The sequence below is a fragment of the Scyliorhinus torazame genome, chromosome 5, assembly GCF_047496885.1.
Source record: "Scyliorhinus torazame isolate Kashiwa2021f chromosome 5, sScyTor2.1, whole genome shotgun sequence".
Taxonomy (NCBI): Eukaryota; Metazoa; Chordata; class Chondrichthyes; order Carcharhiniformes; family Scyliorhinidae; genus Scyliorhinus; species Scyliorhinus torazame.
In genome coordinates this window covers 169,240,545-169,312,090 of record NC_092711.1, presented here as the reverse complement: position 1 = coordinate 169,312,090, position 71,546 = coordinate 169,240,545, and the positions used below count along the sequence as shown (strand labels likewise).

At 48.4% G+C, this 71,546-nt stretch overlaps 1 protein-coding gene and 2 long non-coding RNA genes across 4 annotated transcripts; 2 read left to right on the top strand and 1 right to left on the bottom strand.

Moving 5' to 3' along the window:
* Nucleotides 1–18,922: 18,922 nt before the first annotated feature.
* LOC140422724 (large ribosomal subunit protein P1-like) lies at nt 18,923–19,337 on the bottom strand. Of its 2 annotated transcripts, XM_072507679.1 has the most exons (2): nt 19,160–19,337; nt 18,923–19,099 (listed from the first exon to the last, which is right to left on the bottom strand). In XM_072507679.1, the coding sequence occupies exons 1-2, from the start codon at nt 19,244–19,246 to the stop codon at nt 18,923–18,925; spliced, it is 264 nt and encodes an 87-aa protein (XP_072363780.1). In that variant the 5' UTR covers nt 19,247–19,337. The 2 variants fall into 2 exon arrangements, with proteins under 2 accessions (XP_072363780.1, XP_072363779.1); XM_072507678.1 differs by having other exon boundaries at nt 18,923–19,261.
* Nucleotides 19,338–24,002: 4,665 nt separating this feature from the next.
* On the top strand, nt 24,003–27,089 carry LOC140420578 (uncharacterized). Its single transcript, XR_011946455.1, has 2 exons — nt 24,003–24,099; nt 25,642–27,089. It is a non-coding gene; the product is annotated as an uncharacterized lncRNA (long non-coding RNA).
* A 31,116-nt stretch (nt 27,090–58,205) lies between these two features.
* Nucleotides 58,206–61,472, top strand: LOC140422723 (uncharacterized). The gene is made up of 2 exons (XR_011947565.1): nt 58,206–58,317; nt 59,436–61,472. It is a non-coding gene; the product is annotated as an uncharacterized lncRNA (long non-coding RNA).
* The last annotated feature ends 10,074 nt before the right edge of the window (nt 61,473–71,546 follow it).

Here is a 71,546-nt window from a genome sequence, read left to right as displayed (position 1 = left end):
AGCCTCCCGGACCTGCCACATTCACAGTCAGAGCACTGCACCCCTCTAATTGACATTGCGTCAATTAATTAGTAAAGTAAATTTAAAAGTTTTAAAGAAAAAAGTTATTGTTAACTATATGTTTCCTAGCACTAGATTTCTACTATAAATGTGAAAGCTAAATACAGTACTCTCCGATCTCTGGCTTAGATACCCCTCTAAATTATAATTAAGTAATTATGTTTAATTAGTTTATCAATGCTTAATTTTTTAAATTTCGTGTAGATTCCCAACCAGCCAATCAGGTCACAGCTTTCTGTGATGTCATTTCAGTTTCGCCCCCACACACACAATTTGAAAAGGTAATAAAAGTTAAAATGAATAAAAATCACTTACTGACCTTCCCAGGGTCTCAGATGCTCTCTGGTTCTCTCCCTGCAGATTTACATTTACAGGCCAGAAGAAAGAGAGAGAACAAAACAATAGGGAACAAGCACCTTCTCCCACTATGCACCGAATTACCTCACTGCACCAAATTACCAAGTTCCAAATTCCCACTCTGGATATGTCTCACTCCGGCTGTGTCTCCTTCACTTGCGCAAATCCGTGTTTGCGTGGGTTTCTCCCCCACAACCCAAAGATGTGCAGGGTAGGTGGATTGGCCACACTAAATTGCCCCTTATTTGGAAAAAAAATGAATTGGGTACTTTAAATTTATAAAAAACAATTATTAAAAAAAAAAAAAACCAGCACCGGGGATGTACCTACACCTCAAGGGCTGCAGCAGTTCAAGAAGGCAGCTCACCCCTACTTCAGAAGGGCAACTGCGGATGGGCAATAAATGCTGGCCTGACCAGCATTGTCCACATCCCGTAAATTAATTTTTAAAAATTTAATGTCGGACAGAGATATGTCTCATGTTGTTATATGGTATGTATTGTAGATATTATTGATGGTTCTGTAATAACATCCATGTATTGTTATTTCTAGTTTTGTAAATAGTACTGGACCTACATTATATATTTCCAGTCATACAGTCATTACAGCACTGACAGAATCCATTTGGGAACTCAAGTCAATTCTGACTCTCTGTACAGCAATCCAGTCAGTCCCATTCCCCCTCGATATCCCTGTTCCCCTGCAAGTTTATTTTCTTCAAGTGACCATCCTATTTTATTTTAAATTATGAATCATCTCAATAACTTCCACAACCCCTGTGGGCAGTGAGTTCCCTGTCATGACCACTCCATGACTAAATAAAATTCTTCCTCAGAATTTCCCCATCTCTAATCAGTAAATGTACTTATATGGAGATTCTCTACTCTTATATAAATCAAAAGAGTGGCTAAGGTAAATATTGGTCCTGTCGATGATGAGAAGCGAGATTTAATAATGGGAGATGAGGAAATGGCTGAGGAACTGAACAGGTTTTTTGGTTCGGTCTTCACAGTGGAACACACAAATAACATGCCAGTGACTGATGGAAATGAGGCTATGACAGGTGAGGACCTTGAGAGGATTGTTATCACCAAGGAGGTAGTGATGGGCAAGCTAATGGGGCTAAAGGTAGACCAGCCTCCTGGCCCTGATGGAATGCATCCCAGAGTGCTAAAAGAGATGGCTAGGGAAATTGCAAATGCACTAGTGATAATTTACCAAAATTCACCAGACTCTGGGGTGGTCCTGGCGGATTGGAAATTCGCAAACGTGACACCACTGTTTAAAAAAGGACGTAGGCAGAAAGCGGGTAATTATAGGCCAGTGAGCTTAACTTCGGTAGTAGGGAAGATGCTGGAATCTATCATCAAGGAAGAAATAGCGAGGCATCTGGATGGAAATTGTCCCATTGGGCAGACGCAGCATGGGTTCATAAAGGGCAGGTCGTGCCTAACTAATTTGGTGGAATTTTTTGAGGACTTTACCAGTGCGGTAGATAACGGGGAGCCAATGGATGTGGTATATCTGGATTTCCAGAAAGCCTTTGACAAGGTGCCACACAAAAGGTTGCTGCATAAGATAAAGATGCATGGCATTAAGCATGGATAGAGGATTGGTTAATTAATAGAAAGCAAAGAGTGGGGATTAATGGGTGGTTCTCTGGTTGGAAATCAGTAACTAGTGGTGTCCCTCAGGAATCAGTGTTGGGCCCACAACTGTTCACAATTTACATAGATAATTTGGAGTTGGGGACCAAGGGCAATGTGTCCAAGTTTGCAGACGACACTAAGATAAGTGGTAAAGCAAAAAGTGCAGAGGATACTGGAAGTCTGCAGAGTGATTTGGATAGGCTAAATTAATGGGCTAGGGTCTGGCAGATGGAATACAATGTTGACAAATGTGAGGTTATCCATTTTGGTAGGAATAAAAGCAAAAGGGATTATTATTTAAATGATAAAATATTAAAACATGCTGCTATGCAGAGAGACCTGGGTGTGCTAGTGCATGAGTCGCAAAAAGTTGGTTTACAGGTGCAACAGGTGATTAAGAAGGCAAATGGAATTTTGTCCTTCATTGCTAGAGGGATGGAGTTTAAGACTAGGGAGGGTATGCTGCAATTGTATAAGGTGTTAGTGAGACCACACCTGGAGTATTGTGTTGAGTCTTGGTCTCCTTACTTGAGAAAGAACGTACTGGCACTGGAGGGCGTGCAGAGGAGATTCACTAGGTTAATCCCAAAGCTGAAGGGGTTGGATTACGAGGAGAGGTTGAGTAGACTGGGACTGTACTCGTTGGAATTTAGAAGGATGAGGGGGGAATCTTATAGAAACATAAAATTATGAAGGGAATAGATAGGATAGATGCGGGCAGGTTGTTTCCACTGGCGGGTGAAAGCAGAACTAGGGGGCATAGCCTCAAAATAAGGGGAAGTAGATTTAGGACTGAGTTTAGGAGGAACTTCTTTTTTTTACGCAGAGGGTAGTGGGTGCCTGGAACTCGCTACCGGAGGAGGTAGTGGAAGCAGGGACGATAGGGACATTTAAGGGGCATCTTGACAAATATATGAATAGGATGGGAATAGAAGGATACGGACCCAGGAAGTGTAGAAGATTGTAGTTTAGTCGGGCAGTATGGTCGGCGCGGGCTTGGAGGGCCGAAGGGCCTGTTCCTGTGCTGTACATTTCTTTGTTCTTTGTTCTTCACCCAAAGGGTTGTTAATCTATGGAATTCCTTGCCCAGTGAAGCAGTAGAGGCTCCTTCATTAAATGTTTTTAAGATAAAGATAGATAGTTTTTTGAAGAATAAAGGGATTAAGGGTTATGGTGTTCGGGCCGGAAAGTGGAGCTGAGTCCACAAAAGATCAGCCATGATCTCATTGAATGGTGGAGCAGGCTCGAGGGGCCAGATGGCCTACAACTGCTTCTAGTTCTTATGTTCTTGTACAGATTTTAGTGAGTTTAGATTTGTTGATCAGCACCTTCAGGAAAATTGGGAGAGAAAGTAAGTGTCTGTATATTACACACGTTTTCCATCCAGTAATATCGACATATATCTATGTGGCAGCCTGCATGAATATTTTCAGGTCTCTGTGTCCAGGACAGGAAGCAGTGAGCGTGAATCTGTCAATCAGCCTGAATCAGCACCTTCAGGAGAATTGGGAGGGTGAATATTAGATACAGCAGAGTGAGAATGGAGAGAGAGTGTGTGGGATTGAAATTTGGAGCATTTCATTGAAAGAGAGAGGAAAGAATGTTCGATAGAAACTAGAATTGTCTGTTCTGAGTTTCTATCCTGTACTGACAATGATTACTATTGTCAAATTTGTTTGCAGGCAGTTCGAACGAGAGGAGTTTGGGCCGATATCTCAAACTAAATATCACGTCAAGAACTGACTGAGTCACTCAATTCTTGGGATCATCGGCCTTTGAATCAAGAAGGAGATATGTTTGGCGATTCTGTCTGCTTCAAGAGGTTTTAAACAACAGTGTGTCTGGAAAAGCACTGAGACACACATACACACCCGTGTGAGACTGTTACAGAGCACTGACTGTGCAAAGAGCTTTAACCAGTGACACAGCCTGAAAAAATACTTCACCATTCACAGCAGGGAGAGACTGTACAGGTGTTCTGTGTGTGGACGAGGCTTCAACTGATCGTCCAACGTGGTGAGACGCAAGATCACCCGGACCATGGAGAAACCATGGAAATGTGAGGATTGTGGGAAGGGATTCACAGCCCCACACGAGCTGGCAAGGCATCAACACAGTCACACTGGAGAGAGGCCGTTCACCTGCTCTCACTGTGAAAAGGGATTCACTGACTTTTACAGCCTACGGAGACACGAACGAGTTCACACTGGGGAGAGACCGTTCACCTGCTCTGACTGTGGGAAGGGATTCACTCAGTTATCCAACCTGCAGACACACCAGCGAGTTCACACTGGAGAGAGGCCTTTTACCTGCTCTCAGTGTGAAAAGGGATTCATTGACATTGGCAGACTGCGGAGACACGAACGAGTTCACACTGGAGAGAGACCTTTCACCTGCTCTCAGTGTGAAAAGGGATTCACTAACATTGGCAGACTGCGGAGACACGAAAGAGTTCATACCGGGGAGAGGCCATTCATCTGCACTGTGTGTGATATGGGATTCACTCGGTTACACCACCTGCAGACACACCAGCGAGTTCACACGGGGGAGAGGCCGTACATCTGCTCTGTGTGTGATAAGGGATTCACTCAATTATCCGGCCTGCGTAGCCACAATGTCACTCACACCAAGAGCAGGCCCTTTAAATGCTCTGACTGCAGGAGGGGTTTCAAAAGCTCTTAGCTACTGATGTCCCACCAGCGCATTCACACTGAGGAGAGACCGTTCAGCTGCTCTCTCTGCACAAAGAGGTTTCAAACATCATCCACATTGCGGAGACACCAGCGAGTTCACACTGGAAAGAAGCCATTCACCTGCTCTCACTGTGGGGAGGGATTCACTCTGTCGTCCAACATGCTGAGACACCAAAGGGTTCACAAGTGATGTCGGGTTAGATTCTGCTGTTATTCCTGCTGTTAATCACAACCAGGACTGAACCTGGAGTGGGTGAAAGTGTTTGTCTCCTCGCCAACTCCTGGTGCTCGGACGTGGTGACCCTGGCGAACTAATGCTCCCCGGACCTGGAATACCCGACTGTGAAGTGCCGTCCATACTACCTTCCACGGAGTTCACTTCTGCCATCATCACGGCGGTCTACATCCCACCCCAGGCGGAGGTGAAGAAGGCGCTTGATGAATTGTAACCGCTATAAATAACAATGAAGCAGAATACCCGGAGGACTTGTTCATCGTGGCCGGGGACTTTAACCAGGCCAACCTCGAGTGTACTGCCAAAATTCCACCAACATATCTCCTGTCCCAACAGGAGCCCCAACATCCTTGACCACTGCTACACAAACATCAAGGGCGCCTGATGATCCATCCCCTGACTGCAATCGGACCACAAGATGGTGCTCCTTCTCCCGGCATACAAGCAGAAACTTAAAAAAAAAAAATGTTATTAAGAATTTATAAACGAAATTTTCAACCATACAAACAAACCCCCCCCCTGTAACAAAAAGAAAAGAAAGCTCGCATAGCAAGACATAAACATGGCAAGTCAATATGATACAGAACCTTGTACATTGGATTCCTTCCGTACATATCAGTTTTCCGGATCCTTTATGTATTTTCTTGCTCAGATACCCCCCCCCCCCCCCCCCCCCCCCCCCCCGGGTTGCTGCTGCTGACCGAACTCCATCTAATGCTCCGCGAGATAGTCTAGGAACGGTTGCCACCGCCTGAAGAACCCCTGCGCAGACCCTCTCAAGGCAAACTTTATCCTCTCCAACTTGATAAACTCTGCCTTGTAATTTATCCAGGCTTCCACACTGGGGGGCTTCGCATCTTTCCACACTAACAAGATCCTCCGCCGGGCTACCAGGGACGCAAAGGCCAGAATGCCGGCCTCTTTCGCCTCCTGCACTCCCGGCTCATCCGCTACTCCAAATAATGCTAGCCCCCAAATTGGCTTGACCTGGACTTTCACCACCTTGGATATAGTTCTCGCAACTCCCCTCCAGAACCCATCCAGTGCCGGGCACGACCAAAACATATGGACATTATTCGCCGGGCTTCCTGAGCACCCCCCCAGAACTGTCCTCCACCCCAAAGAACCTACTCAGCCTCGCCCCCATCATGTGCGCTCTGTGAACAACCTTAAATTGTATTAGGCTAAGCCTGGCACACGAGGAAGAGGAATTAACCCTACTTAGGGCTTCAGCCCACAGACCCTCCTCAATCTCCTCCCCCAGCTCCTCTTCCCATTTACCCTTCAGCTCCTCTACCAAAGCCTCCCCCTCTTCTTTCATCTCCTGGTATATCGCCGACACCTTGCCTTCTCTGACCCATACGCCCGAAATCACCCTGTCTTGAATCCCCTGTGCCGGGAGCAGCGGGAATTCCCTCACCTGCCGCCTCACAAACGCCCTCACTTGCATGCACCTGAAAGCATTTCCCGGGGGTAGTCCAAACTTCTCCTCCGGTGCCCATAAGCTCGCAAACGTCCCATCGATGAACAGGTCCCCCATTCTTCTAATCTCTGCCCGATGCCAGCTCTGAAACCCCCCGTCCATCCTTCTTGGGACAAACCGATGGTTATCTCTGATCGGGGACCACACCGAGGCTCCCATCGCACCCCTGTACCATCTCCACTGCCCCCTGATCTTTAGCGTTGCCGCCACCACCGGACTCGTGGTGTACCTTGTCGGCGAGAGCGGCAGCGGTGCCGTCACCAGCGCCCCCAGGCTCGTTCCTTTGCAGGACGCCATCTCCAGCCTCTTCCATGCCGCCCCCTCTCCCTCCATCACCCACTTACGGATCATCGCCACGTTGGCTGCCCAGTAGTAGCCACCCAGATTCGGCCACGCCAGCCCTACTCTATCTCTACTACGCTCCAGGAACCCCCTCCTTACCCTCGGGGTCTTACTCGTCCCCACAAAACCAATAATGCTCCTGCCTACCCTCTTAAAAAAGGCCTTGGTGATCACAATTGGAAGGCATTGGAATACAAAACAAAACCTCGGGAGGACCACCATTTTAATCGACTGTACCCTGCCCTCTAGCGAGAGTGGCAACATGTCCCACCGTTTAAAGTCCTCCTCCATCTGCTCCACCAGCCGCGTCAAGTTAAGTTTGTGCAGGGTCCCCCAGCTCCTAGCTACCTGGATCCCCAAGTATCGAAAGCTCCTTTCCGCCCTCCTCAACGGTAGGTCGTCTATCCCTCTTCCCTGATCCCCCGAATGCACCACAAAGAGCTCACTCTTCCCTACATTGGGCTTGTAGCCCGAGAAGTACACAAACTCCCTTAGGATCTGCATGACCTCCACCATCCCCTCCACTGGGTCCGCCACATACAGCAACAGGTCGTCTGCGTACAGCGACACTCGATGCTCCTCTCCCCCTCGAACCACCCCCCTCCATTTCATGGACTCCCTTAATACCACGGCCAAAGGTTCAATTGCTAATGCAAACAACAGGGGGGACATGGGGCACCCCTGCCTCGTCCCTCGATACAGCCGAAAATACTCCGACCTCCGCCAATTCGTAACCACACTCGCCACCGGGGCTCTGCATAGGAGCTTAACCCAACTGATAAACCCCGCCCCAAACCTCCGCAGCACTTCCCAGAGATACTCCCACTCTACTCGGTCAAAGGCCTTTTCCGCGTCCATAGCTGCCACTATCTCCGCCTCTCCCTCCACCGATGGCATCATTATCACATTTAGGAGCCTCCGCACATTGGTATTTAAGTGCCTGCCTTTTACAAATCCCGTCTGGTCCTCGTGAATCACCCCCGGGACACAGTCCTCAATCCTCGTAGCCAACATTTTTGCTAGCAACTTAGCACCTCCATTGAGGAGCGAGATCGGCCTATACGACCCGCATTGCAGTGGGTCCTTATCCCGCTTCAGGATCAAAGAGATCGTCGCCTCCGACATTGTCGGGGGCAGGGTCACCCCCTCCCTTGCCTCATTGAAGGTCCTTACCAGCAACGGGGCTAACAGGTCTACATACTTCCTATAGAACTCCACCGGGAACCCATCCGGTCCCTTCCCTGCCTGAATGCTCCCCAGTCCTTTAACCAGCTCCTCCATCCCAATTGGCGCCCCCAAACCAGCCACCTCCTGCTCCTGCACCCTCGGGAACCCCAGCTGGTCCAAGAATCGTCGCATCCCCTCTTTTCCCCCTGGGGGCTGGGACCTATACAGGTCCTCGTAGAAGGCCTTGAATGCCTCATTCACTTTCACCGCACTCCGCACCGCAGTTCCCTTTCCATCCTTGACTCCACCTATTTCCCTCGCTGCCATCTTACGGAGCTGATGTGCCAGCATCCGGCTCGCCTTCTCCCCATACTCATACATCGCCCCCTGTGCTTTCCTCCACTGTGCCTCTGCCTTCCCTGTGGTCAACAGGTCGAACTCCGTCTGGAGACTTCGTCTCTCCCTGAGTAGTCCCTCATCAGGGGCCTCTGCATATCTCCTGTCCACTCTTAAGATCTCCCCCACTAACCTCTCCCTTTCCCTGCCCTCTCTCTTCTCCCTATGAGCCCTGATGGAGATTAACTCTCTCCTGACCACCGCCTTCAGCGCCTCCCGTACTACTCCCACCTGCACCTCCCCGTTGTCGTTGGCCTCCAGATACCTTTCGATGAACCCCCGCACCCTTCCGCACACTTCCTCGTCTGCCAGCAGTCCCACATCCAACCGCCACAGCGGGCGTTGGTCCCTCTCCTCCCCCAGCTCCAGTTCCACCCAGTGCGGGGCGTGGTCTGAAATGGCTATGGTCGAATACTCCGTTCCCTCCACTTTCGGGATCAATGCCCTGCCCAGAACAAAAAAATCTATCCGGGAGTAGGCCTTGTGTACATGGGAGAAAAAAGAAAATTCTCTGGCCAAAGGCCTGGCAAATCTCCACGGATCTACTCCCCCCATCTGATCCATAAACCCCCTGAGCACCTTGGCTGCAGCCGGCCTCTTTCCGGTCCTAGACCTGGAGCGATCCAGTGCTGGGTCCAACACCGTGTTGAAATCCCCACCCATTATCAAGCTTCCTACCTCCAAGTCCGGAATACGGCCCAACATCCGTTTCATGAATCCAGCATCGTCCCAATTCGGGGCGTATACATTTACCAATACCACCCCCGTCCCCTGCAACCTACCGCTCACCATCACATATTGGCCTCCATTGTCCGCTACTATGTTCTTGACCTCAAACAACACCTACTTCCCCACCAGTATTGCCACCTCTCTATTCTTCGCATCCAGCCCCGAATGGAACACCTGTCCTACCCATCCCTTCCTTAACCTGACCTGATCTGCCACCTTCAGATGTGTCTCCTGAAGCATGACCACGTCTGCCTTCAGTCCCTTTAAGTGCGTGAACACTCGGGCCCTCTTAACCGGCCCACTGCCTCCTGCTGACCCTGGCTTCCCCCGCCTTCCCGTTGACCCCCCCGTGTGGAAATCCCTCCTCCTCCTTACGCTCCTCCATCCCCCCCCCCCTCCCTAACGCGGGAAAAAGCCATCGCTTTCCTGAGCCAGCCCCGCCCCCTGTGGCGCAGCTCCTGTTGCGGCCTTATCCAAATTCCCCTATCCCCGAGTCTCACCTCCCTCCAGCACCGATGCCCACATTCCTCATTGTCCCCCCATCAAGAACTCTTCCCCCATCCCCATCCATCGTCCCACCCGTGAAACTTTCTTTACCCATATTTACAACCCTGTATAGTCAACATCTCCCCCACATCCACAGTCCCTCAGTTCGAGTCCAATTTTTCCGTTTGGATAAAGGTCCAAGCCTCTTCTGGCATTTCAAAATAGTGGTGTCGGTCCTGATAAGTGACCCACAGTCGCCCTAGCTGCAGCATTCCGAATCTCACCCTTTTTTTTATGCAGCACCGCCTTGGCCCGGTTGAAGCCAGCTGTCCTCTTTACCACCTCCGCGCTCCAGTCCTGGTATACTCTGATCACCGCATTCTCCCATCTGCTGCTCCGCTCCTTCTTGGCCCATCTCAGGACACTCTCTCTGTCTGCGAAGCGATGGAACCTCGCCACTATCGCCCTTGGCGGCTCGCCAGCCTTGTGTCTCCTCGCCAGGACCCGGTGAGCCCCTTCTAGCTCCAGGGGGCTCGGAAAAGCCTCTGCACCCACCAGCGAATGGAGCATCGTGCTCACATACGCCCCGGCATCAGCCCCCTCCACTCCTTCGGGGAGACCCAGGATCCGGAGATTCTGCCTCCTCGACCTGTTCTCCAGGACCTCGAGTCTCTCGGCCCACCTCTTGTGCAGCGCCTCGTGCGCCTCCATCTTCACCGCCAGGCCCAAGATCTCGTTCTCGTTAGTTTTGTCCTTCACCTCTCTGAGCTCTATGGCCTGGGCCTTCTGGGTCTCCTTCAGCCCCTTGATCGCCAACAGCATTGGCGCCAGCGCCTCCTTTTTAAGCTCCTCCATGCAGCGCCTGAGAAACTCCTGCTGGTCCGGCCCCCATGCTGCTCGATCTCCGACCTCCGCCATCTTGATTTTACCCCCTCGTTTCTGCCGCTGCTCCAGAGCTTGTTTTTCGGCTGTTCCACTGCTAATCCCCTCCATACGCCGGAAGGGGGACCTTACTTCACCTTCCCACACGGGATTTAGTTTTAAAAAAATTCCGTTGGGGCTCCTCCTGGGAGCCCAAAGGTCCGTTATAGCGGGAACTGCCGAAATGTGCTGCTTAGCTCCGCATCGCCGCAATTGGAAGTCATACAAGCAGAAACTTAACGGGAGAATCCGGTTAAGAAGGTCGATGCAACGCGACTGCTTAGAGTCAGTGGACTGGTCCATATTCAAGAACAAGGGCAGCACGGTAGCACAAGTGGATAGCACTGTGGCTTCACAGCACCAGGGTCCCAGGTTCGATTCCCTGCTGGGTCGCTGTCTGTGCGGAGAGTGCACGTTCTCCCTGTTTCTGTGTGGGTTTCCTCCGGGTGCTCCGGTTTCCTCCCACAGTCCAAAGACTTGCAGGTTAGGTGGATTGGCCATGATAAATTGCCTTCGTGACCAAAAAAGGTTAGGAGGGGTTATTGGGTTACAGGGATAGGGTGAGGGCTTAAGTGGGTCGGTGTAGACCCGATGGGCCGAATGGCCTCCTTCTGCACTGTATGTTCTATGTTAACTCTGCAGCCAACCTAGACGAGTATGCCAGCACCGTCACAGACTTCATCAGTAAATGTGTAGAAGATTGCGTGCACAAGAAGGTAGCCTGTACGTTACCCAACCAGAATCCATGGTTTAATTGGGAGATTCGCTCCCGACTGCAGGTGTTCAAGGCAGGCAACCCTGACCTATTCAAGAAATCTATATATGACCTCTGCAAAGCCAACAGGGACTCCCAAATGACGATACAAAACTAATCTAGAGTCGCAGACTAACGACCGGGACTCTCGTTGGTTGTGCCAGGTCGTGCACCCAGATCCTGCGCTGACCCACTGGCAGGTGTGTTTCCAGACATCCTCAATCTCTCCCTCCTCCGTTCCAAGGTTCCCATTGGCTTCAAGAAGACCACCATCATACCGGTGCCAAAGATGAACCAGGCAACGTGCCTCAATGGCTACCATCCGGTGGCCTTGACATCGATCATTATGAATTGCTTCGAGATGTTGGACACATCAACTCCATACTCGCAGCATTCCTTGATCCACTGCAATTCACATACCGCCACAACCGGTCCACAGCAGATGCCATCTCCCTGGCCCTATACTCGCCCCCGAAGCATCTCGACAACAAGGACTCCTACGTCAGACTCCTGTTCATTGACTACAGCTCTGCCTTCAACACCATAATCCCAGCCAAGCTCATATAAAAACTTCGGACTAGGCTCCTCCCTCTGCAACTGGATCCTCAACTTTCTGACCCACAGACCACAATCAGTAAAGATAAACAACAACACCTCCTCCATGATAGTTCACAATTCAGGAGCACCGCAAGGCTGCACTGCCTATACACACACACACGACTGCATGGCAAAATTTGGCTCCAAATCCATCCACATGTTTGCTGATGACACGACTGTAGTGGTTCGGATCACGAACATCTCCACGATAGTCCTCAATACCGGGGCCCCACAAGGCTGCGTACGTAGCCCCCTACTACACTCGTTATACACACACGACCGTGTGGCAAAATCTGCTCCCGCTCCATCTACAAGTTTGCTGATGACACGACGTAATGGGTCGGATATTGTCCAGGGGGGAGATAGAGAACCTAGTGGCATGGTGTAATAACAACAATCTCTCCCTCAATGTCAGCAAAACTAAGAAGCTGGTCATTGACTTCAGGAAGTGACTTCATTGCAGCATTAACGTAAGCCTACTTGTGACAATTATGAAGATTATCATTGACTTTTACCAATTATTACAGGTGCACCAATTTTTACAGGAACACCATAGAAAACATCTTATCTGGCTGCATCACAGCTTGTGTTATGGGCCAGAGTTTAGAAAACTCCAAAGTATATCATGGAGTTCACCTGACCTACAATTGTTTATTGATTTTGGTTCCGATGAGCACAAGGGCTGCCTTTCAGGTGTTATTCAACAGAGGCCTTAAGCACTTTTAATCAAAACAAGCTTTATTCTATGAATTTAGTTCACATTTTTATAAACACACACAGTAAGCATTTTTATCAATTACAAACATAAATACCCCACACAGCTGCAGTAATCTATGTATAACCCTTAATAAATTCCCCCCTTTAACTGTTCCAATTTAATAACAAGATCCCATAAACCAGTACCTCCTGTTCAAAGCTGTGGCCCAGCACACAGCACTCAAGACCTGGTTTGGATGCTCTTGTTTCCTTTCCAAAACAACAGGTTTGAATTCCTTCCAGAAAGCAATTATTTATTTTCAAGTTATCAAGCAGACTAGAAACAGCTTTTAAAATGAAGATAGAGAGACAGGCCAAAATACTCCTCTTTCTGAGTACAGCAGCCAAAAATGTGAAAACGAAAGCAAAATACTCAGAGCCACAAAACAGCCCCAAACCAAAGTGAAAGTAAAACCAACTCCCAGAGCCACAGCCCAGCTCCACCCACACAATGACATCTCTGAAGCCATGTGATAAGACAAAAACATTTCTTAAAGGGGCACTCCCATGACAGTTGGTATGGCAACTGCTCAGCCCAAGATTAAGAAACTACAGAGAGTTGTGAACACAGCCCAGTCCCTCACACGAACCCGCCTCCCATCCATTGACTCTCTACACCTCCCGCTGCTTTGGGAAAGCGGAAAGCAAATTCAAAGACCCCTCCCACCATGGTTCTTCCCTTTTCCAATGTCTTCGATTGGGCAGGAGATACAAAAGTCTGAGAACTCGCAATAACAGATTCTAAACAGCTTCTTCCCCGCTGTTACCATACTCCTGACTGACCCTCTTATGGACTGAACTGATCTCGCCACACATCTTCTCTACTGAGTAGCACTACACTCCGTATGCTTCACCCGATGTCTATGTGTTTATATTGTGTATTTATCATATGTCCTATGTTTTTTCATGTATAAAATGATCTGTCTGTATTGTACGCAGAACAATACGTTTCACTGTACCTTGGTGCACGTGAATAAATTTAATCAAATCAAACTTTGTTCATTCTGACACTTGGTGAAGTGGGAGGGTCGGAGGGTTTCTTTCTGCTGGATTGGCCGGTCTCACGATTTTGCTTCCAGTGGACCGACGCTCTTTGAGCCTGGGGGAGAGCACATTTCCACTGGAATGATCCACAAAGGCTGAAGTACATTTATTTTATCCTGGATAGTAAATAGTGTTTTTCCCCCACTACAGGTGGATCTAAAAGAAACCAGATGGGTTTTTACAACTATCGACAATGCTTTCATGGTCATCGATGACTTTTAATTCCAGATTTTTAATTAATTTAAATTTCACCATCTGCCGAACCTGGATCCCTATTGCATTACCCTGGGTCTCTGGATTACTGGTCTGGCTATTGTTTTCTGAGATGTGTTTTGTGAGAGATGAAGTCACTATAGCCGATAATTCTGAGCTTTTTTTGAGTTGTTTCCTTTGCGTCCTGTACTTCCCCACTAACTTGCGGACAAAACAGCCTGGCCAGCTGCAACTGTACTGTGTATAAATGTGTGTTATTGGAAGAGATTGAGGAGGGGCTGTGGGCAGAGGCCCTAAGTCGGGTAAATTCCTCGTCCTCGTGTGCCAGGCTTAGCCTGATCCAATTCAAGTTTCTACACGGCGCATACGACGGGAGCAAGGCTGAGTAGATTTTTTGGAGTGGAGGATAGGTGCTCGGGAAACCCGACGAACCACACCCACATGTTTTGGTCATGTCCGGTATTGCATGGGTTCTGGGGGTGTGTGGCAAGAGTGATCTCAAAGGTGGTGGGGGTCCGGGTCGAACCAAGCTGGGGGTTAGCTATATTTGGAGTTGCAGAAGAGCCGGGAGTGCAGGAGGCGAGAGAGGCCGATGTTTTGGCCTTTGCGTCCCTAGTAGCCCGGCGAAGGATTCTACTTATGTGGAAAGAAGCTAAACCCCCGGGCGTGGAGGCCTGGATAAACGACATGGCAGGGTTTATAAAACTAGAACGGATAAAGTTCGCACTAAGGGGTTCGGCTCAAGGGTTCACCAGGCGGTGGCAACCGTTCCTTGACTATCTCGCAGAGCGATAAGGGAAAACAGGAAAGACAGCAGCAGCAACCCAGGGGGGGGGGTATTTGGTCTTTGGGGTTTTTTGTTTTTTGTTCTTTTCTTTCTTTCCATGCTAGTTGTTTATATTTATTTTTTCAGTATTATTATTTCTTTTTTCTTGTTCTTTTTCTGCACTTGTTGTTAGTTTAATATATTGTTTAAATAACGGGTCAATGTACATTTTGTTATAAAGTTGTAAAAATGGAAAATTCTTTTTGATCGAAAAACTTTAATAAAATATATTTCAAAAAAATAAAATAAATGTGTGTTATTGTAACTACTCCTTCAGATGCTTCGGTTCGCTGAAGCATTCCCCTGCATGCTTGTAATAAAGATTCCCAAACTTTAACCAACTCTGGACTCCGAGTGGCATTTGTCCCACAAGAACCTGGTGTCAGGAACAGGATCCACTGACGGCTCTGATTAAAGGAAAGTCCCCGTGGACAGCAGATACCGGGGTGAGTATTGTTTGTTTTATACAACCCGTGTTTAGTTAAGTCTGACTGACCACTGGGGCCACCTTAGAACCTCAGGGAGCTGTTTCTGGTCTGTCTCTTTGACGTCCACTCGATGTAATTTCAATAACTGGAACATTTCAGACAGGAATTGTCGGTTTTACACCAAGGGTATGTTTGGGGGCGATGCTGAAGTCCCTGTAACCGAGAGGGTTTTGTAGCTGCTGACAAATGAGGGGATAAAGCCGTAGGGGAAGCTAAACAGAAAGAGTTAGGCAGTTGGACAGAGTTTGGTGTGTGTTCAGAGGTCCCAGATAGGGGTCAGCCAGCATCATCACATCAATGGATCTGCACAGAAAAGGTCCAACCAGATGGAACTTAAAAGGCCCAAGGCGAGGTTAGTGGCGCAGGGATTTGAGGAAGCTTTGGGAGATAGAGGTCAGAGTGGACTCGCCCACAGTGGGAAAGGTCATTCTGAAATTTCTTTGGTCCTTTTCATGACATTTTCTTGGGAATGTAAGTCAAGAATCAGAAAAGCTGCCTTTGTGCTGGTGGATCAATTCCAGGGGGCAGCGTTTCTGCAACTTCATGAGAAGATGCCAGGTGTTGAAGGAAGACTTTGGAAGTTAAATAAGTTTGTCTATGTTTTGAGCGATGTTTCAGAGTGTATGGTACTTCTCAGATCAGTTTTGTTCAAGTCGGGTTGTCTCTACCTGAAGGCAGAAGCTGCCGTGCTTTATTGGTACCATGGCGGGAAACTCTCTGGCATCTTTATGATGCATGTTGATGACTGCCTATGTGGTGGTACTAGTGAGTTCCAAAACAATGTTACTGACAGGATCAGAACAACATTTAAGGTTTGGAGTCGGGCTTCTGGGACCTTTAAATAAATTGGATTGGAAATCGGGCAGTGTGGGTCTGATGTGACTTTACATCAAAAATCTCATGGAGACAGAATGAACCCTGTCACAGTCAATGGGGCCGGGGCCTCACAGAAAGATGAAGATGTTTCCAAAGCTGGGACTGAGCTGCTGCAAAGTTGAATTGACAAATTGGATTGGCTGGGCACACAGACAAGGCCGGATACAAGTTTTGATGTCTTCGAGCTGAGTTCTGTAATGAAACGTTCCAAAGGTCGAGGACATTTAATGAGCGAACAAAATATTTTAAGAATACAAGATGGAGAAATGTGTGCTGGAATTTCTATCTTTGGGTGAGCTAAAGAATATAAAATGGTTGTTTTTAGTGATGCCTCTCACTGGCAGGAGCCTGTCTCAGTGCCTGTACACTGAGTGATGTTTAAGAATCTCTTTCAGCAGAAGGACAGACAAACATTTCTCCTTCTAGATTCAAAGGCTGATGATATTCAGCTCCCATGAATCGAGTGACTCTATCAGATCCTGACGTGATGTTTGGTGTGAAATTTCTGTCTAAATCCTCCATTTCTAATATCCTGTAAACGTTTACAAAAGCCATCACTTTTAGTGTAGGATACCCAAACGGAATGCAAAACTCTGCCCTATTGCAGCATGGGCAGCACTGTAGCACAATGGTTAGCACTGTTGCTTCACAGCTCCAGGGTCCCAGGTTCGATTCCCAGCTTGGGTCACTGTCTCTGTGGAGTCTGCACTTTTTCCGTGTCTGCATGGGTTTCCTCCGAGTGCTCCGGTTTCCTCCCACAATTCCCGAAAGACGTGCTATTAGGTACTTTGGACATTCTGAATTCTCCCTCCGTGTACCCGAACAGGCGCCGGAATGTGGCGACTAGGGGCTTTTCACAGTAACTTCATTGCAGTGTTAATGTAAACCTACTTGTGACAAAGATTATTATTATTATTGTAAGATCTGGGTTTGCCTCCAATCTCAATTGTAACACTCAAATCAACACACGTCAGAATGTGTTGTGAAAGTTACCTGAAAGTTACCTGCAGCTCCTGACCAGTTACAGACCATTCCGGGTACAAGAATGTTGTCACAGAATTTATTCAGTTAATTGTAATAAGTACAAAATCACAATAATTAACAAAGGCCATTCACTCTGGATCATCAGCTTTCAACTTCCGGGTGTCTGTGGCAACGTCTCGTGTTCTGGTGACTGAAGTCTGTCCTCTTACTTCATGTTGTGTTGTGCACCGAGCTCCAGAGAATTGTAGCTCATTCACCCTTGCCAGCGACTACCTCTACGCATTGTCGGTAGTATTCTGTTGTTCTGATTGGCAAAAGAAGCCCATGATCAGTTCCTGATTGGTTAAATGGGACATGATCAATGACTGATTGGACTCTGAAGGATATTGGTCACCTTGCTGATGATTAATGTTCGTCAGGCTCATCCTAACTGATACCATAGAACCATTGAAACCCTACAGTGCAAAAAGAGGCTGTTCAGCCCATCAGGTCTGCACCAACCCTCTGAAAGAGCACCCTACCTAGGCTCGCTACCCTGCACATCTTTGGACTGTGGGGGAGAAACGCACGCAAAGATGGGAACTCCACATGGACAGTGACCCAGAGCCGGGATCGAACCTGGGACCTTGGTGCCGTGAGGCAGCAGTGCTAACCACTGCACCACCGTGCTGCCCTCTGCGTGCATTTTCAATCCATCTTCAGGGGTTCAATAATCTAATAGGGATTTCAAGAGAAACCTCTTTACCCAGTGAGTGGTGAGAATGTTGAACTCACTACCACAGCGAGTGGTTGAGGTGAACAGCATGAATGCATTGAAGGGGAAGCTGGATACAGACATGAGGGGCAAAGGAATAGAAGGATATGCTGATGGGAGAAGATGAAGAGGGGTGGGTGGAGGCTCATGTGGAGCATAAATACTGACAGAGACCAATTGAGCCGACTGGCCTGGCCCTGTGCTGTAAATGGAACAGAGACAAATGTATTTATTTTGGATCTACCTGTAGTAGTATGATAAAACCGTTTTCTTGAGATGGAGGCATTACTGGCTGGGTCAGCATTTGTTGCCCATTCATAATTGCCCCTGAACTGAGTGGCTTGCAGTGGGGGACAGTTAAGAGTCAATCGTATCTGTGTGGGTCTGGAGTCACATGTGGGCCAGACTGGGTAAGGATGGCAGATTTCCTTCACTAAATTACATTGGTGAACCAGATGGGTTTTTACAACAATCGACAATGATTTCATGGTCATCATTAGATTTTTATTTAATTCAAATTTCACCAACTGCCCTGGTGGGATTCTTCCCCCATACTATCCAGGATAAAATAAATGCAAAGTTGTGAGACTGGCCAGAATGTACCTGTTGTATAGAACCTTGGTCAGACTGCAGCTGGAGGACTGTGTGCAGTTTTACTGCCCTTGTCGCCAGAGGGAAAGGGCAACAAAGGTTCACCAGACTTGTTCCGGGGATGGCAGGACTGCCCTTTGAGGAGAGATTGGGGAAACTTGGCCTGAATTCTCTAGAGCAATGTTTTTCAAACTTTTTATCCGGGGACCCATTTTTACCAACTGGCCAACCTTCGGGACCCACGCCGGCCGACCTTCGTGACTCACCATTTTCTTACCTTGTTTGCTGCTGACAAAATGGAGGAATCACAATCGCGCCCAAAGCACGTGATGGCGACATACGGGAGCTGTGACCTGCTCTCTGCCTCCCTCAGGCAGGAAGATTACATAGAATGTTTTTTAAAATCTTCTGCGTCTCCTATTGCGCAAATTCGCGGCCTTCAGCCGCAGCAGCCGGCTTTTACATTCAATTTTTATTTATTTTTTGTAAATTGTAACAATGTTGTTGCACGGCACGTTTAATCAGAGACCAAAGCCCATGTCACCGTCAGACTCTTCAGATTCTTCCTGTTTCTTCTCTTCCTTTTTCTCTTCAGCAGCAACATGGACAGCGGTGGGAACAACTGTTGCAGCAGCTGGGGCACGGCTACCAGCACCAACGTTGCAGATCAAACTATTGACGTCAATATTAGCCAATGCCTTGGCAAACAGACTAGGCCAGAAAGGCTCAATGGTCACACCAGCTGTTTTAATCAGGACATTGAGTTTGTCTTCGGTGACGGTGACCTCGTCGTCATGCAGGATGAGCGCGCTGTAGATACAGGCAATTTCCGAGGTGGAAGCCATGGTGCTGGACCTCTGCGGGTGGGTCCGATGGTGCTAGTCACCGGGGAGAAACTAGGCCTTCGTTCAGAAGAACCAAGCATTACCGAACCGGGCAGAGCGAGCAGCAGCCGGCTTTTAACTATGCCGGCTGCGAGCGGCCTTTTTACCATATAAAAAGCAATACGGCGACACTGCACATGCATGCCCGATCATCGGTGCGCATGCGCATAGTTCTACGCATGCGCACCGATGATCAGGCATGCATGCACAGTACGGCCGCATTTAAAAAATATGTTTGTGGCTATTTTGAAGGCCGCTCGCAGTGGGTATAATTAAAAGCCGGCTGCTGCGCACAGATTAGCACGATCGGGAGCGCCGCGACGGACGGTTCCGCGACCCTCCCGACACCCGCCCGCGATCCACCCGCGGGTCTCGCCCCCTACTTTGATAATGCCAGCTCTAGGACGCTTGTGTACATGCAAAGTGAGTGGTAATGACCAGGAACCTACTTCCTATGAGGGCAGCAGAAGCAGGGATGATGGAAGGATTCCAAATGAAAACTGGATGGGCATTTGAAGGAAAGACACCTACAGGGATTCGGGGATAGAACGGGACAATGGGACTGACTGGTTTGCTGGACAGAGAGCTGGCATGGACTTAATGGGCTGAATGGCCACATTTCCCCCACTCTCCAGATACTGTGATCTCAAGAGAGAAATTTCAGCTGCTCACATCTCTCCAACTCCCTCAAGTTCCTCATCCCTGGTGTAAATCTCCCCTGCACCCACTCTGAGAACTTCACATCTTTCCTAAAGTGTGGAGCCCCTATATAGGGTTCCATTCTCGAGGGATAGAATTGAAAAGCAGGGAGGTTATGTTCAACTTATTTAGAGCCAGGGTTAGACTACACTGGGAGCACTGTCAACATTTGTCATCTCCATTTAGGAAAAGGAAATCGAGGCACTGGAGATGGTGCAACAAAGAATAATACTAGAACTGATTGCATTTCACCCTCAGGAAAGGCTGGGGCTGCTTTTCTCTCGAAAAGAGAAGACTGAAGGATGACCTGATGGAAGTAAAGAATCATAGAATTTACAGTGCAGAAGGAGGCCATTCGACCCATCGAGTCTGCACCGGCTCTGGGAAAAAGCACCCTACACAAGTCCACACCTCTACCCTATCCCCATAACCCAGTAGCCCCCCCCCCCCCCCAAACACGAAGGGTAAGTTTGGACCCTAAGGGCAATTTAGCATAGCTATTCTACCTAACCTGCACATCTTTGGACTGTGGGAGGAAACCGGAGCACCCGGAGGAAACCCACGCACACACGGGGAGAACGTGCAGATTCCGCACAGGCAGTGACCCAAGCCGGGAATCGAATCCGGGAACCTGGAGTTGTGAAGCAATTGTGCTAACCACTATGCTACCGTGCTGCCTTTAAGATTAAGTCTTTAAGATTCTGAAGGGGTTCAATAATCCAATAGGGATTTCAATGAGAAACCTCTTACCCAGCAAGTGGTGGGAATGTGGAACTCGTTACAACAGCGAGTGGTTGAGGTGAACAGCATAAATACATTGAAGGGGAAGCTAGATACATACAAGGGAGAAAGGAATAGAAGGATATGCTGATGGGGGAGATGAAGAGGGCTGGGTGGAGGCTCAAGTGGAGCATAAATACTGACAGAGACCAATTGAGCCGACTGGCCTGGCCCTGTGCTGTAGACTCAATGGAACAGAGACAAATGTATTTATTTTAGATCTACCTGTAGTGGGGGAAAAACACTATTTACTATCCAGGATAAAATAAATGTCCTTCATCGGCTTTTGTGGATCATTTCAGTAGAAATGTGTTCTCCCAGGTTCAAAGAGCATCAGCCCATTCGAAGCAAGGTTGGCAGACCGGCCAGTCCAGCAGAGAGAAACCCTCAAACCCTCCCACTTCACCAAGTGTCAGAATGAATATGGTTCAGTGATTAACAGCACCAAAACAGCAGAATCCAACACCTTTAATCACTTGTGAACTCGCTGGGGTGTCTGCAGGTGGGATGACCGAGTGAACCATTCCCACACAGCGCAGGTGAATGGTCTCTCCCCAGTGTGAACTCGCTGGTGTTTCAACAGGTTGGATGAATCACCGAACCCCTTGCCACACTGAGAGCAGGCGAATGGCCTTTCGCCAGTGTGAGCTCGGTGTGTCCGCAGAGTGGATGAATGTCTGAATTCCTTCCCACACATGGAGCAGGTGAACGGCTTTTCCCCTGTGTGAATCCGCTGGGGCATCTGCAGTTTGGATAACTGAATGAATCCCTACCCACACACACAGCAGGTGAATGGTCTCACCCCGGTGTGAATCCGCTGGTGCATCTGTAGTTTGGGTAACTGAATGAATCCCTTCCCACAGACAGAGCAGGTAAATGGCCACTCCCCAATGTGTATTTGCTGGTGTTCCTGCAGGTTGGAAGACCATCTCAGCCTCTTTATGCAGTGAGAACAGCTGAACGGTCTCTCCTCAGTGTGAATGCGCTGGTGGGACATTAGTTGCACAGAGCTTTTGAAGCTGCTCCCACAGTCGGAGCATTTAAAGGGTCTCTCATTGATGTGAGTGACGTTGTGTCTCAACAGGTGGGAAGATTGAGTGAATCGCTTACCACACACAGAGCAGGTGCACGGTCTCTCCCCAGTGTGACTGCGCCGATGTATTTCTAGCTTTGATGGGGAAGGGGATCTCTCCCCACATTCCGCACATTTCCAAGGTTTCCCAATGGTACTAATGTTCTTGTGTCTCTCCATGTTCAAAGACAAACTGAGATGCCCACACACAGAACACGAGTAGGGTTTTGCCTTGCTGCAAAAGGTAATGTTTTTTTCTAGCTGTGTAACTGGTTAATCCTGGAACACTCTCAACTTGGGTGTGTGTTTGTGTCTCTGTGCTTTTCCAGTCACACTGATTAAAATCTTCTGAAGCAGACAGTACAGACAAATATTTCTCCCACATTTAAAGGCTGATGATATTCAGGTCTTGATTAATTGAGTTTCTTTATCAGATTGTGTCGTGATATTTGGCTAGTACCCTGCCTGTAACTCCTCCCCTTCTGATATCCTGTAAAATGAGTTTACAAACGTCATCACAGTCAGTACTGGATAGAAATTCAGAAAGGAGAATTCTAGTTTATTTGGAACATTCTTTCCTCACTTATTCCTGAAATGTAAACTCCCCCTCCATTCTCACTCTCTTGTACCTGATATTCACCCTCCCAATTCTCCTGAAGGCGTGATTCATGCTGATCCACAGATGCAGGGTCACTGCCTCATGTCCCGAAGACAGACACCCAAAAATCTTAATGCAGGTGGCAAGTACATGTGCATGTAACCATCTATATGCACCATTTGCTGTAAAACAAAACAATTGATATATAGTTCTGTATATCACAGTGAGGATCTGTGAGGAAGAATTACATTTAGACAATGAGTGGACATGATCTGAAAATCACAATGGTGGTGGAAGTGGAGAATAATAATAATAACTCCCTCCCGAAGAGCACAATAGGTATACCTACACTTCATGGACTGCAGGGGTTCAAGAAGGCAACTCACCACCACCTCCTGAAAGGCAACTAGGGATGGGCAATAAATGCTGGGCTAACCGGCAATGCCCACAACCTGTAAAATGAAAAAGTATATTATAATTTAAAAATGAAATTGGATGCAGACTTGAAGGAAGCCAATTTGCAGGGAAACAGGGATAGAGAGGAGAAATGGGACTGACTGGATTGCTCTTTCATGAATCAGCATGGATTCGGGTAACTGAATGGACTCCTGTGTCGCAATGACTGCATGGTCATTGTAAAAGTTACATTGTTACATTGTACAAAAGTTACATTGCAAAGTTACATTGTATATGTTGTGTTGCCCTATTATGTATTTTCTTTTATTCCCTTTTCTTCTCATGTACTTAATGATCTGTTGAGCTGCTCGCAGAAAAATACTTTTCACTGTACCTCGGTACACGTGACAATAAACAAATCCAATCCAATCCAATGGCTGGAAATATATATTGCAGCTAACGTACTTTATTACATAACTAGAAATAATAGTGTACTTTATTACAGAAGCATCAATAATACATCTAATCTGTACGATATAACAACACTAGACAACGCTAACAACAATAATTGCATTATTCATTTTAAATACAGAAAATATACTTGTAACTTTTGTTGGGTTATGTGGAATTTTCAAAAGTACGGGGACAGCAGAAGGAAGCTCAAAAGCAGAAAGAGAAGGAGGAAGTTCTGGCCATGCACATCTCTGGCTGATATTAATTTTCTGTCCCCTTAAATGTCAGCCATCTCCTGGGGAAAGCAGCCCTTTAATTGTGAACATTAGGAAAGGGACCATCCTTTTAGCCAGACAAATAAATGTGTCAAGCTGAGGGAGCAAAGGATGTCAATGTCTTTAAGAGAGAGAGACCTGGACCAAACTTTCCAGAGTCTGCACCCTCCCTGGATTCACTTCCTTTCCCTTCAGTTGCTGCAAGTGACCAATTGAAGGTGAGAATGAGAAAAGAAATGGAAAGGGGGAGGAAAGAAAGTGTTTTACTCCCAGATGTTGGAGACAGGAGGACGTTTCAGTCTGTGTGAAGCTCAATCTTCATTCGCCCAAAACCCGCGCTCCGAATGGCTGGAGAAGCAGAGCGCTCCCACTCTTCCCATTGGTCAACACCTCAGCAGGATGGTCACGGGGTGGACACTCCCCCGCACATACGCAACTTCCCATCGCCATCGAACATGCGCAGTCCCGGGCCGGTGGGAGATCACCGAGCGGCTTCTCGCTCTGGCCGGAGCCGTCAGCCGGTTGCCTTGAGGAGGAGCAGGTGCAGGGGGAGGGGTGACAATGGGTGGGGGCGGGGTTGCCGTTACCGCGATTCGCGCCGGCGCACTGGAACCCGTCGACGTCACCGCGGAGCAGTATTGCCTGATTCAGGCAGTGCTCCATTGTGATGTCACAACGCAGAAGTTAACTGAAGCTTCCTCCTCTGGGCAACATCTGGGAGGAAATCAATGTTTCCCCCTTTCCATTGCTTTTCTCATTCTAGGGGGACATTGGTGACTTGGAGCAACTGAAGGGAAAGGAAGTGAATCCGGGGAGGGTGCAGACTCTGGAAAGGTTGGCCCAGGTCTCTCTCTCTCTCTCTCTCTTAAAGACATTGACATCCTTTGCTCCCTCAACTTGACACATTGTTTGTCTGGCTAAAAGGATGGTCTCTTTCCAAATGTTCACAATTATAGGGCTCCTTTCCCAGGAGATGGCTGACATTTGAGGGAACAGCATATTAATATCAGAGAAAAGACAGTGTTGTTATATGGTGCAGATTAGATATATTATTGATGGTTCAGTAATAAAGTACATTTATTATTATTTCCAGTTGTGTAATATTGTACTGTGGCTACATTATATATTTCCAGTCATCTCTTCCCTCAGAGGGTCTCTGGATTTCTCTTCCACAGGGACCAGTGGAGTCTGGGAGTCACTGAATATATTCACGGATGAGTTGGACAGATTTCTGATTGAGAGGGAGTTGAGGGTTATGGGGAATCAAGAGGAAAATGGAGAGAAAGCTGAGATGAGAAGGGATTTCTTCACTCGAGGACGTGGTGAAGCTTTGGAAATCTCTACCCCAGAGAACTGAGAAACCTCAGTGATCAAGTATTTTGGAGACAGAGATTGATAGGTTTCTAGATATTGATAATGTCAAGGGATATGGGATAAATTGTGGGAAAATGGTACTGAGGTAGATCGATCAATGATCTTATTGAATGGATAAGCAGGCTCGATAGGCCGAGTGGCCGACTCCAGCATCTATTTGTTATGATCTCTGAGTCCGGCACAGGAAGCATTGAGCGTGGTAGCACAGTGGTTAGCACTGTTGTTTCACAGCTCCAGGGTCGCTTAAGGTTCGATTCCCGGCTTGGGTCACTGTCTGTGCGGAGTCTGCACATTTTCCCTGAGTCTGCGTGGGTTTTCTCCGAGCGCTCCGGTTTCCTCCCACAGTCCGAAGATGTGCAGGTTAGCTGGATTGGCCATGCTAAATTGCCCTTAGTGTTTAAAAACGTTAGGTGGGGTTATGGGGATCGGGTGGATGTGAGGACTTGAGTAGGGTGAGACTCGATGGGCCAAATGGCCTCCTTCTGCACTGTAATTTCTATGATCTGTCAATCAGCCTGAATCAGCACCTTCAGCAGAATTGGGAGGGTGAATATTAGATACAGCAGAGTGAGAATGGAGAGAGAGTGTGTGGGATGGAGATTTCCTGCTTTTCACAAATAAGAGAGAAAAGAATGTCCCAGAGAAACTAGAATTATCTGAATTTCTACCCTGTACTGACAGTGATGTATTTTGTAAATTCTTTTTTCAGGATATTAGATGATGATGAAGTAGAGACACAAATCTCAAATGTCACATCTCAAGCCGACAGTCACTGAAATATTTGGCAACTTAATATGGTCAGACTTTGAATTAAGAAGGAGCACTGTTTGCCCGATCTGTCAGCTTTTAAAGATTTTAAACATCAGTGTGACTGGAAAAGCACAAAGACATATGGACACCCGAGTGAGAGTGTTCCAGAGCACTGATTGGAAAAAGCTTTAACCAGTTGCACAGCCTGAAAAAACATCGAACTATTCACAGCGGGAAGTGACGGTACATGTGTCGTGTGTGTGGACGAGGCTTTAACTGATCATAAAGACACAAGGACACTGGCACCATGGAGAAACCCTGGAAATGTGGGGACTGTGGAAAGGGATTCAGATGCCCGTCTGTGCTGGAGATTCATCGGCGCAGTCATACTGGAGAGAGGCCGTTCAGCTGCTCTCAGTGTGAGACGACATTCACTCAATTATCCCACCTTCAGAGACACCAGCGAGTACACACTGGGCAGACACCATTCACCTGCTCTCAGTGTGGGAAGGGATTCACTCAGTTAGCCTACTTGCGGACACACCAGCGAGTTCACACTGGGGAGAGACCATTCAACTGCTCTCAGTGTGGGAAGGGATTCATTCAGTTATCCCACCTGCGGACACACCAGCGAGTTCACACTGGGGAGAGGCCATTCATCTGTTCTCAGTGTGGGAAGGGATTCAGTCATTCGGCCACCCTGCAGACACATCAGCGAGTTCACACTGGGGAGAAGCCATTTACCTGCTCTCAGTGTGGGAAGGGATTCAGTGATTCATCCAACCTGCAGACACATCAGAGAATTCACACTGGAGAGAGGCCGTTCACCTGCCCTCAGTGTGGGAAGGGATTCACTCAATTGTCCAGCCTGCAGACACACCAGCGAATTCACACTGGGGAGAGGCCGTTCACCTGCTCTCAGTGTGGGAAGGGATTTTGTGATTCATCACACCTGCTGAGACACCAACAAGTTCACAAGTGATTACAGGGGTTGGATTCTGCTGTTATTGTTTCTGCTTTCAATTCAATGCAACATTGCATTTCATTCATTTTGTCAGTTGGTCAATAGGGAGGGTTGGAGGGTTTTTTCCTGCTGGATTGGCCGGTCTCACGACTTTGCCTTCAGTGGGCTGATGCTCTTTGAGCCTTGTTCAAAATACTTGGTTTCAAATTTCACACGGTTCACAGAGAGAGAGTGTTTGGAAGTGAAAAGATATTTAGTTTGCATTTCTGTTTGGAGGTACCCCGATGCATGCCACGTTGCCATGAAGATGGGCAAAGGTGGTTATATGGTTTCTTTAATTTATATGGATGTTTCTCACAGAAGGAAACTGTCGAGGTATGAGGGGCAAGTTGTATGTGGTAGATTCGGTACTTACAATAAAAGTTATGATGTTAGACAGGCAAGCACTAGCATTTAAGGATTTGTTACATATTTACATAAAATATGGATTCAATTAAGAAACAGAAATCCAATGGGAAAAGTGATGAAATGGTAGCTTCCAAGAAAAGTTAAAGATTCCATTAGATCAAAGAAAGAGGGTCATTAAGTGGCCAAAATAGTAGAAATCTTTTTTTTAATACAAATTTAGAGTGCCCAATTCAGCTTTTTCCAATTAAGGGGCAATTTAGCGCGGTCAATCCACCTACCCTGCACATCTTTGAATTGTGGGGGCAAAACCCACGCAAACACGGGGAGAATGTGCAAACTCCACACAGACAGTGACCCAGAACCAGGATGGAACCTGGGACCTTGGTGCCGCGAGGCAGCAGTGCTGAATACTGCGCCAACGTGCTGCCCAGCCAAAATAGTAGTGAGCCTGAGGATTGGGAACTTGTTTTCAAATTCAGCAAAGAAGGAGCAAGAAACTGATAAAGAGAAAGGAAAAGATGAGCAAAGACCAATGTGGGTCCATTCCAGGCAGAGTCAGGAGAGTTTATAATGGGGAATAAGGAAATGGCAGGGAATCTAAACAATGTGTGTCTGTCTTCACGGATGAAGATACAGAAATCAGCCCCAAAACACTGGAGAACCGAGGAGCTAGTGATCACGAGGAACTTGAAAGGAATTAGCCCGAGTGAAAAAGCAATGCTGGAGAAATTAACAGGACTGGAAGTCAATAAATCCCCAAAAGCTGCTGCTCTACATCCCAGAGTGTTGTAAGAGGCGGCTGTAGAGATAGTGGATACATTGGTGATCATCTTTCAATATTCTGGTAATGTGCTGAGCGGACGCACATCAGGTGGCTCTCCTCCAAACCAGAACCAAATAGGCACTTTTAGGCAAATTTTGCCCAGAAATTTGAAGGCAAATTAACCTCAACGGAGAAAAGAAAATCTGTCAAAATTCTCTTGATTCTGGAAAGGAGTAGGCCACTCGGCCCCTCGAGCCTGCTCCATCATTCAATAAGTTCCCGGCTGATCTGATTGTAACCTCAACTTCATATAGGCCCCTTAGAAAATAAATCTGAGAGATAGTTATGGGGAATAAGGAAATGGCAAAGGAGTGAAATAGATATTTTGCATCCGTGTTGATTATTCGATTAATGCTACAAAATATGGGGGAGGAATTAAATATCACTACCAGAGATGCAGTAAGAACAAAGAACACAAAAAAGTACAGCACAAGAACAGGCCCTTCGGCCCTCCAACCCTCAGCACAGATCATGATGCCCTAACTTTAAAAAAAACCTTCTGCCCTTACTCGGTCCAAAGAACAAAGAAATGTACAGCACAGGAACAGGCCCTTCGGCCCTCCAAGCCCGTGCCGACCATACTGCCCGACTAAACTACAATCTTCTACACTTCCTGGGTCCGTATCCTTCTATTCCCATCCTATTCATATATTTGTCAAGATGCCCCTTAAATGTCCCTATCGTCCCTGCCTCCACTACCTCCTCCGGTAGTGAGTTCCAGGCACCCACTACCCTCTGCGTAAAAAACTTGCCTCGTACATCTACTCTAAACTTTGCCCCTCTCACCTTAAACCTATGCCCCCTAGTAATTGACCCCTCTACCCTGGGGAAAAGCCTCTGACTATCCACTCTGTCTATGCCCCTCATAATTTTGTATACCTCTATCAGGTCGCCCCTCAACCTCCTTCGTTCCAGTGAGAACAAACCGAGTTTATTCAATCGCTCCTCATAGCTTATGCCCTCCATACCAGGCAACATTCTGGTAAATCTCTTCTGCACCCTCTCTAAAGCCTCCACATCCTTCTGGTAGTGTGGCGACCAGAATTGAACACTATACTCCAAGTGTGGCCTAACTAAGGTTCTATACAGCTGCAACATGACTTGCCAATTCTTATACTCAATGCCCCGGCCAATGAAGGCAAGCATGCCATCTGCCTTCTTGACTACCTTCTCCACCTGTGTAGCCCCTTTCAGTGATCTGTGGACCTGTACTCCTAGATCTCTTTGACTTTCAATACTCTTGAGGGTTCTACCATTCACTGTATATTCCCTACCTGCATTAGCCCTTCCAAAATGCATTACCTCACATTTGTCCAGGTTAAACTCCATCTGCCATCTCTCCGCCCAAGTCTCCAGACAATCTAAATCCTGCTGTATCCTCAGACAGTCCTCATCGCTATCCGCAATTCCACCAACCTTTGTGTCGTCTGCAAACTTACTAATCAGACCAGTTACATTTTCCTCCAAATCATTTATATATACTACAAAGAGCAAAGGTCCCAGCACTGATCCCTGTGGAACACCACTGGTCACAGCCCTCCAATTAGAAAAGCATCCCTCCATTGCTACCCTCTGCCTTCTATGGCCTAGCCAGTTCTGTATCCACCTTGCCAGTTCACCCCTGATCCCGTGTGACTTCACCTTTTGTACTAGTCTACCATGAGGGACCTTGTCAAAGGCCTTACTGAAGTCCATATAGACAACATCTACTGCCCTACCTGCATTAATCATCTTAGTGACCTCCTCGAAAAACTCTATCAAGTTAGTGAGACACGACCTCCCCTTCACAAAACCGTGCTGCCTCTCACTAATACGTCCATTTGCTTCCAAATGGGAGTAGATCCTGTCTCGAAGAATTCTCTCCAGTAATTTCCCTACCACTGAAGTAAGGCTCACCGGCCTGTAGTTCCCGGGATTATCCCTGCCACCCTTCTTAAACAGAGGAACAACATTGGCTATTCTCCAGTCCTCCGGGACATCCCCTGAAGACAGCGAGGATCCAAAGATTTCTGTCAAGGCCTCAGCAATTTCCTCTCCAGCCTCCTTCAGTATTCTGGGGTAGATCCCATCCGGCCCTGGGGACTTATCTACCTTAATATTTTTTAAGACACCCAACACCTCGTCTTTTTGGATCACAATGTGACCCAGGTTATCTACACCCCCTTCTCCAGACTCAACATCTACCAATTCCTTCTCTTTGGTGAATACTGATGCAAAGTATTCATTTAGTACCTCGCCCATTTCCTCTGGCTCCACACATAGATTCCCTTGCCTATCCTTCAGTGGGCCAACCCTTTCCCTGGCTACCCTCTTGCTTTTTATGTAAGTGTAAAAAGCCTTGGGATTTTCCTTAACCCTATTTGCCAATGACTTTTCATGACCCCTTCTAGCCCTCCTGACTCCTTGCTTAAGTTCCTTCCTACTTTCCTTATATGCCACACAGGCTTCGTCTGTTCCCAGCCTTTTAGCCCTGACAAATGCCTCCTTTTTCTTTTTGACGAGGCCTACAATATCACTCGTCATCCAAGGTTCCCGAAAATTGCCGTATTTATCTTTCTTCCTCACAGGAACATGCCTGTCCTGTATTCCTTTCAACTGACACTTGAAAGCCTCCCACATGTCAGATGTTGATTTGCCCTCAAACATCCGCCCCCAATCTATGTTCTTCAGTTCCCGCCTAATATTGTTATAATTAGCCTTCCCCCAATTTAGCACATTCATCCTCGGACCACTCTTATCCTTGTCCACCAGTACTTTAAAACTTACTGAATTGTGGTCACTGTTACCAAAATGCTCCCCTACTGAAACATCTACCACCTGGCCGGGCTCATTCCCCAATACCAGGTCCAGTACCGCCCCTTCCCTAGTTGGACTGTTTACATATTGTTTTAAGAAGCCCTCCTGGTTGCTCCTTACAAACTCTGCCCCGTCTAAGCCCCTGGCACTAAGTGAGTCCCAGTCAATATTGGGGAAGTTGAAGTCTCCCATCACCACAACCCTGTTGTTTTTACTCTTTTCCAAAATCTGTCTACCTATCTGCTCCTCTATCTCCCGCTGGCTGTTGGGAGGCCTGTAGTATACCCCCAACATTGTGACTGCACCCTTCTTATTCCTGATCTCTACCCATATAGCCTCACTGCCCTCTGAGGTGTCCTCTCGCTGTATAGCTGTGATACTCTCCTGAACAAGTAGCGCAACTCCGCCTCCCCTTTTACATCCCCCTCTATCCCGCCTGAAACATCTAAATCCTGGAACGTTTAGCTGCCAATCCTGCCCTTCCCTCAACCAGGTCTCTGTAATGGCAACAACATCATAGTTCCAAGTAGTAATCCAAGCTCTAAGTTCATCTGCCTTACCCGTAATGCTCCTTGCATTAAAACATATGCACTTCAGGCCACCAGACCCGCTGTGTTCAGCAACTTCTCCCCGTCTGCTCTGCCTCAGAGCCACACTGTCCCTATTCCCTAGTTCTCCCTCAATGCTCTCACCTTCTGACCTATTGCTCCCGTGCCCACCCCCCTGCCATACTAGTTTAAACCCTCCCGTGTGACACTAGCAAATCTCGCGGCCAGGATATTTATGCCTCTCCGGTTTAGATGCAACCCGTCCATCTTATACAGGTCACACCTGCCCCGGAAGAGCTCCCAGTGGTCCAGATAACAGAAACCCTCCCTCCTACACCAGCTGTTTAGCCACGTGTTTGTCTGCTCTATCTTCCTATTTCTAGCCTCACTGGCACGTGGCACAGGGAGTAATCCCGAGATTACAACCCTCGAGGTCCTGTCTTTTAACTTTCTGCCTAGCTCCCTGAACTCCTGCTGCAGGACCTCATGCCCCTTCCTGCCTATGTCGTTAGTACCAATATGTACAACGACCTCTGCCTGTTTGCCCTCCCCCTTCAGGATTCCCTCTACCCGTTCGGAGACATCCTGGACCCTGGCACCAGGGAGGCAACATACCATCCTGGAGTCTCTTTCACGTCCACAGAAGCGCCTATCTGTGCCCCTGACTATAGAGTCCCCTATAACTATTACTCTTCTGCGCTTTGACCCTCCCTTCTGAACATCAGAGCCAGCCGTGGTGCCACTGCTCTGGCTGCTGCTGTTTTCCCCTGATAGGCTATCCCCCCCGACAGTATCCAAAGGGGTATATCTGTTCGAGAGGGGGACAACCACAGGGGATTCCTGCACTGACTGCCTGCCCTTTCTGGTGGTCACCCATTTCTCTGCCTGCACCTTGGGTGTGACCACACTTACATAACTGCGATCTATGACGCTTTCCGCCACCTGCATGCTCCTAAGTGCATCCAATTGCTGCTCCAACCGAACCACGCGGTCTGTGAGGAGCTGCAGTTGGGTGCACTTTCTGCAGATGAAGCCATCCGGGACGCTGGAAGCCTCCCGGACCTGCCACATCTCACAGTCAGAGCACAGCACCCCTCTAACTGACATTGCGTCAATTAATTAAAATTAAAATTTGTCTTTTTTTTTTAATACTTTTTTTTTTAAATTACAAAGTTACTGTCAACTATCTGTTTCCTAGCACTAGATTTCTAATAGAAATGCGATAGCTAACAATAATATTCTCCGATCTCTGGCTTAGATATCCTCTAAATTATAATTAAGTTATTATGTTTAATTAGTTCCCAAATACTCAAAAAAATTTAGGTTAGAATCCCAACCAGCCACTCAGGTCACAGCTTTTCTGTGATGTCACTTCAGTTTCCCCCCGACACACACAATTTGAAAAAAAGGTATAAAAGTAAAAATCACTTGCTTACCTTCTGAGATGTTCTCAGGTTCTCTCGCTGACAGAGACTGCTCCTCCACCTCCAATCCTTGACCTGCACAATGCTAATAATATAATAATATAATATGGCACTTACCTTACACCAATGGGTCTTATTATTAGGTTAGAGGAGGAGGGTGGGTGGGAGACACTACACGTGTAGTGTCTCGGGTTTCCTCTCCACCAGAATTTATTGGTGGTGGGGGGGGGGGGGAAACTTGCCAGAGGTCGAACTTCCGGTTCCCGCCGAAATCCAAAGGGCTGCTCCTGTAAAGGTAAGTGGTTTTAAACTCACTACTCACCTCCAAGAAGGCCCCTGCGCACCGTTGCCGCCGAAATCCAAAGGGCTGCTCCTGTAAAGGTAAGTGGTTTTAAACTCACTACTCACCTCCAAGAAGGCCCCTGCGCACCGCTGCCGCCGAAATCCAAAGGGCTGCTCCTGTAAAGGTAAGTGGTTTTAAACTCACTACTCACCTCCAAGAAGGCCCCTGCGCACCGTTGCCGCCGAAATCCAAAGGGCTGCTCCTGTAAAGGTAAGTGGTTTTAAACACACTACTCACCTCCCAGAAGGCCCCTGCGCACCGCTGCCGCCGAAATCCAAAGGGCTGCTCCTGTAAAGGTAAGTGGTTTTAAACTCACTACTCACCTCCAAGAAGGCCCCTGCGCACCGTTGCCGCCGAAATCCAAAGGGCTGCTCCTGTAAAGGTAAGTGGTTTTAAACTCACTACTCACCTCCAAGAAGGCCCCTGCGCACCGTTGCCGCCGAAATCCAAAGGGCTGCTCCTGTAAAGGTAAGTGGTTTTAAACTCACTACTCACCTCCAAGAAGGCCCCTGCGCACCGCTGCCGCCGAAATCCAAAGGGCTGCTCCTGTAAAGGTAAGTGGTTTTAAACTCACTACTCACCTCCAAGAAGGCCCCTGCGCACCGTTGCCGCCGAAATCCAAAGGGCTGCTCCTGTATAGGTAAGTGGTTTTAAACTCACTACTCACCTCCAAGAAGGCCCCTGCGCACCGTTGCCGCCGAAATCCAAAGGGCTGCTCCTGTAAAGGTAAGTGGTTTTAAACTCACTACTCACCTCCAAGAAGGCCCCTGCGCACCGTTGCCGCCGAAATCCAAAGGGCTGCTCCTGTAAAGGTAAGTGGTTTTAAACTCACTACTCACCTCCAAGAAGGCCCCTGCGCACCGCTGCCGCCGAAATCCAAAGGGCTGCTCCTGTAAAGGTAAGTGGTTTTAAACTCACTACTCACCTCCAAGAAGGCCCCTGCGCACCGCTGCCGCCGAAATCCAAAGGGCTGCTCCTGTAAAGGTAAGTGGTTTTAAACTCACTACTCACCTCCAAGAAGGCCCCTGCGCACCGTTGCCGCCGAAATCCAAAGGGCTGCTCCTGTAAAGGTAAGTGGTTTTAAACTCACTACTCACCTCCAAGAAGGCCCCTGCGCACCGTTGCCGCCGAAATCCAAAGGGCTGCTCCTGTAAAGGTAAGTGGTTTTAAACTCACTACTCACCTCCAAGAAGGCCCCTGCGCACCGTTGCCGCCGAAATCCAAAGGGCTGCTCCTGTAAAGGTAAGTGGTTTTAAACTCACTACTCACCTCCAAGAAGGCCCCTGCGCACCGCTGCCGCCGAAATCCAAAGGGCTGCTCCTGTAAAGGTAAGTGGTTTTAAACTCACTACTCACCTCCAAGAAGGCCCCTGCGCACCGTTGCCGCCGAAATCCAAAGGGCTGCTCCTGTAAAGGTAAGTGGTTTTAAACTCACTACTCACCTCCAAGAAGGCCCCTGCGCACCGTTGCCGCCGAAATCCAAAGGGCTGCTCCTGTAAAGGTAAGTGGTTTTAAACTCACTACTCACCTCCAAGAAGGCCCCTGCGCACCGTTGCCGCCGAAATCCAAAGGGCTGCTCCTGTAAAGGTAAGTGGTTTTAAACTCACTACTCACCTCCAAGAAGGCCCCTGCGCACCGCTGCCGCCGAAATCCAAAGGGCTGCTCCTGTAAAGGTAAGTGGTTTTAAACTCACTACTCACCTCCCAGAAGGCCCCTGCGCACCGTTGCCGCCGAAATCCAAAGGGCTGCTCCTGTAAAGGTAAGTGGTTTTAAACTCACTACTCACCTCCAAGAAGGCCCCTGCGCACCGCTGCCGCCGAAATCCAAAGGGCTGCTCCTGTAAAGGTAAGTGGTTTTAAACTCACTACTCACCTCCAAGAAGGCCCCTGCGCACCGCTGCCGCCGAAATCCAAAGGGCTGCTCCTGTAAAGGTAAGTGGTTTTAAACTCACTACTCACCTCCAAGAAGGCCCCTGCGCACCGTTGCCGCCGAAATCCAAAGGGCTGCTCCTGTAAAGGTAAGTGGTTTTAAACTCACTACTCACCTCCAAGAAGGCCCCTGCGCACCGTTGCCGCCGAAATCCAAAGGGCTGCTCCTGTAAAGGTAAGTGGTTTTAAACTCACTACTCACCTCCAAGAAGGCCCCTGCGCACCGCTGCCGCCGAAATCCAAAGGGCTGCTCCTGTAAAGGTAAGTGGTTTTAAACTCACTACTCACCTCCAAGAAGGCCCCTGCGCACCGTTGCCGCCGAAATCCAAAGGGCTGCTCCTGTAAAGGTAAGTGGTTTTAAACTCACTACTCACCTCCAAGAAGGCCCCTGCGCACCGTTGCCGCCGAAATCCAAAGGGCTGCTCCTGTAAAGGTAAGTGGTTTTAAACTCACTACTCACCTCCAAGAAGGCCCCTGCGCACCGTTGCCGCCGAAATCCAAAGGGCTGCTCCTGTAAAGGTAAGTGGTTTTAAACTCACTACTCACCTCCAAGAAGGCCCCTGCGCACCGCTGCCGCCGAAATCCAAAGGGCTGCTCCTGTAAAGGTAAGTGGTTTTAAACTCACTACTCACCTCCAAGAAGGCCCCTGCGCACCGTTGCCGCCGAAATCCAAAGGGCTGCTCCTGTAAAGGTAAGTGGTTTTAAACACACTACTCACCTCCCAGAAGGCCCCTGCGCACCGCTGCCGCCGAAATCCAAAGGGCTGCTCCTGTAAAGGTAAGTGGTTTTAAACTCACTACTCACCTCCAAGAAGGCCCCTGCGCACCGTTGCCGCCGAAATCCAAAGGGCTGCTCCTGTAAAGGTAAGTGGTTTTAAACTCACTACTCACCTCCAAGAAGGCCCCTGCGCACCGTTGCCGCCGAAATCCAAAGGGCTGCTCCTGTAAAGGTAAGTGGTTTTAAACTCACTACTCACCTCCAAGAAGGCCCCTGCGCACCGCTGCCGCCGAAATCCAAAGGGCTGCTCCTGTAAAGGTAAGTGGTTTTAAACTCACTACTCACCTCCAAGAAGGCCCCTGCGCACCGCTGCCGCCGAAATCCAAAGGGCTGCTCCTGTAAAGGTAAGTGGTTTTAAACTCACTACTCACCTCCAAGAAGGCCCCTGCGCACCGTTGCCGCCGAAATCCAAAGGGCTGCTCCTGTAAAGGTAAGTGGTTTTAAACTCACTACTCACCTCCAAGAAGGCCCCTGCGCACCGTTGCCGCCGAAATCCAAAGGGCTGCTCCTGTAAAGGTAAGTGGTTTTAAACTCACTACTCACCTCCAAGAAGGCCCCTGCGCACCGTTGCCGCCGAAATCCAAAGGGCTGCTCCTGTAAAGGTAAGTGGTTTTAAACTCACTACTCACCTCCAAGAAGGGCCCTGCGCACCGCTGCCGCCGAAATCCAAAGGGCTGCTCCTGTAAAGGTAAGTGGTTTTAAACTCACTACTCACCTCCAAGAAGGCCCCTGCGCACCGCTGCCGCCGAAATCCAAAGGGCTGCTCCTGTAAAGGTAAGTGGTTTTAAACTCACTACTCACCTCCAAGAAGGCCCCTGCGCACCGTTGCCGCCGAAATCCAAAGGGCTGCTCCTGTAAAGGTAAGTGGTTTTAAACTCACTACTCACCTCCAAGAAGGCCCCTGCGCACCGTTGCCGCCGAAATCCAAAGGGCTGCTCCTGTAAAGGTAAGTGGTTTTAAACTCACTACTCACCTCCAAGAAGGCCCCTGCGCACCGTTGCCGCCGAAATCCAAAGGGCTGCTCCTGTAAAGGTAAGTGGTTTTAAACTCACTACTCACCTCCAAGAAGGCCCCTGCGCACCGCTGCCGCCGAAATCCAAAGGGCTGCTCCTGTAAAGGTAAGTGGTTTTAAACTCACTACTCACCTCCAAGAAGGCCCCTGCGCACCGTTGCCGCCGAAATCCAAAGGGCTGCCCCTGTAAAGGTAAGTGGTTTTAAACTCACTACTCACCTCCAAGAAGGCCCCTGCGCACCGTTGCCGCCGAAATCCAAAGGGCTGCTCCTGTAAAGGTAAGTGGTTTTAAACTCACTACTCACCTCCAAGAAGGCCCCTGCGCACCGTTGCCGCCGAAATCCAAAGGGCTGCTCCTGTAAAGGTAAGTGGTTTTAAACTCACTACTCACCTCCAAGAAGGCCCCTGCGCACCGCTGCCGCCGAAATCCAAAGGGCTGCTCCTGTAAAGGTAAGTGGTTTTAAACTCACTACTCACCTCCAAGAAGGCCCCTGCGCACCGTTGCCGCCGAAATCCAAAGGGCTGCTCCTGTAAAGGTAAGTGGTTTTAAACTCACTACTCACCTCCAAGAAGGCCCCTGCGCACCGCTGCCGCCGAAATCCAAAGGGCTGCTCCTGTAAAGGTAAGTGGTTTTAAACTCACTACTCACCTCCAAGAAGGCCCCTGCGCACCGTTGCCGCCGAAATCCAAAGGGCTGCTCCTGTAAAGGTAAGTGGTTTTAAACTCTCTACTCACCTCCAAGAAGGCCCCTGCGCACCGTTGCCGCCGAAATCCAAAGGGCTGCTCCTGTAAAGGTAAGTGGTTTTAAACTCACTACTCACCTCCAAGAAGGCCCCTGCGCACCGTTGCCGCCGAAATCCAAAGGGCTGCTCCTGTAAAGGTAAGTGGTTTTAAACTCACTACTCACCTCCAAGAAGGCCCCTGCGCACCGCTGCCGCCGAAATCCAAAGGGCTGCTCCTGTAAAGGTAAGTGGTTTTAAACTCACTACTCACCTCCAAGAAGGCCCCTGCGCACCGTTGCCGCCGAAATCCAAAGGGCTGCTCCTGTAAAGGTAAGTGGTTTTAAACACACTACTCACCTCCCAGAAGGCCCCTGCGCACCGCTGCCGCCGAAATCCAAAGGGCTGCTCCTGTAAAGGTAAGTGGTTTTAAACTCACTACTCACCTCCAAGAAGGCCCCTGCGCACCGTTGCCGCCGAAATCCAAAGGGCTGCTCCTGTAAAGGTAAGTGGTTTTAAACTCACTACTCACCTCCAAGAAGGCCCCTGCGCACCGTTGCCGCCGAAATCCAAAGGGCTGCTCCTGTAAAGGTAAGTGGTTTTAAACTCACTACTCACCTCCAAGAAGGCCCCTGCGCACCGCTGCCGCCGAAATCCAAAGGGCTGCTCCTGTAAAGGTAAGTGGTTTTAAACTCACTACTCACCTCCAAGAAGGCCCCTGCGCACCGTTGCCGCCGAAATCCAAAGGGCTGCTCCTGTAAAGGTAAGTGGTTTTAAACTCACTACTCACCTCCAAGAAGGCCCCTGCGCACCGTTGCCGCCGAAATCCAAAGGGCTGCTCCTGTAAAGGTAAGTGGTTTTAAACTCACTACTCACCTCCAAGAAGGCCCCTGCGCACCGTTGCCGCCGAAATCCAAAGGGCTGCTCCTGTAAAGGTAAGTGGTTTTAAACTCACTACTCACCTCCAAGAAGGGCCCTGCGCACCGCTGCCGCCGAAATCCAAAGGGCTGCTCCTGTAAAGGTAAGTGGTTTTAAACTCACTACTCACCTCCAAGAAGGCCCCTGCGCACCGCTGCCGCCGAAATCCAAAGGGCTGCTCCTGTAAAGGTAAGTGGTTTTAAACTCCCTACTCACCTCCAAGAAGGCCCCTGCGCACCGTTGCCGCCGAAATCCAAAGGGCTGCTCCTGTAAAGGTAAGTGGTTTTAAACTCACTACTCACCTCCAAGAAGGCCCCTGCGCACCGTTGCCGCCGAAATCCAAAGGGCTGCTCCTGTAAAGGTAAGTGGTTTTAAACTCACTACTCACCTCCAAGAAGGCCCCTGCGCACCGTTGCCGCCGAAATCCAAAGGGCTGCTCCTGTAAAGGTAAGTGGTTTTAAACTCACGACTCACCTCCAAGAAGGCCCCTGCGCACCGCTGCCGCCGAAATCCAAAGGGCTGCTCCTGTAAAGGTAAGTGGTTTTAAACTCACTACTCACCTCCAAGAAGGCCCCTGCGCACCGTTGCCGCCGAAATCCAAAGGGCTGCCCCTGTAAAGGTAAGTGGTTTTAAACTCACTACTCACCTCCAAGAAGGCCCCTGCGCACCGTTGCCGCCGAAATCCAATGGGCTGCCCCTGTAAAGGTAAGTGGTTTTAAACTCACTACTCACCTCCAAGAAGGCCCCTGCGCACCGTTGCCGCCGAAATCCAAAGGGCTGCTCCTGTAAAGGTAAGTGGTTTTAAACTCACTACTCACCTCCAAGAAGGCCCCTGCGCACCGCTGCCGCCGAAATCCAAAGGGCTGCTCCTGTAAAGGTAAGTGGTTTTAAACTCACTACTCACCTCCAAGAAGGCCCCTGCGCACCGTTGCCGCCGAAATCCAAAGGGCTGCTCCTGTAAAGGTAAGTGGTTTTAAACTCACTACTCACCTCCAAGAAGGCCCCTGCGCACCGCTGCCGCCGAAATCCAAAGGGCTGCTCCTGTAAAGGTAAGTGGTTTTAAACTCACTACTCACCTCCAAGAAGGCCCCTGCGCACCGTTGCCGCCGAAATCCAAAGGGCTGCTCCTGTAAAGGTAAGTGGTTTTAAACTCTCTACTCACCTCCAAGAAGGCCCCTGCGCACCGTTGCCGCCGAAATCCAAAGGGCTGCTCCTGTAAAGGTAAGTGGTTTTAAACTCACTACTCACCTCCAAGAAGGCCCCTGCGCATCGTTGCCGCCGAAATCCAAAGGGCTGCTCCTGTAAAGGTAAGTGGTTTTAAACTCACTACTCACCTCCAAGAAGGCCCCTGCGCACCGCTGCCGCCGAAATCCAAAGGGCTGCTCCTGTAAAGGTAAGTGGTTTTAAACTCACTACTCACCTCCAAGAAGGCCCCTGCGCACCGCTGCCGCCGAAATCCAAAGGGCTGCTCCTGTAAAGGTAAGTGGTTTTAAACTCACTACTCACCTCCAAGAAGGCCCCTGCGCACCGTTGCCGCCGAAATCCAAAGGGCTGCTCCTGTAAAGGTAAGTGGTTTTAAACTCACTACTCACCTCCAAGAAGGCCCCTGCGCACCGTTGCCGCCGAAATCCAAAGGGCTGCTCCTGTAAAGGTAAGTGGTTTTAAACTCACTACTCACCTCCAAGAAGGCCCCTGCGCACCGTTGCCGCCGAAATCCAAAGGGCTGCTCCTGTAAAGGTAAGTGGTTTTAAACTCACTACTCACCTCCAAGAAGGCCCCTGCGCACCGCTGCCGCCGAAATCCATAGGGCTGCTCCTGTAAAGGTAAGTGGTTTTAAACTCACTACTCACCTCCAAGAAGGCCCCTGCGCACCGTTGCCGCCGAAATCCAAAGGGCTGCTCCTGTAAAGGTAAGTGGTTTTAAACTCACTACTCACCTCCAAGAAGGCCCCTGCGCACCGTTGCCGCCGAAATCCAAAGGGCTGCTCCTGTAAAGGTAAGTGGTTTTAAACTCACTACTCACCTCCAAGAAGGCCCCTGCGCACCGTTGCCGCCGAAATCCAAAGGGCTGCTCCTGTAAAGGTAAGTGGTTTTAAACTCACTACTCACCTCCAAGAAGGCCCCTGCGCACCGCTGCCGCCGAAATCCAAAGGGCTGCTCCTGTAAAGGTAAGTGGTTTTAAACTCACTACTCACCTCCAAGAAGGCCCCTGCGCACCGTTGCCGCCGAAATCCAAAGGGCTGCTCCTGTAAAGGTAAGTGGTTTTAAACTCACTACTCACCTCCAAGAAGGCCCCTGCGCACCGCTGCCGCCGAAATCCAAAGGGCTGCTCCTGTAAAGGTAAGTGGTTTTAAACTCACTACTCACCTCCAAGAAGGCCCCTGCGCACCGCTGCCGCCGAAATCCAAAGGGCTGCTCCTGTAAAGGTAAGGTTTTTAAATACACTACTCACCTCCCAGAAGGCCCCTGCGCACCGTTGCCGCCGAAATCCAAAGGGCTGCTCCTGTAAAGGTAAGTGGTTTTAAACTCACTACTCACCTCCAAGAAGGCCCCTGCGCACCGCTGCCGCCGAAATCCAAAGGGCTGCTCCTGTAAAGGTAAGGTTTTTAAATACACTACTCACCTCCCAGAAGGCCCCTGCGCACCGCTGCCGCCGAAATCCAAAGGGCTGCTCCTGTAAAGGTAAGAGCTTTTAAACTAACTACTCACCTCCCAGAAGGCCCCTGCGCACCGCTGCCGCCGAAATCCAAAGGGCTGCTCCTGTAAAGGTAAGTGGTTTTAAATTCACTACTGACCTCCAAGAAGGCCCCTGCGCACCGTTGCCGCCGAAATCCAAAGGGCTGCTCCTGTAAAGGTAAGTGGTTTTAAACTCACTACTCACCTCCAAGAAGGCCCCTGCGCACCGCTGCCGCCGAAATCCAAAGGGCTGCTCCTGTAAAGGTAAGTGGTTTTAAACACACTACTCACCTCCAAGAAGGCCCCTGCGCACCGCTGCCGCCGAAATCCAAAGGGCTGCTCCTGTAAAGGTAAGTGGTTTTAAACTCACTACTCACCTCCCAGAAGGCCCCTGCGCACCGCTGCCGCCGAAATCCAAAGGGCTGCTCCTGTAAAGGTAAGGTTTTTAAATACACTACTCACCTCCCAGAAGGCCCCTGCGCACCGTTGCCGCCGAAATCCAAAGGGCTGCTCCTGTAAAGGTAAGTGGTTTTAAACTCACTACTCACCGCCAAGAAGGCCCCTGCGCACCGCTGCCGCCGAAATCCAATGGGCTGCTCCTGTAAAGGTAAGTGGTTTTAAACTCACTACTCACCTCCCAGAAGGCCCCTGCGCACCGCTGCCGCCGAAATCCAAAGGGCTGCTCCTGTAAAGGTAAGTGGTTTTAAACTCACTACTCACCTCCAAGAAGGCCCCTGCGCACCGTTGCCGCCGAAATCCAAAGGGCTGCTCCTGTAAAGGTAAGTGGTTTTAAACTCACTACTCACCTCCAAGAAGGCCCCTGCGCACCGTTGCCGCCGAAATCCAAAGGGCTGCTCCTGTAAAGGTAAGTGGTTTTAAACTCACTACTCACCTCCCAGAAGGCCCCTGCGCACCGCTGCCGCCGAAATCCAAAGGGCTGCTCCTGTAAAGGTAAGTGGTTTTAAACTCACTACTCACCTCCAAGAAGGCCCCTGCGCACCGCTGCCGCCGAAATCCAAAGGGCTGCTCCTGTAAAGGTAAGTGGTTTTAAACTCACTACTCACCTCCAAGAAGGCACCTGCGCACCGTTGCCGCCGAAATCCAAAGGGCTGCTCCTGTAAAGGTAAGTGGTTTTAAACTCACTACTCACATCCAAGAAGGCCCCTGCGCACCGTTGCCGCCGAAATCCAAAGGGCTGCTCCTGTAAAGGTAAGTGGTTTTAAACTCACTACTCACCTCCAAGAAGGCCCCTGCGCACCGTTGCCGCCGAAATCCAAAGGGCTGCTCCTGTAAAGGTAAGTGGTTTTAAACTCACTACTCACCTCCCAGAAGGCCCCTGCGCACCGCTGCCGCCGAAATCCAAAGGGCTGCTCCTGTAAAGGTAAGAGCTTTTAAACTAACTACTCACCTCCCAGAAGGCCCCTGCGCACCGTTGCCGCCGAAATCCAAAGGGCTGCTCCTGTAAAGGTAAGTGGTTTTAAACTCACTACTCACCTCCAAGAAGGCCCCTGCGCACCGCTGCCGCCGAAATCCAAAGGGCTGCTCCTGTAAAGGTAAGTGGTTTTAAACTCACTACTCACCTCCAAGAAGGCCCCTGCGCACCGCTGCCGCCGAAATCCAAAGGGCTGCTCCTGTAAAGGTAAGGTTTTTAAATACACTACTCACCTCCCAGAAGGCCCCTGCGCACCGTTGCCGCCGAAATCCAAAGGGCTGCTCCTGTAAAGGTAAGTGGTTTTAAACTCACTACTCACCTCCAAGAAGGCCCCTGCGCACCGCTGCCGCCGAAATCCAAAGGGCTGCTCCTGTAAAGGTAAGTGGTTTTAAACTCACTACTCACCTCCCAGAAGGCCCCTGCGCACCGCTGCCGCCGAAATCCAAAGGGCTGCTCCTGTAAAGGTAAGGTTTTTAAATACACTACTCACCTCCCAGAAGGCCCCTGCGCACCGCTGCCGCCGAAATCCAAAGGGCTGCTCCTGTAAAGGTAAGGTTTTTAAATACACTACTCACCTCCCAGAAGGCCCCTGCGCACCGCTGCCGCCGAAATCCAAAGGGCTGCTCCTGTAAAGGTAAGAGCTTTTAAACTAACTACTCACCTCCCAGAAGGCCCCTGCGCACCGCTGCCGCCGAAATCCAAAGGGCTGCTCCTGTAAAGGTAAGTGGTTTTAAATTCACTACTGACCTCCAAGAAGGCCCCTGCGCACCGTTGCCGCCGAAATCCAAAGGGCTGCTCCTGTAAAGGTAAGTGGTTTTAAACTCACTACTCACCTCCAAGAAGGCCCCTGCGCACCGCTGCCGCCGAAATCCAAAGGGCTGCTCCTGTAAAGGTAAGTGGTTTTAAACACACTACTCACCTCCAAGAAGGCCCCTGCGCACCGCTGCCGCCGAAATCCAAAGGGCTGCTCCTGTAAAGGTAAGTGGTTTTAAACTCACTACTCACCTCCCAGAAGGCCCCTGCGCACCGCTGCCGCCGAAATCCAAAGGGCTGCTCCTGTAAAGGTAAGGTTTTTAAATACACTACTCACCTCCCAGAAGGCCCCTGCGCACCGTTGCCGCCGAAATCCAAAGGGCTGCTCCTGTAAAGGTAAGTGGTTTTAAACTAACTACTCACCTCCCAGAAGGCCCCTGCGCACCGTTGCCGCCGAAATCCAAAGGGCTGCTCCTGTAAAGGTAAGTGGTTTTAAACTCACTACTCACCTCCAAGAAGGCCCCTGCGCACCGCTGCCGCCGAAATCCAAAGGGCTGCTCCTGTAAAGGTAAGTGGTTTTAAACTCACTACTCACCTCCAAGAAGGCCCCTGCGCACCGCTGCCGCCGAAATCCAAAGGGCTGCTCCTGTAAAGGTAAGGTTTTTAAATACACTACTCACCTCCCAGAAGGCCCCTGCGCACCGTTGCCGCCGAAATCCAAAGGGCTGCTCCTGTAAAGGTAAGTGGTTTTAAACTCACTACTCACCTCCAAGAAGGCCCCTGCGCACCGCTGCCGCCGAAATCCAAAGGGCTGCTCCTGTAAAGGTAAGTGGTTTTAAACTCACTACTCACCTCCCAGAAGGCCCCTGCGCACCGCTGCCGCCGAAATCCAAAGGGCTGCTCCTGTAAAGGTAAGGTTTTTAAATACACTACTCACCTCCCAGAAGGCCCCTGCGCACCGCTGCCGCCGAAATCCAAAGGGCTGCTCCTGTAAAGGTAAGGTTTTTAAATACACTACTCACCTCCCAGAAGGCCCCTGCGCACCGCTGCCGCCGAAATCCAAAGGGCTGCTCCTGTAAAGGTAAGAGCTTTTAAACTAACTACTCACCTCCCAGAAGGCCCCTGCGCACCGCTGCCGCCGAAATCCAAAGGGCTGCTCCTGTAAAGGTAAGTGGTTTTAAATTCACTACTGACCTCCAAGAAGGCCCCTGCGCACCGTTGCCGCCGAAATCCAAAGGGCTGCTCCTGTAAAGGTAAGTGGTTTTAAACTCACTGCTCACCTCCAAGAAGGCCCCTGCGCACCGCTGCCGCCGAAATCCAAAGGGCTGCTCCTGTAAAGGTAAGTGGTTTTAAACACACTACTCACCTCCAAGAAGGCCCCTGCGCACCGCTGCCGTCGAAGTCCAAAGGGCTGCTCCTGTAAAGGTAAGTGGTTTTAAACTCACTACTCACCTCCCAGAAGGCCCCTGCGCACCGCTGCCGCCGAAATCCAAAGGGCTGCTCCTGTAAAGGTAAGGTTTTTAAATACACTACTCACCTCCCAGAAGGCCCCTGCGCACCGTTGCCGCCGAAATCCAAAGGGCTGCTCCTGTAAAGGTAAGTGGTTTTAAACTCACTACTCACCTCCAAGAAGGCCCCTGCGCACCGCTGCCGCCGAAATCCAAAGGGCTGCTCCTGTAAAGGTAAGTGGTTTTAAACTCACTACTCACCTCCCAGAAGGCCCCTGCGCACCGCTGCCGCCGAAATCCAAAGGGCTGCTCCTGTAAAGGTAAGTGGTTTTAAACTCACTACTCACCTCCAAGAAGGCCCCTGCGCACCGTTGCCGCCGAAATCCAAAGGGCTGCTCCTGTAAAGGTAAGTGGTTTTAAACTCACTACTCACCTCCAAGAAGGCCCCTGCGCACCGTTGCCGCCGAAATCCAAAGGGCTGCTCCTGTAAAGGTAAGTGGTTTTAAACTCACTACTCACCTCCCAGAAGGCCCCTGCGCACCGCTGCCGCCGAAATCCAAAGGGCTGCTCCTGTAAAGGTAAGAGCTTTTAAACTAACTACTCACCTCCCAGAAGGCCCCTGCGCACCGTTGCCGCCGAAATCCAAAGGGCTGCTCCTGTAAAGGTAAGTGGTTTTAAACTCACTACTCACCTCCAAGAAGGCCCCTGCGCACCGCTGCCGCCGAAATCCAAAGGGCTGCTCCTGTAAAGGTAAGTGGTTTTAAACTCACTACTCACCTCCAAGAAGGCCCCTGCGCACCGCTGCCGCCGAAATCCAAAGGGCTGCTCCTGTAAAGGTAAGGTTTTTAAATACACTACTCACCTCCCAGAAGGCCCCTGCGCACCGTTGCCGCCGAAATCCAAAGGGCTGCTCCTGTAAAGGTAAGTGGTTTTAAACTCACTACTCACCTCCAAGAAGGCCCCTGCGCACCGCTGCCGCCGAAATCCAAAGGGCTGCTCCTGTAAAGGTAAGTGGTTTTAAACTCACTACTCACCTCCAAGAAGGCCCCTGCGCACCGCTGCCGCCGAAATCCAAAGGGCTGCTCCTGTAAAGGTAAGGTTTTTAAATACACTACTCACCTCCCAGAAGGCCCCTGCGCACCGCTGCCGCCGAAATCCAAAGGGCTGCTCCTGTAAAGGTAAGAGCTTTTAAACTAACTACTCACCTCCCAGAAGGCCCCTGCGCACCGCTGCCGCCGAAATCCAAAGGGCTGCTCCTGTAAAGGTAAGTGGTTTTAAATTCACTACTGACCTCCAAGAAGGCCCCTGCGCACCGTTGCCGCCAAAATCCAAAGGGCTGCTCCTGTAAAGGTAAGTGGTTTTAAACTCACTACTCACCTCCAAGAAGGCCCCTGCGCACCGCTGCTGCCGAAATCCAAAGGGCTGCTCCTGTAAAGGTAAGTGGTTTTCAACACACTACTCACCTCCAAGAAGGCCCCTGCGCACCGCTGCCGCCGAAATCCAAAGGGCTGCTCCTGTAAAGGTAAGTGGTTTTAAACTCACTACTCACCTCCCAGAAGGCCCCTGCGCACCGCTGCCGCCGAAATCCAAAGGGCTGCTCCTGTAAAGGTAAGGTTTTTAAATACACTACTCACCTCCCAGAAGGCCCCTGCGCACCGTTGCCGCCGAAATCCAAAGGGCTGCTCCTGTAAAGGTAAGTGGTTTTAAACTCACTACTCACCTCCAAGAAGGCCCCTGCGCACCGCTGCCGCCGAAATCCAAAGGGCTGCTCCTGTAAAGGTAAGTGGTTTTAAACTCACTACTCACCTCCCAGAAGGCCCCTGCGCACCGCTGCCGCCGAAATCCAAAGGGCTGCTCCTGTAAAGGTAAGTGGTTTTAAACTCACTACTCACCTCCAAGAAGGCCCCTGCGCACCGTTGCCGCCGAAATCCAAAGGGCTGCTCCTGTAAAGGTAAGTGGTTTTAAACTCACTACTCACCTCCAAGAAGGCCCCTGCGCACCGTTGCCGCCGAAATCCAAAGGGCTGCTCCTGTAAAGGTAAGTGATTTTAAACTCACTACTCACCTCCCAGAAGGCCCCTGCACACCGCTGCCGCCGAAATCCAAAGGGCTGCTCCTGTAAAGGTAAGAGCTTTTAAACTAACTACTCACCTCCCAGAAGGCCCCTGCGCACCGTTGCCGCCGAAATCCAAAGGGCTGCTCCTGTAAAGGTAAGTGGTTTTAAACTCACTACTCACCTCCAAGAAGGCCCCTGCGCACCGCTGCCGCCGAAATCCAAAGGGCTGCTCCTGTAAAGGTAAGTGGTTTTAAACTCACTACTCACCTCCAAGAAGGCCCCTGCGCACCGCTGCCGCCGAAATCCAAAGGGCTGCTCCTGTAAAGGTAAGGTTTTTAAATACACTACTCACCTCCCAGAAGGCCCCTGCGCACCGTTGCCGCCGAAATCCAAAGGGCTGCTCCTGTAAAGGTAAGTGGTTTTAAACTCACTACTCACCTCCAAGAAGGCCCCTGCGCACCGCTGCCGCCGAAATCCAAAGGGCTGCTCCTGTAAAGGTAAGTGGTTTTAAACTCACTACTCACCTCCAAGAAGGCCCCTGCGCACCGCTGCCGCCGAAATCCAAAGGGCTGCTCCTGTAAAGGTAAGGTTTTTAAATACACTACTCACCTCCCAGAAGGCCCCTGCGCACCGCTGCCGCCGAAATCCAAAGGGCTGCTCCTGTAAAGGTAAGAGCTTTTAAACTAACTACTCACCTCCCAGAAGGCCCCTGCGCACCGCTGCCGCCGAAATCCAAAGGGCTGCTCCTGTAAAGGTAAGTGGTTTTAAATTCACTACTGACCTCCAAGAAGGCCCCTGCGCACCGTTGCCGCCGAAATCCAAAGGGCTGCTCCTGTAAAGGTAAGTGGTTTTAAACTCACTACTCACCTCCAAGAAGGCCCCTGCGCACCGCTGCCGCCGAAATCCAAAGGGCTGCTCCTGTAAAGGTAAGTGGTTTTAAACACACTACTCACCTCCAAGAAGGCCCCTGCGCACCGCTGCCGCCGAAATCCAAAGGGCTGCTCCTGTAAAGGTAAGTGGTTTTAAACTCACTACTCACCTCCCAGAAGGCCCCTGCGCACCGCTGCCGCCGAAATCCAAAGGGCTGCTCCTGTAAAGGTAAGGTTTTTAAATACACTACTCACCTCCCAGAAGGCCCCTGCGCACCGTTGCCGCCGAAATCCAAAGGGCTGCTCCTGTAAAGGTAAGTGGTTTTAAACTCACTACTCACCTCCAAGAAGGCCCCTGCGCACCGCTGCCGCCGAAATCCAAAGGGCTGCTCCTGTAAAGGTAAGTGGTTTTAAACTCACTACTCAGCTACTCACTACTCAGCAACTACGCAGCTCCTCACAGTCCGTATCCCTCTACTTCCTCCCTATTCATGTACCCATCCAGATGCCTCTCAAATGTTGCTAATGTGCCTGTTTCCACCACAACCTCTGGCAGCCGTTCCAGGCACCCACCAGTCTCTGTGTGAGAAACATACTGAGCACATCTCCCTTAAACTTTCTCCCTCTTACCTTGAACCTGAGCCCCCTTGTAATTGACACTTCACCATTGAAAAAAGCCTCTGACTATCCAACCTGTCTGTGCCTCTCATAATTTTGTCGACCTCTATCAGGTCTCCCCTCAGCCTCTGTCTTTCCAATGAAAACAATCCTAATTTATTCAAACTCTCCTCATAACAAACACCCTCGAGACCAGGCAATATTCTGGTGAACCTTCTTTGCACTCTCTCTGAAGCATCCACATCCTTCTGATAATGTGGTGACCAGAACTGCACGCAATATTTCAAATGTGGACTAACCAAGATTTTATATAGCTGCAACATGATTTCCCAGTTCCTGTACTCAGTGTCCCGGCTGATGAAGACAAGCATGTCATATACCTTCTCAATCACCTTGGCCACCTGTGTTGCCACATTTAGAGAACTGTGGAGACCTGCACTCCCAGATCCCTCTGTATGTTAATGTTCGAAAGGTTCTGCTATTTACAGTATAATTCATACCTAGATTTGAACCTCCAAAATGCATCACCTTGCATTTATCCGGATTAAATTCCATCTGCCATTTCTGTGCCCAAGTCTCCAATCTATCTACATCCTGTTGTATCCCTCGGCAATCCTCGGCACTATCAGCAACACTGCCAAACTTCGAGTCATCCTCAAACTTATTGATCAGACTACCCACATTTTCCTCCAGACCATTTATATATGCTACAAACAACAGAGATCCCAGCACTGATCCATGCGGAACACCACTAGCTACAGATCTCCATTCTGAAAAACACCCTTCCACCGCGACTCTCTGTTTCTATAACCAAGCCAGTTCTGTATCCATCTAGTCAGCCCATCCCGAATCCCATGTGATTTTAGTTTTTTTCCAGCCTGCCATCTTTGGGTTGTGGGAGCAAGACCCACGCAAACACGGGGAGAATGTGCAAACTCCACACGGACAGTGACCCAGAGCCGGGATCGAACCTGGGATCTCGGCGCCGTGAGGCAGCAGGGTTAATCCACTGCGCCACCGTGCTGCCCCTCTCACCATTTAGATAATCAGTTTTTATATTCTTCTGGCCAACATGGACAATTACACATTTTCCCACGTTATTCTCCATTTGGCAGATTTCATCCCACTCATTTAACATATAACTTTTTAACCTCCTGATGTCCTCTTCACAATTTGCTTTCCTACCTATCTTTGTACCATTGGAACATAGGAGCAGGAGTTAGCCATTCAGCCCGTCGAGCCTGCTCCACCATTCAATACGATCATGGCTGATCATCCACTTCATTGCCATTTTCCCCCACACTGTCCCCATATCCCTTTGTGTTATTGGTATTTAGAAATCTGTCAGTCTCTGCTTTAAAAACTCTCAATGACTGAGTTCCCACAGCCCTCTGGGGTAGAGAATTCCGAAGATTCACAACTTGTAGATCTCTGGAGATCAAACCATTGCCCCGTTCTATCCCCGTATCTCTTGTCAGTTTATTTCCCTGAAAAGCCCATCTAATTTCCCTTTGGAAACATTCCATCATCTCTGCTTCTACCCGCATCGTAGGAAGTGGGTTTCAGGTATTTCCCAATTTCTTCAAATGCAAACGAGTCTCAGAGAGCACAGAAAGAGGCCATCCCGCCCATTGTTCCCATACTAGCTCTTTGAATGAACTATCTATTTAGTCCCAGCGCCCGGCAAGTTTCTTTTCCTACAGAATCTGTCCAGTTCCCTTTTGAAAGTTACAGTTGAATTTCCTTTCAGCACCTTTGTCAGGCAGTGAATCCCAACAACTCGTTCTGTTTTAAATCTAATAATTTCACAATATACTGTGTTTGGATTTTCACAGGGGATTTGAAATGGAGAGAAAGACATGGTTGTTGCACAAAATCAAGACTCAGTCTTTATGAGCGATAATTATGAATGGGCAGAGTGTGAAATACCCAGGTTTGCGATGCCAAGGTGCCAGTCTGGCAGTGCCAAGGTGCACACGTTCTCGGGGCTGGGCCAGGGGGGGGGCACCCTGCCCTAACCCTGACCACTCAGGGGCATCCAGTGACGTGGGATCCTTTTGGTACGGTGACTCCTGGTCCATGTCTGTTTGGGCCCATACTAATCGGCGTCCATGTGACTGCTCACTGGGGAGGCGCTTAAATCAAGCAAGGCCTTTAGATAGGGGGTCCTTCCCATTAATGGGATAGAGATTGGCCTTAATTGTATCCAGATTCGCCAATGGGAATCGGCTGGTTAGATCGGAAACTGATTGGCGCTTGGTGCCCAGTTTCGGACTCTCCTGCGATCTAACTGGCGCACTTGGATTCGCGCCTTGCGCATCGTGGCCATTAGGTCGTGCCCTGATTCTCATTTGCTGTAAAAATGTCAAAGGTTAATTGCTGTGTATAAAGAAAGTGCAATGAGGATAAATGTACTGGCAAGAGAGACCTTCAAGCTCTGATTAGCCTCAACATTTGAAATTGTCTAAATAAGGGATTATATAGAATCAGACAAAGGCCAAGTACTGAAGACTCCCGAGGCCGAATTCCAAGGAAATTACCGTCAAAGAAGGAGCCAGACTCCCGAGGCTGAATTCCACAAGAATTACTGTCAAAGAAGGAGCCAGAGAGGGTTACGCTTCTACAGACTGATCACCCACATGAAGTTGTAAAATCAATGTCTTAAAGTTATTCAGTAAACCTTTTTCATTTAATAAACTTATTTTTAAATTTATATCCAGAGAATTCTGCCTTTGTCTTAATTGGTTAAAGTCTTGTCTGAACCAAAGTGAATTTATTAAATGGTAAGTTGGGGGGTGGCTGAAATCAATAAAGTTCCAAATAACAACATCAGACAACATAAATCTTCAACTTAAAAACTTGCATTTGTATAGCACCTTTCACACCCACAGGACGTCCCAAAGTGCTTGACAGCCAATGAAGTACTTTTGAAGTGTAGTCACTGTTTTAATGTCAGAAGCTCGGCAGCCAATTTACACACAGCAAGATCCCACACACAGCAATGTGATAATGAGCAGATGATGTGTTTTTAGTGATGTTGATTGAGGGATAAATATTGACCAGGGCACCAGGGATAACTCCCCTGCTCTTCTTCAAAATACTGACTGTAGGAACTTTTACACCCACCTGAGAGGGGCAGACAGGGCCTCAGTTTAACATCGTATTTGAAAGAAGGCTGTTCTGACAGTGCAGCATTCCCTCAGTGCTGGGATGAGGAATGTTGGAAATGGTTTTTGTCCACAGGTCCCTGACTGGGATTTGATCCCACAACCGTCTGACTCAGAGGTGAGAGAGCTGCCCACTGAGCCACGGCTGACACTATAGACAATACAAAGTTAGAAAGGGAAAGGTACCCTTTAAAACCCCCACCCTTTGCCTCCAGTGCTTAAATCTAATAACAAAAACCCCAGTATCAATAACATGTTTGACTGACAAATGTTGAAGTGTTGATTTTGAGACACAAGTTTTAACTTCCCATTTGAGCCTCGGGCACTTTTCTGTGTCTATTGCTCATGTCAATGACAGGCAGGAGACGGAGCTGTGGGCTGAATTGGATTGGATTGGATTTGTTTATTGTCCCGTGTACCGAGGTACAGTGATAAGTATTTTTCTGTGAGCAGCTCAACAGATCATCAAGTACATGGGAAGAAAAGGGAATAAAAGAAAATACATAACAGGGCAACACAAGGTATACAATGTAACTACATAAGCACCGGCATCGGATGAAGCATACAAGGTGTAGTGTTAATGAGGTCAGCCCATAAGAGGGTTATTTAGGAGTCTGGTAACAGCGGGGAAGAAGCTGTTTTAGAGTCTGTTCATGCGTGTTCTCAGACTTCAGTATCTCCTGCCCGATTTAGCTGAGAATAATGGGGCCTGCGTACCAGTTGGGAAACGGCCATGGGCGGCGCACTAATAGAGACAGGAAGGTGCTGGAGGACTGACTGGGAAATGGGCCTCCAACCAATTGTTATATCGGTCACTCAGAGCTAAAGAGAAACTTGTCCCTTTAAATACATATACAGGGAAGAGGCTGCAATGAAATCTGTCCCTTTTAACCTGCACATAAACAGGAGGCTCAGATTCACAGGCTGCAAGAGTCAATTCAGCCCATCGTGCCCCTGCTATCTCTCTGATTCATCCAACTTCTCTGCTCTTTCTCCACAGTCCTGCAAATTCTTCCCTTTCAAGTATTTACTCTTTGAAAAGATACTATTGAATCTGCTTTCAGACAGATCAGAACACCTCGCTGTGTCAAAAAAGAAAAGAAAATCTCATCTTCCCCTCTGGCTCCTTTGCCAATTACCTCAGAGGGTCTCACTTTCTGTTAAAGAGCCTGTCAACCCCTCCCGCCCACTTTCCTTAAAGTACATCAATCTAATCATGAAAAGTCCAGAAAAATCAAATATGTTTTCCTGGTACAAGTTTATTAATGAAACTGAACATGGTTTAAAAAAAGGTGAAAATTACTTGAGGATCAAAGACAACCAGAGTAAAAGGATGTTCACAATGTTCTGGACCCAAATGGTTTCTCTTTGGCTCCTCTGTTCCCTGATCCTGTGATGCCCGCTTTGGGCACCGGGGCACATTCAGCCTGTTTGAGGATCGATGAGTATGGAAGCTCTACGTGTTTAGGTTTGGTGATGTCAGTACATTGTAGTCACTAAAAAGAGCGGTGATTCCATGGAGAATAGCTGGAGTCAGCCATCAGTATCAGTGAGACATCACCTCATTAACATGTTTGTGTAATTAATAAATTGTCCTGTACGTAAGCTCGGTGATGAAATGTCTTCAGTGGCATGTCTCTTTAAGTGTCGAATACTGTATTGCAGCGTTAAGAATAAAAAAAACTGGTGTTAAGGTCAGGAAGGGGTCAAAGTACCAGCTATTCCAGGACACCCTGTTTGATACAAGTTTTAGTTCATCGTTAGAAGAGGCTCCAAGCTGATTGGCTCAATTTGTTGTGGGGAAGCTGGTAACACTTTTCCCATTGGTCAAGAGTCAGAAATAATTGATTAAAAAGTTGTTCGTTTTAATCAACAGCTGCACAGATTCGAGTTCAATGTCGCAAAGTTACCTTCAAAAAGGTCCATTCAGAAACTCGAGTCCATGCTGACTCTGTAGAACAATCCAGTCAGTCCCATTCCCCCTCGATGTCCCCGTTCCCCTGCAAGTCTATTTCGTTCCAGTGCCCATCAATTTCATTTTGAAATTGGTCGTAATCTCCAATTCCTCCACCCTTGTGGGCAGTGAGTTCCAGGTCATTACCACTCGCTGTGTAAAAATATTCTCCCTCACATCCCCCCTGTATCACTTACCCAAATCCTAAAATCTGTGCCCCCCCCCCCCAATCCTTGTCCCATCAGCGAATGGGAACAACTTTTCTTTATCCACCTGACCTAAACCTGTCATAAAAATGTCCACCTCTATCAAATCTCCCCTCATCCCCCTCTGTTCCAAGGTGAACAACCCCAGCCTGACATTGACAATAAAGAATAAACAAACAGAATATGTTAATACCTGGCATCAGATGGGAATATTTGATTGTTCTGGACAGTAAAGGAATTGGAATAACTCACCTTGGATGTAGTTAACTGGAATGTATCAATCTGGTGTCCACCTATATTCCAGTGAGATTCAGGGAAGTGTAGATGAGATGAATAAGTTGCCTTTTTCTTGACAATATTTTGATCAATTAGCTCTGAACCTTAAAAGGAAAACCATGGGTGCGATTCTCCGTCCCGTCGCTCCAGTTTTATGGTGCGGCGCCCCTGCCGGCAGCGGGATTCTCCATCCTGTCAGCCGGCCAATGGGACTTCCCATTGTGGGCAGCCCCACGCCATTGGAGAATCCCTGGGAGTGGATGTGCTGCTGGAGGAACAGAGAATCCCGACAGTGGAGAATCCAGCACATAAAATCCGAGATGCCGCCTGACATGTGGGGCGGGATTCTCCGACCCCCCCCCACCGCGCCGGTTGGCGGCCCCCCCCACCCCGGCGATTCTCCAGCACGGATGGGCCGAAGTCCCGCTGCTGGAATGCCTGTCCCGCCGGCGTGGATTAAACCACCTCTCTTACCGGCGGGACAAGGCGGCGGGGGTGGGCTCCGGGGTCCTGGGGGGGGGGCGCGGGACGATCTGGTCCCAGGGGGTGCCCCCACAGTGGCCTGGCCCACGATCGGGGTCCCCCGATCCGCCGGCGGGCCTGTGCCGTGGGGGCACTATTTTCCTTCCGACTTCGCCACGGTCTTCACCATGGCGGAGGCGGAAGAGACCCCCTCCACTGCGCATGCGCGGGGGTGCCGTGAGCGGCCGCTGACGCTCTCGCGCATGCGCCGCCCGACAATGTCATTTCCGCGACAGGTGGGGGGCACCAAAGGACTTTCCCGCCAGCTGGCGGGGCGGAAATCAGTCCGGCACGGGCCTCGCCGCTCAAGGTTAGGGCTCGGCCGCTCAAGATGCGGAGGATTCGCACCTTTGGGGCGGCGCGATGCCGGACTGATTTGCGCCGTTTTTGGCGCCGGTCGGTGGACATCGCGCCGATTACGGAGAATTTTGCCCATCATGTGCATAAAGGGAGAGATACGCTAAGCTCATGAGGCGGACATCCCCTGTGTCATTTTGATAGGATGTGACATGTTGAGGGACTACGATCTCAACCTGTGTAGAGACATGGTCACTGGACAAAGACACAAAAATGACTGAATCTATGTCTGTTTAAGAGAGATGCCCTCGAACAAAAGGAGCGATCTGGTAGTAGATAGAAAACTTGAACCTCGTTATCACTGAAGACCCACTGAAGACACATTGTGGGCCACACAGACAAAATTCAAAGAGAGCTGTACAAAAGCCATTTCCATTTCCCATCCAGGCTATTCAACTGGATTCTGCTTGTCTGCTAAGCCAAAGAGCCCCGCAGCCTTCCTTTCTATTCATAATGGCTGAGTCATTCAACAATCTTGGGGGTACCGGATGAGGAATACAGGTCCTTTGTCAAACATAGTGTGGAGAGTGAGGCTGATGTGACATGGCCTCTGATTTGTGAAACCAGTAATATTGCTTTTCTGTACTGCACAGTCTCAGTCTGCCGTTTTAACATTGATCCAGCAGCATCACATACAAGGGGCTCTGGCGCAGATTGGACATCTGGCTCGACCTACACTGCCTCTGCTGGACATTCTGTACTATCGGCAACAAGACTGATTCATCTCCTATCTCATTGTGTGAATTCAACACCACTCTGCTGCCACCTCTGCTGAGTCTCCTTGAATTTGGTCTCCCTTCTGCCAGATAGCTCCTTTTGTTCAAGTTCAAAGTGATTAATGTGGTTTGTGGGGGACAGAGATTTGTAGTTGGAGAGGGAGAAGGATGTTGTCTGATGTCTAAGCATCTACCCTGACCCAGACAGGGAACGGCAACACTTGAGGGACTCTCGATTCTCCCCATTCCATAACTTCCTGATGGATCATGGAGATCCCACGATTTGCAGCATTGAATCACCGCATGCTCACAGCACAGGAGACCATTCGGCCCATTGTGTCTGTCACCTCTCAGTAAGAGCGGCTCAGTTAGCGCCACTCCCTTGCCTTTCCCCATAACCCTGCAAATTCTTTCCCTTTATAGCATTTACCCAATTCCCTCTTGAAAACCGTGATTGAATCTGCCTCCACCACACTCTCACCAGAACCTTCAACATCCTCACCCATCGCTCTGTAAAAAAGGTTCCCCTCATGTCGCCTTTGGTTCCTTTATCAATTTGAGTGTCAATGTGTGCGTGACTTTAAGGAGAAGCTGGATAAGCCCATGAAAGAGAAAGGAACAGAGGGATTTGCAGATTGAAAAAAAGACTTGTATTCATATAACACCTTTCAGGGCCACTGGAATTCTCGATGCATTTTGCTGCCAATGATGTACTTTCTGAGGTGTAGTCACCGTTGTGATGCAGGAAACGTGGCAGCAAATTTAGGCACAACCGGATAGGAACATAGGAGCAGGAGTAGGCCATTCAGCCCTTCGAGCCTGCTGCCCCATTCTATAAGATCATGGCTGATCTGGCTGTGATCTCAACTCCACTTTCCTGTCTCACCCCCAAAACCCTTGACTCCTCTTCTAATAATATGTCCAACTCTGCCCTGAATATATTCAATGACCCGGCCCCCACTGCTCTCTGGGGAAGAGAATTCCACAGACTAAAGACCCACTGAGAGAAAAACATTCTCCTCAATCTCCGTCTGAATGGTGGACCTCATATTGATAAACTGTGTCCCCTGGTTCTAGTCTCTCCCAAAATTGGAAACATCCTCCTGATTTCTACCCTATCAAATCCCCTCAGGATTGTAAATGTTTCATTAAGATCACTTCTCCTTCATCTAAAGTCCGCCCAACATGTTCAACCTTTCTTCATAAGCCCCTCATCCCAGGAATGAGTCGCGTGAATTTTCTCTGAACTGCAATTAACACAATTATATCTTTGTTTTTCAAACAAGGTGAAGATGCAGTGTACAATATTCCAGATGTGGTCTAACCAAGGATCTGCACAGCTGTAGCTTCCATTTCCCCTTGTGAGAAACGCTAATATTCCAGTTATTTTACTTATCATTGCTGTATCTGCACACTAACTTTTTGTGATTCCTATACTAGGACACCCAGATCCCTCTGTAACACTGAGTATTGTAATCTCTCTCCATTTAAATAGGATACCGCTTCTCTATTCCTCCATCTGCAAATTTTTTTCACACTCATTGTCTGTACCTATTTGTAGACTCCCTGCAACCTATCGACAATTAACAAAACCCCAGAAAGAGCAGTGTGATAATGAGCAGAAGATCGTTTTTTGTGCAGTTGTTCGTTATTGAGGGATAAATATTGACCAGGACACCGGGCAACTCCCCTGCTCGTCTCAAAAATAACGAGGTCTTTTAAATCTAACCAAGCAGGTAAACTGGGCCTCACTAACATCTCATCTGAAAGACGGTAACACCAACACAGCAGCACTACCTCATTATTGCACTGCAGTGTCAGCCCTGAGTGTAGTTCTCCAGTCCTGAATGGGGGCATGAGCCCAGAACCTTGGAATTCAGAGGTAGGAGTGTAACCCACTGAGCCCTGACTGACAGTGAAGGTGAATAAGACTCGGAGGAACCATGTGTGAAGCATCAAAGCCATAACAGACCAGGTGGCCCAAATGGCCTGTTTCTTCAACATCTACTCCATGTCATTTCAATCAATGAAACATTTCAGGCTTGGAATTGTCAAATCCACACCTGGGATTTGTTTGGGTGCGATGCTGAACGTGAACTGTTTTGTAAAATAATTTCAGCTGAGTGTCCCTGAATGAATGAGGAGAGATCACAAACAGCAGTTCCTAAAGATAAACTGATAACCTAGCAAAGACCCTTTACAGCCCAGTTACAGTGGTCTCTAACATCAGCAAAAATGAGCCCCAACCTTTCAAATGAATAAGGTTTGGTCCTGAACAGCAGCAACAACAGCAGAAACCGTCTCCCTCTTAACCAATAAATCTCTGTCACCCACACGCTCCCTATTGATTGTGACACTAATTCATCCCACTATGTTAACTTGCTTTTCCCCAGTTCTCCTCCCCTAAAGGTGCTGACTCTGGGGTTCAGTTTCACATTCACCCATTGCCCTTCCCAATATGTCATCTAGATATCTAAATCTTTACACCTGAAGTTAAGAAACTGTTTTGCTGAGGGGGGCGTCACAATCAAATACGGTGACTACCCATATGTACGTTGTGTCAGAGTGACGCTTTTCATTCCAATCCCAGGAGACTAGGCTCCGGGTGAGCAATGGCGACCGGACCTCCCACAATGCCCCGCGCTAGGTAAACCGCTCAATCCGCCACATGGTCCAAGGAAGAGGGGCGGCTGCGCATGTGCAGGATAGTGCTAATCCCATTGGCCAAATTGTCCGCGTTCCATGAGTCATAAATTCTTCCAGCGCCACGTGACATCGTTGCCCATTGTTTTCAGGCAGCCGGCAACCAATGGAAAATATTGGAGGACCGGAAGGACTCTGGTCGTTTAACCAATCAGAGCGCGGGCTTTGTCTGAACGAACGATTGACCTTCACACAGACTGAAACCTCCTTCTGTCTCCAACATCTGTAAGTAAAAGATTTTATTTCCCCCCCTTTCCGTTCATTTTTTTATTCTGACCTTCAATTGGTGATTTGCAGCAATTGAAGGAAAAGAAAGGGAATCAAGTCTGGATGTTAAATACATTTTTAGGGGCAACCTGGTAGCATACTGGTTAGCACAGTTGTTTCACAGCTACAGGGTCCCAGGTTCGATTCCCAGCTTGGGTTGCTGTCTGTGCGGAGTCTGCACGTTCTCCCTGTGTCTGCGAGGGTTTCCTCTGCGTGCTCCGGTTTCCTTCCACAGTCCAAAGATGTATAATCATAGAATTTACAGTGCAGAAGGAGGCCATTCGGCCTATCGAGTCTGCACCGGCCCTTGGAAAGGGCACCCTACCTAAGCCCACTCCTCCACCCTATCCCTGTAACCCAGTAACCGCATCAACCCTTTTTGGACACGAAGGGCAATTTATCATGGCCAATCCACCTAACCTGCACATCTTTGGACTGTGGGAGGAAACCGGAGCACACGGAAGAAACCCACGCAGACATGGGGAGAACTTGCAGACTCTGCACAGACAGTGACCCAAGCCGGGAATCAAACCTAGGATCCTGGAGCTGTGAAGCAATTGTGCTAATTACTGTGATACCGTACTGCCGCGTGGGTTAGGTGGATTGGCCATGCTAAATTGCCCTTAGTGTCCAAGAAGATTAAGTGGGGGTTACTGGGTGACAGTTACAGGGATAGGGTAGAGATGTGGGCTCGTGTAGGGTGCTCTTTGTAAGGGCCGGTGCAGACTCGGTGGGCTGAATGGCCTCCTTCTGCACGGTAGATTCTATGATTTTTAGTCCAGTAATATAGACATATATCTGTCTGGCAGCCTGCATTTAAATTTTCATGTTTCTGTGTCCAGGTCAGGAAGCAGTGAGCATGGATCTGTCAATCAGCCTGAATCAGCACCTTCTGGAGAATTGGGAGGGTGAATATTAGATACAGCTGAGTGAGAATGGAGGCGGAGTGTGTGGCATGGAGGTTTACAGCTTTTGCGGAATGAGAGGGGAAAGAATGTTCCAGAGAAACTAGAATTGTCTGTTCTGAATCTCTATCCTGTACTGAAAGTGATAACTTTTGTATATTATTTTTCCAGGATATTAGAAGAGGAGGAATTACAGGCAGAAATCTCAAATGTCATGTCTCGATCTGATAGATTCACTCGTTTCCTGGAGACCGGAATATCATCGGCCTTTGAAGCTGGAAGGAGAAATGTTTTCTGTTCTGTCTGCTTCAAAAGATTTTAATAATCAGTGTGATTGGAAAAGCACCAAGACACACACACCTGAGTGAGAGTGTTCCAGTGCACTGACTGTGGAAAGAGCTTTAACTAATTAAAAAGAAGAAATTTATCACATCCTTCACTGCGGGGAGAGACCGTACATGTGTTCTGTGTGTGGATGACGTTTGAACTGATTGTCCAACCTGCAGAGTCACAAATGAAGAAACCGTGCAAATATGGTGGCTGGGAAGGGTTTCAGATCTCCATCTGTGCTGGAAACGCATCATCACATTCACACCGGAGAGAGGCCGTTCACTTGCTCTCTATGTGGGAAGGGATTCACAGCCCCATCTAAGCTGGAGATTCTTTGCCGCAGTCACACTGGGGAAAGGCCGTTCACCCGTCTTGAATGTGGGAAGGGATCAGTCATTCATCCAACTTATCTACAGATACACAAGCGAGTTCACACCGGTGAGAGGCCATTCACCTGCTCCAGTTGTGGGAAGAGATTTAGGAATTCTTCCAACTTAGTGACACATCAGCGGGTACACACTGGGGGAGGCCATCCGTCTGCTCTGAGTGTGGGAAGAGATTCAGTGATGCACCGGCCCTGCGGACACCAGCAAGTTCACACTGGGGAGGGGCCATTCACCTGCTCCATGTGTAAGCAGTGATTCACTCAGTCATCCAGCCTGCTTGTACACCAGGTCACTCACACTAATGAAAGACCCTTTAAATGCTCGGAATGTGGGAAGGGCTTCAAAAATGCTGCAGTTCTGAGGGTCCACCAGCGTATTCACACCGAGAACAAACCGTTTAGCTGCTCTCACTGCGCAAAGAGATTTAAAATGCCGTCCGGGCGAGTTCACACCGGGGAGAGCCTGTTCACCTGTACTGAGTGTGGGAAGGGATTCATTCACTCACACCACCTGCTGACACACCAGTGAGTTCACAAGTGATGACAATGGGTGGATTCAGATGCGTTTCTGCTTTCAATTGGAGAGACTGGAGCTGATTAAATTTCTCTCTTTAGTATGTAGGTTTATGAGGGCAGAGAATGGAGCCGCTCGGAACCAGGCCATGCTGGCTCTGTGCAGAGCAAACCAGTCAGTTCTATTTCCCCATTCTATCCCTATATCCCTGCAAGTTTATTTCCCTAAAGTATTGATCCAAATTCCATTTATAACCATCCTGTCATCTAGGCTTCTCCCGGCCTCATAGGAAATGGGTCCCAGCTCATTACCACTCGGTTTAAATGCACACGAAGCTCAGAGTGCACAGGAGGCCATTCTGCCCAACCGGCTCATACTTTGGCCGAGCTATCCAATTAAAACCATCACCCTGCAATTTTCCTGTCCTTTCAAGAATCTGTCCAGTTCCCTTTTGAAAGACAACAGTTGAAACTGCTTCTTGCGCTGTTTTCAGGCACACATTCCAAATCACAACAACTCGCTGTGTTTTGAATCAAATCATTCAGGACACTGTGTTTGGATTTTCACAAGAGTTTTCAAAATGGTGTCAAATATATGGGTATCACAGAAATTGAAGATTGAATTTTTATTAATCATCTTGACGAAGGAATTGAGTGTAATATATCTAATTCCTGGACAATTTAAAATTTTGCACAGGACGTCCTAAAATGTTTCACAGCCAATGAAGTGTAATCACCGTTGTAATTTAGCAAACTGGCTGTAGGTCTTCGGTAATCAATTTTAGTTTTAAAAATCAATCACTTTAATAACGTATTCGCTGTCATAAATAACAAGGTCAAGGAAGCTAACATAGATGAATGTATTTTTAAAAATAACATTGTCCCTAAATGTTCCTAGAAACAGCAGAGCCACCAGACATTATTTGAACTAAGAATATTTCCTAATTTTAATAAACTGCATGACATCATATTCTGTCAAAGTCTGTGTCAAGAATAAGGCTCATTGCTGAATTAGTAAGAAAGAAAGATATTGTTTCCCACAAGTTGTCTTTTTGAACCATCGGATCTTATATTAACCAAATGTGTTAATTGAAGATTAGTGTATTAATTAACTACAAGTCAACTCATCACCGCTCGTGGCTGTGCAGCCTCTATTGTGCCTGTAATGAAGCAGGACGGGACCATATGCATTTACGGAGATTTTAAAACTACCATCAATCTGGTTTTATGTGCAGATCAATACCTGCTACTGTTGATTGAGGTTTTGTTCACCGGCCTAGCAAGAGGACAGATATTCAGTAAAATTGACCTATCGCAGGCCTATCTGCATATGAATTTTGAGGCTGAATCTCCACATTTGCTCACCATTCTAACAGAAGGCAGCTAAGAAGATGGAGGCTATCATGGAGGATCCATGCCCAATGAATGTAACACAGTTAAGATCATTCCTCAGTTTAATTAACCAATATGAGAAATTTGATTCAAAGCGAGCAACCCTGCTTAAACCATGACCTAATTAGTTGTGCATCAAACAAGCATAGCAATGGACAGCAGAGTGTGAAAAAGCACATCAATCAGTTAAAGAAACACTGAAGAATTCAGGAGTGTTGGTCCATTTCAACCCAAAGTTACCACCACAACTTACCAATGATGTTGCGCCATACGGTGTTGGGATGGTGGTGTCACACATACCACCTTCAGGGGAAGAAAGACCAATAGCTTTTGTCACATACCTTAACAAGTGCTGAATCAGATTAGGCCCAGTTGGAGAAGGAGGCACTGAGTATTATTTATGGTGCGAGAAGATTTCACCAATATCTCTGTGGTCGTCACTTCACATTGCTAACAGCCCACAGGCCCTTAACTATTTTGGGCCACAAAAGGTTTTCCTTCATTGACTTTGCAGGGCCATACGAGGGGCACATGTTGATGGTTGTCATAGATACACACTCCAATTGGCCTGAGGTGGTCCTATTGAAATCAACAACTGCGGAACAAACCATCGAAAATCCCGATGTGATTTTCCCGCCAGATTTGGGAAACCAGAACAAATTGTGAGTGATAACGGTCCACAATTCACAGCTCAGGAGTTTGAGAACTATCTAATGATGAGTGGTATCCAACACATAAAATCAGCACCTTACCACCCATCCACAAATGGTTCAGCCGAAAGGTTTGTCCAGTCCTTGAAGATGCACTGAAAACCTTCAAAGACCAAGGTTCATTAAATTGCTGTCGAAACAGTTTCTTGGCGACATCTCGCAACACCCCACACACTGCTACTCAGAGTTCCCCAGCTTTACTACTACTGAAGAGGAAGCTGAGAACGACATCTGATCAACATTTCCCCTGGAGATGTCTGAGACAGTAGAACACAATCAGCAGTCACAAACCTGAAGAAGAGAAGGGAATCCCAAAAGATGCTTTTTTTGGACAAGGAGAGCAGGTTTTGGTGTGCAGCTGCACCACCAGCGAGAAGAGGGTCCCTGTAACTGTGTTGTCTGAAACTGGCCCTGTCTCCTACACTGTGCAAACTGAAGATGAGAGAGTGTGGAGATGACACAGATCAGTTGTTAGTGACACCCATCAATGTGTGCTAGAACTACCTCAGGATGCTATCTGATCATGTGACTGCGACTTCTGGTCAATCGCAGAAACCGAGATTGCTGGATCCCCTTGCTGCTCCTAATCTTCTGTCTGCAAAAGAGACTATAACACCTTCCAGGGGAGAGACATCTTCTGAAGACCAGCAGAGGACATCCCAGGGTAAGAAGAACCAAATCCCTTAAGTGAGCAGGCAACCAGTGCAGAATAGACACCTGCCAGATCGTCTTTCCTATTGACTGTATAATTCTTTGCCTGCCCTTGTGTATATGTTTTGATGATGATGTAAATGTAGTTTTTTTGATTTGATTTGATTTATTATTGTCACATGTATTAGGATAAAGTGAAAAATATTGTTTCTTGCATGCAGTACAAACAATGGATACCGTAAATATGGAAGGAAGGAGAGACTGCAGAATATGATGTTACGTTATAGCAAGGTGTAGAGAAAAGATCAACTTAATACAGTGATTGAGGCTTTCTTAACCGGCCGAATTTTAGGGGGGTCAGTTCTATTCGGTTTTGTCCCGGGTGCTCAGAGGTTCACTGAAGGGGCCGAATTTTAGGGCAGCCCGACTTTGTGTAGCAGCAAACACCAAAAGGTTCATAAGTGTAAATAGCATGTGGGATCAGCCAAACATGACCTCCGAAAAAGAGGAAAGAGAAAGGGAAGTGGAATGAGTCAGGTTATGGGATAAATACATTCTGCATCCCACAACCAAATTGTGGAGCAGGCTCCCCTCAATAAGTTCACAGCTGATCTGATTGTAACCTCAACTCCTCATTCCCACAGATAACCTTTCACTCCCTTGCTCATCAAGAATCTATCCAGCATTGCCTTCAAAATGGTCAAATCTAGGATTTTGATTCTCACCCGCTGATTATGGGAGGGGGTGGTGCGGATTTCAATTGTGTAAGGGAGCCAAGGTTGGATAGGTTCGGCCTTAATTTTCACAGTAACTTCATTGCAGCGTTAATGTCTGCCTACTTGTGACACTAATGAGACATCGGAGCCAAATTAAGCCACTCGGCCCATCGAGTCTGCTCCGCCATTCAATCATGGCTGATATTTTTTCAACCCCATTCTCCTTCCTTCTCCCCATAACCCCTGATCCCCTTATTAATCAAGAACCTATCTATCTCTGTCTTAAAGACACTCAGTGATTTGGCCTTGATCGTAATGTCCAATTAAATCCGCTACCTTGATGGCGGGGCTTGTCCCTACCGGCCATGTCGTTAGTGTCCGAGGCAGGTGGTCCTTCCCAAATGAGGAAAACTCAAATGCGGCAAAGAGTTCCACAGATTCACCACCCTCTGGCTGAAAAAATTCCTCCTCACATTTGTTTTAAAGGATCCTCCCTTTAGTCTGAGATTGTGTCCTCAAGTTCTATTTTTTCATACAAGTGGAAACATCCTCTCCATGTCCACTCTATCCAGGCCTCGCAGTATCCTGTAAGTTTCAATAAGATCCCCCCCCCGATCCTTCTAAACTCCAACGAGTACAGACCCAGAGTCCTCAACCGTTCCTCATACGACAAATAAAGGGTTAAAGCAAGTTTAATGGGCCAAATGGCCGACTGCTCCTATTTGTTCTGATCTCTGTGTCCAGGACAGGAAGCAGTGAGCAGGGATCTGTCAGTCAGCCTGAATCAGCACCTTCAGGAGAATTGGGAGGGTGAATATTAGATACAGTGAATGGAGGGAGAGTGTGTGGGATGGAGATTTACAGCTTTTGGGGAATAAGGGAGGGAAGAATGTTCCAGAGAAACTAGAACAGTCTGTCTGAGATTCTATCCTGTACTGACAGCGATGTATTTTATAAATTGTTTTTCCAGGATATTAGAAAAGGAGGAATTACGGACAGACATCCCAAACATCACATCTTGATCTGACAGTCACTTGATTCTTTGGGAGACACACACCCGAGTGAGAGTGTTCCAGAGCACTGACTGTGGAAAGTGCTTTAACCAGTTACAGAGCTTCACAGCAGGGAGGGACTGTACACGTGTTCTCTGTATGAGTAAGGCTTCAATTGTGTAACCTGGAGAGACACAAGGAGACCCAAAACATGGAGAAACAGTGGAAATGCCGGGACTGTGGGAAGGGATTCAAAGCTCCATCTGCACTGGAAGCTCATCGGTGCATTCACACAGGGGAGAGGCCATTCAGCTGCTCACAGTGGGGGAAAGAATTCAGTCAGTCATTCACCCTGGAACACACCAGAGGGTTCACACTGGGGAGAGGCCATTGAACTGCTCTCAGTGTGGGAAGAGATTCAATCAATCAGCCTGACGTCCCACCGGCGAGTTCACACGGAGGAGAAGCCGTTCACCTGCTCTCAGTGTGGGAAGGGATTCAGACATTTATCCACCTTGCGGAGACATCAGCCAGTTCACCCCGGGGAGTGAGCATTCACCTGCACTCAATGTGGGAAGGGATTCTGTGTTTCCTTGTACCTGCTGAGACACCAACAAGGTCACAAGTGATTACAGGGGTTGGATTCTGCTGTTATTGTTGCTACTCTCAATTACACCCAGAACAGCAGTGTGTTCATTCTGTCAGTTGGTCAATGGGGAGGGTCGGAGGGTTGCGTTCTGCTGGACTGGCCGATCTCACGACTTTGCCTCCAGTGGGCTGATGCTCTTGAGCCTTGTGGCAAATACTTGGCTTCAAATTTCACCAGGATCACAGAGTGAAAGGGTGTTTGGAAGGTAGATGACAGATAGTTCCTGTTTCTGTTTGGAACCCCAAAGCATGCAGGTTTGATGAAGATAGGCTTTGGTGGTTACATGGTTCTGTCTCAGAAGGAAACGGTCAAGCTATGAGGGCCAAGTTGATTGGGAACTTACAATAAAATGTGTAATGATACACAGGCAGTCGCATTTAAGGAATTATCACATATTTACAGAAAATATAGATTCCTTTAAGAAACAAAATCCAACAGGAAAAGTGACGCAACCGTGACTAACAAGAAAAATTAAAGATTCCATCAGGTCAAAGGAAGAGGCTCATTAATCGATTACAGATTTATTGCTTCACTGATTTATTGGTACCTTGAAGAATCAATGCAGTATAATTCTTAAATTCAGTATACATACAGACAGAAAATGGAATATCCACAAGGCAAAGTCATTGTTTCAGATAAAAATATGAGAATTGCTGTACAGCAACTTAATATGTGTCAGAATCTAACACGGTTTCTAGAAAAGTTGCATAAAAGCCCTCGAAATGAATAAACCATTGTTCTACAAATACATGGTAGTAATGAAAAAGTATTGCAGCCTTAGCAACACAAACATTTACAAAATGTAGCAAAACCTCAGCAACAAGCAAGGTTATTGCAGAACACCTTATCTTCAGAGGATTGGCACACGTGGCGGGAGCATGTAGACATTTAATTAATTTGATAGACATTAATGAATCATAAGTAATGACCAATGCCTGGATAACAAATCATGCTCCAAGTGACAGAGAGTTTTTTGAATAAATCAGGAAGCCTCAGCTGAGAATTTGAAACCAATAAGGGGTTAGACCATTGATAAGAATTTATTTAAGAATAAAGTTTCATGACTAAAGTTTATTCTGTATTCATGCTTTAAGAAATTCTGAACCATCTATTCATTTCCTAATATTTTCTTATGTTTTTGTTTAACTCTCTTTATTATGTTTTGATGTATTATTTGATCTGAATTTTGATTTATTTCTGTGTAAGAGAATCAAGGTGGATAATTAGCAATAAAGTTGTATTTTTGGACACCTCCAATCAACCAGATCTTGGGCTCATTTTTGAAGATAAAATAAAAGATCTTATCACTCATATAGTTGCCAAAATAAGTGTAACCCTGAGGATTGGAAACTTGTTCTAGAATTCAGCAAAGGAGGATCAAGAAACTCAAAGAGAAAATAGAATATGAGAGCAAACTGGCGAGAAACATAAAAAAACGACTGGAAAAGTTCCTGCAAAATGTGAAAAGGAAAAGATTCGCAAAGACCAATGTGGGTCCATTCCAGGCAGAGACAGGAGAGTTTATAATGGGGAATAAGGAAATGACAAAGAAACTAAACAATGAGTGTCTGTCTTCATGGAGGAGGATACAGAAATCGTCCCAAAAACAGAGAACCAAGGGACCAGTGAGCACGAGGAACTGAAAGAGATTAGTATTAGTGAAAAAGCAGTACTGGAGAAATTAATGTGGTTGAAAGTTAATAAATCCCCAAAAGCTGCTGCTCTACATCCCAGAGTGTTGAAAGAGGCGGCTGGAGAGATAGTGGATACATTGGTGATCATCTTTCACAATTCTATAGATTCTGGAATGGTTCCTGCAGATTGGAAGGTGGTAAATGTAACCCCACTATTTAAGGAGAGAGAGAAAACGGGGAACCACAGACCCATTAGCCTGACATCAGTGGGAGGGAAAATGCTACAATCTATTATAAAGGATGTGATAACATACAAATTAGGAGCAGGGGTAGGCCACTTGGCCCCTCGAGCCTGCTCCACCATTCAATAAGTTCCCGGCTGATCTGATTGCAACCTCAACTCCACCCCCCCCCCCCCCCCCAATAAGTTTGCTTATAAAGAATCTATTCATCTCCATCTTCAAAATAGTCAAAGACTCTGCTTCCACTGCCCTTTGAGGAAGAGAGTTCCAAAGACTCCCAACTCTGACAGAAAAAAGTTCCCCTCTGCCTTAAATGGGCAAGTATTACTTTTAAAGTGACTCTAATTTCTAGATTCTCCCACAAGAGGAAACATCCTTGCCACATCCACCCTGTCAAGGCCCCTCAGGATCTGATACGGTTCAATCATGTCACCTAAACTCCATCGGACACAAGCCCAGCCTGTCCAATTATTCCTCATAAGACCAGCCTCCAATTCCAGGTACGAGTCCAGTAAACATTCTCTGAACTGCTTCCAACACATTTACATCATTCCTTAAATGAGAGCAATACTGTACACAGTGCTCCAGATGTGGACTCATCAATGTCCTGTATAACTGAAGCATAACATCACTACTTTTGTATTCAATTCCCTTTTTGTGATTCATGCTCTTGGACACCCAGATCCCTCGGAGTCTCAGAGCTCTACAATCTCTCACTATTCAGATCAGAAACTTTTTTATTCTTCTGGCAACATGGACAATTTCACATTTTCTCACATTATTCTCCATTTGGCAGATCTTTTCCCACTCACGTAACCTACCTCTATCCATTGTTGTCTCCTTATGTCCTCTTCACAGTTTACTTTCCTACCTATCTTTATACCATCGGAGCAGGAGTTGGCCATTCAGCCCATCGAGCCTGCACCACCATTCAATACGATCATGGCTGATCATCCACTTCACGGTAGCACAGTAGTTAGTACAGTTGCTTCACAGCTCCAGGGTCCCAGGTTCGATTCCCGGCTTGGGTCACTATCTGGGCGGAGTTTGCACTTTCTCCCTGTGTCTGCGTGGGTTTCCTCCGGGTGCTCCGGTTTCCTCCCACAGTCCAAAGATGTGCAGGTTAGGTGAATTGGCCATGCTAAAATGCCCTCAGTGTCCAAAAAGGTTGGGTGGGGTTACTGGGATAGGGTGGTGTTGTGGACTTAGGTTGGGTGCTGTTTCCAAGGGCCGGTGCAGACTCAATGGGCCGAATGGCCTCCTTCTGCACTGTAAATTCTATGATTCAATGTCTTTTTCCCCACACTATCTCCATATCCATTTGTGTTATTGATATTTAGAAATCTGTCAGTTGGGTGGCACGGTTGCCCAGTGGTTAGCACTGTTGCCTCACGGCACCAAGAACCTGAGTTCGATCCTGGCCCCGGGTCACTGTCTATGTGGAGTTTGCACATTCTCCTAGTGCCTTGTGGGTCTCAGATCCACAACCGAACTTGTTGTGCAGCATTGGTGAATTGGCCACGCTCCACTGCCCCTTAATTAGAAAAAAATAATTTATTAAACAAAGAAACAGAAATCTGTCAGTCTCTGCTTTAAACACAGTCAGTGACTGAGCTCCCACAGCCCTCTGGGGTAGAGAATTCCAAAGATTCACAACCCCCGAGTAAAGAAATGTCTCCTCAGAGACCCGTCCTAAGTGGTTTCTCCCTTAGTTTGAAATTGTGTCCCCTGGTTCCAGACTCTCCAACTCGGGGAAACATCTCACCTGCACCCACCCGGTCTATTCCTTTATGGATTTTGTAAGTTTCAATGAAATCCCCTCTCATTCCTTGAAACTCTAGAGAAAAGAGGCCGAGTATCCCCAATCTCTCTTCCTGGGACAGTCCTGCCAAATCCAGAACAAGTCTGGTGAAACTTTGTTGCTGTTCCTCTGTGGCAATACCTTTCCTAAGGTAAGGGGAGTAAAACTGCACACATTACTCCAGCTGTGGTCTAAGCATTTCATAATGATCAATGTCAAGGCCACTGGATGGTATTCACTGAGGCACATTGCCTGGTTCTTCTTTGGCACCGGTATGATGGTGGTCTTCTTGAAGCAGGTGGGAATCTCAGAACGGAGTAGGGAGAGGTTGAGGATGTCCGCGAACACACCTGCCAGTTGGTCCGCACAAGGTCTGGGTGCATGGCAGGGACTCCCGTCAGGACCCGTCGCTTTCCGAGGGTTCACTTTCAAGAAGGCCAATCTGACTTTGTACGCTGTGACGGTGGGCATGGGTGTGCCCAAGGCTGCTGGGGCAGATGACAAAGGTTTGTTGGTTTCCTGCTCGAAATAAGCATAGAATGCATTGAGTATGTCAGGAAGGGGTGCGCTGTTGCTAAAGATTCTACTCGGCTTTGCTTTTTAGCGCACTATGTAGTTTAAGCCTTGCCACAATCGATGAGAGTCCATGATTCTAGCTTAGTCTGGACAACTCTTCTGTTGTCTCTTGGCATCCCTGTTGGCTTTGATGAGGTCGTACCTAGATTTTTTTGTATAGGTCAGGGTTGCCTGACTTGAGTGCCTCAGATGTGGCCTTCAGTCAGGAGTGAATCTTCCGATTAAACCATGGTTTCTGGCTGGGTAACGTACGTACTACCTTCTTTGACACACAATCTTCTACACACTTGCTGATGAACTCTGTGATGGTGCTGGCATACTCATTTAGGTTGGCTGCTGAGTTCTTAAATATGGACCAGTCGTGTAGGAGCTCTTCAGTTGCCTCGGTCCAGCATTTGCACAACCTTCTTAACCGGATTCTCCCGCTTAAGTTTCTGCTTGTATGCCGGGAGAAGGAGCGCCGTCTTGTGATCCGATTTTCCGAAGTGCAGGCGGGATAGATCATCAGGCGCCCTTGATGTTTGTGTAGCAGCGGTCAAGGATGTTGGGGCCCCTGTCGGGACAGGCGATGTGTTGGTGGAATTTTGGCAGTACACTCGAGGTTGGCCTGGTTAAAGTCCCCGGCCACGATGAACAAGGCCTCCGGGTATTCTGCTTCATTGTTATTTATAGCAGTTACAATTCATCAAGCGCCTTCTTCACTTCCACCTGGGGTGGGATGTAGACCGCCGTGTTGATGGCAGAGGTGAACTCCGTGGAAGGTAGTATCGGCGGCACTTCACAGTCAGGTATCCCAGATCCGGGGAGCAGTAGTTCGCCAGGGTCGCCACATCCGAGCACCAGGAGGTGTTGACGAGGAGACAAACCCCTCCACCCACTCCAGATTCAGTCCTGGATGTAATTAACAGCAGAATCTAACCCATCATCACTTGTGAACCCTTTGGTGTCTCAGCATGTTGGACGACTGAGTGAATCCCTCCCCACAGTGAGTGTAGGGGATTGGCTTCCTTTCAGTGTGAACTTGCTGGTGTCTCCGCAATGTGGACGTTGTTTGAAATCACTTTGTGCAGTGAGAGCAGCTGAATGGTCTCCCCTCAGTGTGGATGCGCTGGTGGGACATCAGTTGCTGTGAGCTTTTGAAACCCCTCCTGCAGTCAGAGCATTTAAAGGGCCTGCTCTTGGTGTGAGTGACATTGTGGTTCAGCAGGGTGGATAATCGAGCAAATCCCTTATCACACACAGTGCAGATGAATGGCCTCTCCCCGGTGTGAACTCGTTCGTGTTTCCTCAGGTCACCAATGTTAGTGAATCCCTTATCACACACAGCGCAGTTGAATGGATAATCCCCAGTGTGAACTCGTTCGTGTTTCCGCAGGCTGCCACTGTCAGTGAATCCCTTTTCACACTGAATGCAGGTGAAAGGCCTCTCTCCAGTGTGAACTCGCTGGTGTCTCTGCAGGTGGTGTAACTGAGTGTATCCCTTCCCACAGTCAGAGCAGGTGAACGGCCTCTCCCCGGTGTGAACTCGTTCGTGTCTCCGCAGGTTGCTAATGTCAGTGAACCCCTTTTCACACTGAGAGCAGGTGAACGGTCTCTCGCCAGTGTGAATTCGTTCGTGTTTCCGCAGGCTGCCGATTTCAGTGAATCCCTTTTCACACTGAGAGCAGGTGAAAGGCCTCTCTCCAGTGTGA

Excerpts from the sequence above, each read along its gene's own strand:
- LOC140422724 (XM_072507678.1), bottom strand. The coding sequence starts at position 19,246 with ATGGCTTCCACCTCGGAAATTGCCTGTATCTACAGCGCGCTCATCCTG.